General features: G+C 42.7%; 2 protein-coding genes across 4 annotated transcripts; both read right to left on the bottom strand.

Moving 5' to 3' along the window:
- Positions 1-2,175: 2,175 nt before the first annotated feature.
- Positions 2,176-24,375, bottom strand: SYNJ2BP (synaptojanin 2 binding protein). 2 transcript variants are annotated; one of them, XM_056547193.1, is made up of 4 exons: positions 12,932-13,072; positions 11,988-12,124; positions 6,751-6,846; positions 2,176-3,032 (listed from the first exon to the last, which is right to left on the bottom strand). In XM_056547193.1, exons 1-4 carry the CDS (start codon positions 13,032-13,034, stop codon positions 2,889-2,891), a joined length of 480 nt encoding a protein of 159 aa, XP_056403168.1. In that variant the 5' UTR covers positions 13,035-13,072; the 3' UTR covers positions 2,176-2,888. The 2 variants fall into 2 exon arrangements, with proteins under 2 accessions (XP_056403168.1, XP_056403169.1); XM_056547194.1 differs by lacking the exon at positions 12,932-13,072 and adding an exon at positions 24,142-24,375 and having other exon boundaries at positions 2,177-3,032.
- An 8,850-nt stretch (positions 24,376-33,225) lies between these two features.
- On the bottom strand, positions 33,226-56,962 carry MED6 (mediator complex subunit 6). Of its 2 annotated transcripts, none has more exons than XM_056547188.1 (8): positions 56,899-56,962; positions 48,938-49,097; positions 47,437-47,528; positions 44,729-44,811; positions 41,982-42,090; positions 38,188-38,303; positions 33,809-33,836; positions 33,226-33,570 (listed from the first exon to the last, which is right to left on the bottom strand). In XM_056547188.1, exons 1-8 carry the CDS (start codon positions 56,924-56,926, stop codon positions 33,443-33,445), a joined length of 744 nt encoding a protein of 247 aa, XP_056403163.1. In that variant the 5' UTR covers positions 56,927-56,962; the 3' UTR covers positions 33,226-33,442. The 2 variants fall into 2 exon arrangements, with proteins under 2 accessions (XP_056403163.1, XP_056403162.1); XM_056547187.1 differs by having other exon boundaries at positions 56,818-56,951.
- Positions 56,963-57,428: the final 466 nt, after the last annotated feature.

Here is a 57,428-nt window from a genome sequence, read left to right as displayed (position 1 = left end):
GGGCGCTGACGCTATAAAGTGTCAGCACTTCCCCTTGTTCCCTGCCGGATCTTTGTGCATACTAGCCATTGAGAAAGCGTTTCTTTACTGTGTTCTGCTATACCGTGTACCCGTTCCATTTGCTACGTTTCCTGACCACTGAACCTTGCCGCCTGCCCTGACCTACCTGCCAGTCTGACTAAGAGTTGCCTTACGAATCTGTACCTAGCCTCATCTCGACCACCACTGTGGGCAAGTTGCGCCAGGGGTAGCGACCAGGGAGTTCGCCTGCCGCAGCAAGTCCATCCCGCTTTGCGGCGGGCTCTGGTGAAAACCAGCGGCTCCTTAGACTCCGCTCCCTGGTGCGGCTTTCACCATCGTCCACAGTGGTACAGCGGATCCACTACTCCAGCTGTTACAATGTTATCACTTAGTAATCCAGGAATACCACTTATTTAACACTATTACCCTTTTAGAATGTTAATGCTCCTTTCAAAAGTAGGAAAACCATTAGGACTGATATAGGATTGCATACAATCTCAAAAAATATCTATAAACCAGGAGCAGGTTCAAAACAACGAAGAGCTGCAAATTTTTCTGTTTTAGGAGCTAAGCACACACCATCAGCAGTAGGTGTCAGCTGTACATTACAGCTCCAGAAGTGGTGATAACTCCACTTCTGGAGCTGCAGCTGGCCATTTAACCCCTTATATACTGCAGTGTCAGTTGACTGCAGCATCTAAATGGTTACAAAATGGTAAACTGTTCCCTCCCCTCCCACCACCTCTGAGTGGGTTTTTAGGATAGCTGGGTGTTTTGATGTAAGAAAAAATAAGTTGTTTAAAATATGAATACCCCCTCTGCCCACACACTCAAGAACCTTTCCTAATTAAAAATATTGTATTAAGTAAAAATGTAAAGAAAAAAGTACCCATCTGGAATAGTTTTGATTAATAAAAAAAAAATTTAAAGTGTGAGATAACAGTACTAAAATGGCATAAAATGCCAATTTATCCTGAAAAAAAAAAAATTAAATAAAAAGGCAGCACATATTTCTGTAAATGGAAAAAATGCAAAAACCTATGGCTCTTAGAGCTTGGCAACACAAGATAAATAAAAAATTTGGTTTTATTTACTTTGAAAATTTGGTATCACTATAATCTTATTGACCTACAGAATAAAGTTGTGTCATTTATACTGCCTTCTTTTGGCTACACCAGCAGGGAAAAAATAACAGAGATAAAGATAGGTTGAGGCAATATCCTCATAGGTGATCAATATCAGATCATTGACTGGTGACTTGAAGGTATTGTGGTTCTTGTGCTGCAGCATTATTTATGTTTATCTACATACATTTTCCATATTATCCGAGATTAACATCTATGTGCTGAACGTGAGAAGAGGGCCACCAATAGTGGTAATGGTTAGATTATTTTTTATCTTCTATTAAGTTCAATGTAAGAAATAAATAAGACTAATAGTGTATTAAGTTTAAAAACTGTTATTTGCTCTCTTTACTGCACTTCTTAAGAAAGGTGGCACAAGATTGTGTTTTATTTTATAAGTATTCTAGGTTTATATGGGCCGGTACAATCGGTAAATGCTGCATGCAGCCTCCATACAATGTGTTAGCTCTTTGACCTGGAAATTCTGAATAATTCAAACCAACAGTTGCCATTGGCCAAAGGGATACTGAGGGCTAAAGGAAAGTTAATGGTACAGTAGTATATTACTATATTATATTATTTCATCTATTGCACATACTAAACTGAACCTTCTCATTTTTATGGGTAAGAACCCATTCAGCAGATCCCATACTCGCCTATAGCCATGACCCCTTTTAATGGAGCAGCTCACTGATTCTCAACCCGACTGCACTTGGGTAGGATACAATGTTAGACACTTAAAGGGGTATAATTGCTTTATACATCTTATTCCCTATCCAAAGCATTGGGGATAACAGGTAGGATCGCAGGGGTCCCGCCGCTGGGGACCCCCACGATCTCAGTGCAACCCCCGGCATTCTGTGCTGGGTGCTGCCTCCAAGACGGGGACGTCACTGCCACGCCTCTAGTGACATCACGTCACACCCCATCCATTCATGTCTATGGGAGGGGGCGTGACGGATGTCACGCCCCCTCCCATAGACATGAATGGATGGGGTGTGGCGTGATGTCACCAGGGGCATGGCGTAACGTCATGTCCCCATCTCGGAGGCAGCACCCGGCACAGAATGCCGGGGGGTGCACAGAGATCGCAGAGGTCCCCAGCGGCGGGACCCCTGCAATCATACATCTTATCCCCTAACAGGGGTCAAGTCCTGGGGGAAAAAAAAAAAAGTGTGGGAACGCTTCCACTCAAGGGCTGGTCCTCCAGGACTCCTACTAATGGGAAAGGTGTTCCTGTTGCGGAAGAAGTGCAGGAACTCAGTTCCCACACGTCCCTGCAGGACTTGAGCCCTGTCTCCTATGCTTTGGATAGGGGATAAGATGTATAAAGCCGGAATACCCCTTCAACTTACGAATGCCCTAATCCACAAATGAGTCTGTACTAGTGTTCTTTTTAGGGGCTTAAGTAGTACAGAGACTACATACTGTGAAGGCTCCCTCCCCCAAATGAATTTGGGAAAAAGAATACAAGGACTTGAAATTTACAAAAAAAATAACTTATTTCAAATTACAGGAGCAGATACCATGTGTAGTAAAGTATAACATTATATCTAACACAAAATACCATATACTGTCAGAATGATTGTACTCAAAATATTCCTGCGGTTTGTATCACTCCAAGAGATTAAATATATTTCCAGGCAGCGGACACTGAGGAGGTATCTCGGGAGATGGGAGATAGCATAATGTATGTATAGCTGTATTAGTTTATTCTCTTAGTATAGGCGTACTGTGGCCTTTTTAGAATCTTGCAGAACGTTGCCGGAATTTAACAAATGCATAGATAGCCACAGCAGCGAGAAGTACAGGCACCACAATCATTGTCAGCGACGTCCCTTCAGAGTCTCTATCACTTCTGCTTCCCAAAGGACCATTTAGGTGATTCTGGTAAAAGAAAAAGAAAATGATAAGCGGTGCTGATAGGATATTTTTAAAACAAACATTTTTTGGTGGCTATTTACTCCCAAACCCATGACAAGTAACAAGGATTCAGTGACACAGCTCATGTGATACAGGAAATGACTGGCTAAGAGTGGCCTAGCGACTGGCTAAGAGTGGCCTAGCGACTGGCTAAGAGTGGCCTAGCGACTGGCTAAGAGTGGCCTAGCGACTGGCTAAGAGTGGCCTAGCGACTGGCTAAGAGTGGCCTAGCGACTGGCTAAGAGTGGCCTAGCGACTGGCTAAGAGTGGCCTAGCGACTGGCTAAGAGTGGCCTAGCGACTGGCTAAGAGTGGCCTAGCGACTGGCTAAGAGTGGCCTAGCGACTGGCTAAGAGTGGCCTAGCGACTGGCTAAGAGTGGCCTAGCGACTGGTGCCAGAAAGTTAAACAGATTTGTAAATTACTTCTATTAAAAAATATTAATCCTTCCAATACATTTTATGGGCTGTATACTACAGAAGAAATGCTTTTCTTTTTGGATTTCTCTGGTGTCACGACCACAATGCTCTCTGCTTACCTCTGCTGTCCATTTTAGGAACTGTCCAGAGCAGCATATGTTTGCTATGGGGATTTTCTCCTGCTCTGGACAGTTCCAAAAATGGACAGCAGAGGTCAGCAGAGAGCACTGTGGTCCTGACATCAGAGAAATCCAAAAAGAAAGCATTTCTTCTGTAATATATAGCCCCTAAAAAGTACTGGAAGGATTAAGATATTTTAATCGAAGTAATTTACAAATCTGTTTAACTTTCTAGCACCAGTTGATTTAAAAAAAAAAAAGTTTTCCACGGGAGTACCCCTTTAAGTGATGACTTTATATCTTATTCTCTCCTTCCTGGTTAATGTGTTTTTAGTAGCAGATCGCTAGAATATGTAATCACATGCTGATTAGGGGGAATCTAGCTGACTCTTCTGCGTTTTCTTTTCCGCACATTGCACCACACAGCGCACAGTGTAAGTACCATTCTACCATGTTAAGTCAATTGGTCCAATCAGTATGAGATGGCCTATCCTAACAATGTGCCAAAACTCTTAAAAGGTGTACTCCGCTGTTCAACGTTTGGAACAAACTGTTCCGAATGTTTGAGCCTGAAGCTCGTGATATCATAGCCCCGCTCCTTCATGATGTCACACCCCGCCCCCTCAATGCAAGTCTATAGACTTGCATTGAGGGGGCGGGGCGTGATGTCATGAGGGGGGGAGCTATGACATCACGAGCTCCCGGCACCGGCTCCTGCGTTCGGAACAGTTTGTTCCAAACGTTGAGCGGCGGAGTACCCCTTTAATAGCCACTATTGTGGCTCCCAAAGAAGTTGTCACCCTGCTTTTTCAGGATCTGGAATAGTATATTTATAGTCTGCATAAATAGACTAACAATTTATAGCAATAAAGAAAGACCTAAATACTTCACGAGTGAACATTAACTTATATATTAACACCCGATTACCAGAAACAACTTAGGATCACTTCTAAAGGATAAGAAGAAATTCACATGTGACTTGGTTATTCACTTTTTAAGCTACTGTGGTATTGTGAGATTGACAAGTGTGATTAGGTTTTCTGTAGTAATGCATGGGTTAAAGAAAAACAAATATGAAGAAGAGGAAACATTAACATGGAGCCAATGAGAAATGAAAGAAGAATGTGGAAAATCATTTTATGTTGTGGAGCAGAGCTTGTTATCCCAAGGGAAAAGAATAGTAGGTGAATGAGCAGAGGGAGCGAGACCCAGAGCTGACATCACTTATAGACAGGCAGCAGCTTCTCCAAGCCAGGCTCATATATGCTGCCATTTATAAGGACTCATATGCATTCAGATTTGTATAGTGCACTGACACCTTCTCTCCCCATGATTATAGGAGGAACACGGAGGATCTAGATGGGAAAAAGCATCCCGGTCCACTTGTCTGTGTGGTGTCTGTGTATATATATGTGTCTGTGAGTTGTCTGTGTGTGTGTATATATATATATATGTATGTGTCTGTGTGTGTCTGTGTATATGTGTGTGTCTGTGTATATATATGTGACTGTGTATATGTGTGTGTCTGTGTATATATATGTATCTGTGTGTATATATGTGTGTCTGTGTATATATATATATATATATATGTGTGTGTCTGTGTATATATATGTGTCTGTGAGTTGTCTGTGTGTGTATATATATATATATATATATATATATATATATGTGTCTGTGTGTGTCTGTGTATATGTGTGTGTCTGTGTATATATATGTGACTGTGTATATATATGTATCTGTGTGTATATATATATATATATGTGTCTGTGTATATATATATATATATATATATATATATATGTGTGTCTGTGTATATATATATATGTGTGTCTGTGTGTATATATATATATATATATATATATATATATATATATATATGTGTGTCTGTGTATATATATATATATATATGTCTGTGTATATATGTATATATATATATATATATATATGTGTCTGTGTGTATATATATGTGTCTGTGTATATATATGTGTGTCTGTGTGTATATATATATATATATATATGTGTCTGTGTGTATGTATATATATATATATATATATATATATATATATATGTGTCTGTGTATATATATATATATATATATATATATATATATATATATGTGTGTCTGTGTATATATATATATATATATATATATATATATATATATATGTGTCTGTGTATATATATATATATATATATATATGTGTCTGTGTATATATATATATGTGTGTCTGTATATATGTGTCTGTGCATATATGTGTCTGTGTTGTCTGTGTATATATATGTGTCTGTGTATATATATGTCTGTGTGTTTGTGTATATATGTGTCTGTGTGTTGTCTGTGTATATATATGTGTCTGTGTATATATATGTGTCTGTATGTTTGTGTATATATGTGTCTGTGCATATATGTGTTGTCGGTGTGTGTGTGTGTGTGTGTGTGTGTGTGTGTGTGTGTGTGGGGGGGGGAGGGGGCAACTCTGCTGCCTAATATGGGGGGGGGCAACTCTGCTGCCTAATATGGGGGGGGGGGGCAACTCTGCTGCCTAATCTGGGGGGGGGGGGGCAACTCTGCTGCCTAATCTGGGGGGGGGGGGGCAACTCTGCTGCCTAATCTGGGGGGGGGGCAACTCTGCTGCCTAATCTGGGGGGGGGGGCAACTCTGCTGCCTAATCTGGGGGGGGGGTGGCAACTCTGCTGCCTAATCTGGGGGGGGGTGGCAACTCTGCTGCCTAATCTGGGGGGGGTGGCAACTCTGCTGCCTAATCTGGGGGGGGGGGGGGGGGTAACTCTGCTGCCTAATCTGGGGGGGGGAGGGGGGCAATTCTGCTGCCTAATCTGGGGGACAACTATGCTGCCTAATCTGGGGGACAACTACCCGGCCCTTCACATTTTTTTAGTTTCTAATGTGGCCCCATGGAAAAAATAATTGCCCACCCCTGCTCTAACTGGTGAGAATGCTGCTCAGACATGACAGCCAAGCACAGGATGGTGGTGATCCAGGGCTGTCAACTTCCGATGCCTTTTCTTTAGGCAAAGGCAGAATTTATGCCCAGAGTTACACAACTGGAATACTCAAGGTTATACAGAAATAGCCTACTTATATATGTATCTAAAGACCATGAAGTTGGCCAGAAAATGTCACTTACCTGATGTTGAACTTTTAGTACCACATGTTCACCTGAACTCCTGAAGAGGTCCACGGCCTTCTTATGCAATAGATTTTCTAGTTTGATACCATTTACCTGAAAGGAGAAAAACAAAATAATAAAAAAAATTATTTTAATGCAGATGTATGGTAGGACCTGTGCACATTGGTATCCTTAGGGGCATACCTGGGAGGCTGTTAGGGCAGTTGCAGGAAGCCAGACGGAGGCACCATAAAGCTAGCCTGGCAGCACGGTAAGCGAACAGAGCCAAACAAATTTACAGTATTTGCATCTGAATCTAATAAATAACTTAAGACAGCAATACACATGGCCTATTGGCTAACCAAACCTAGGCCACAACATAGGGCGATCGTGTACAAATGTAGGTGAATAAGTAAAGATGGAAGTAAGGATTGTGCTTACTATTTCACTATTTTTTTATGATATTCCACATCAACTATCTTAGCATTGTTACAGCAGACAATGAAATTATCTGCAGAATTAATGTGAACTTCTGTTCCCTTGGTTTTCAAACTTGGTTATAAATTAAGACTTAAAAAAATATATATACATTTATATATAATGTGTGTGTGTGTGTGTGTGTGTGTGTGTGTAATATATATATATATATATATATATATATATATACACATACATACACACACACACACAGCAACAGGAGAATACAACAGCACACAGATAAAACATGAAATGCTACACAGCTATAGTGCAAAAACATTTAAAAAATGAAAAAAGTGAGGTACTTAGCTCACAATTTGGCAGCCAAATAGCTTGGACCATCCCACCACGGTAAGGTGACCTCATCGGGATGGACCCTACACTGTGAACATGCCTGTGTGTAATCAGTTAAACAGGCATTGCAAGGTCTGCGACGTCCTAGCACCTTATACACACCTAATGGAGGTGGGTGGGGTGCAAGAGCCAACATGGAGGTAGCCACTTCCTCGTATGTATAACACAAACACCTTACCGTGGTGGGATGGTCCAAGCTATTTGGTCGCCAAATTGTGAGCCAAGTACCTCACTTTTTCATTTTTTGCACTATAGCTGTATAGGATTTCATGTTTTATCTGTATCTTTGTGCTAGCAGTGTGCTGCTGTATTCTCCTGTTGCTGTATATTTAGCCTAGCAGCGTGCACCTGTATGCCAGGTCCATATAGTAGTTTGGGATCTAGTAGTGCTGGCTAACTTATCCTTGTTTGTGTTTGTATCTATATTATATATATAACTTATCCTTGTTTGTGTTTGTATCTATAATATATATATATATATATATATATATATATTAGTATTTTAAAAAAATTATTCATTTGGGTATTTTTGGCATCCAGTAAATCTAAAGAATGAGAATATTAGCTCATTTAAGCTCTAGTACCAGGTAATTTCCTACAATGCTACCGAACATTGCAGACCTTGAGGAAGACAAGTTTGTTAAATGGACACTGTCATTAAAACAGATTTTTTGCTATTGCACTCCTTATGGTAAATAACAAATCTTTCTAATGTACTTTGTTTAAATAAAAAGGTTTTCTATGTTTTGTGCTTAAAAAAAGCTGCCACTAGGTGTCTCCCTACTTGTCCAGAGCACATTTCCCAACATTAGTGGAGTACCCCTTTAAATATGTACAGTCCTTAGATATATGTCCCCCCAGAAGATCCTCTGGTAAATTCACTGAATCGCACACAGGAGGCGGGGCTTCATGGCTCAATTTACATGTTCATTATCTGTGACTCCACTAAGATGTAAAGTCACTGACAGTAAATATGTAAATTGAGCCATGAAGGCCCGCCCCCTGTGCGTGATTCACTGAATTCCGTGGGGGACAGGACTTACTGGACATATTAAAGTAAGTGACCCCTTGTTGGACTCCTGTTCACCCGCACTATAACACTGTGTATTATGTTTAGTGGGGTTGAACAGGCTGACAGTTTTCCTTTAACCCCTTAAGGACCAATACAAATAAACCTGTACGCCCCTGAAAGACCAGGCCTGTTTTTTCAAATCGGGGATGTCTGTCTTTATTAGAGAATAACTCTGGTAACGTTTTGCCAATCACGATAATTCTGACATAGTTTTTTTGTCACAAGTTGTCCTTCATGTACATAGTAAAAGTAAGCCGATATCATTTGTAGTTTTTTTTTTTACAATGCAAAAAATCATGAAATTTTTACAAAAAATGACGATTTTTTGCTATTTTAACACTAATAGGTTGCATATATTTATACATACTGACCAAATAGTTTATGAAACTTATACTTTCAGATGTCTACTTTATTTTGACGTCATTTTTTAGTTTTTAATTAACATTTTAAATTAGTTAGAAGCCTAACAATTTAACTTGAAATGTTGAAAATTTGAAAAGTACATTTTTTTTATGTGCTATGCAAGGTTTGCAGAAATTAAAAAGGTAGTAGAACATAGGAACACCCCCCCAAATGACCCCATTTTAAAAACTAGACCCCTCAAGGTATTCGCTAGGGGGTACAGTGAGTATTTTAACACCATAGTTTTTTGGCAGGAATTATTACAAAGTCAGTGTTAAAATTCGAAATTTGCAATTTTTCACAAATGCATCATTTGGGGGGCATATTTTTTGTACATCACTTCTGATATTGAAAGAAATGCACACTATATTTTATTTAGCTGCTTGTCCCATGTTCGGAAATACCCCCGCTTTGGCCATATATGGTTCCTTGGCCGCATGGTAGGACTCAGAAGGAGAGGAGCGCCATTTGGCTTTCAGGGCAGAACAGTACCCCCACCCCCACAAGTGACCCCATTTATATACCGCACCCCTACAAGTTATTGGCTGGACCAGGGACCTCTCTGATTGGTCCTTGGTCGGCTAGCAGTAGAACGCGTCTGTTAAGGCTCCTGATGGATATATCCGCCATGTTGTGGGAATAAGCACCCGCTCATGGCGAATATATCCATCACTGCTGCGGCTGGGTAGCTCAGTGTGTCCGCTCATGACTGCTGGCGGGAAATCCGCCGCTATGAGTGGACACACAAAGCTACCCAGCCGCAGCAGGGAGCTCATTACCGTGACTGCTGCATAATGTGTAGGATCACATGGTGTACATCCGCAGCATATTACATGCTGCGGATGTCCGCCAATGCGATCCTTCACATTATGCATTTTTTTAAATTAGATTCATTTAATAAATGTATTATATATATATATATATATATATATATATTTTTTTTTTTTTTTTATTTATTTATTTATTTTTTTTTACACTTTTATTACATTTTTATTTATTTTTACACTTTTATTTATTTATTTATTTATTTTTACACTTTTTAATGCTTTGGAATACTTAGTATTCCAAAGCATTGCAGTTATATGCTGCCTGCCAGTTTTCGCTAGCAGGCAGCATATTAGGACGTGCCTCTCAGGCAATACCCAGGGCAGACCTGGGGGTCTTTGTAGGACCCCCGGCTGCCCAGGTATGCAGCAGTACCCCGCGATGCTCCGGGGTGCTGCAGGAGAGACAGAGGGAGCTCCCTCCCTCTGTCATAACACTTACAGCCCGCGGTCACTTCCGACCGCGGCTGTAAGGGTTAAAACTGCCGGGACCGAAGTTTACTTCGGTCCTGGCAGTGCAGCAGGGTCCCGGCTGTGTGATACAGCCGAGTCCCTGCCGCGATCTCGTGGGTGCACTGGGCAGCACCCATGAGAATAATGGACGAGTATAGACGTCCAGGTGCGGGAACGCCCGCCAACCTGGACGTCTATACTCGTCCATGGTCGTTATCGGGTTAAGCAAACATCATATTCACAGAAATCATGTTTAGTGAAGTCAGAATGTGGCGATTAGAAATCCCGTCACAACCTAGCTGGATCTACAGTACAGGCAATGTAAATGTACGTCCTGGTGAGGTGGTACTTACCGCACCAGGATGTACATTTACGTCCTAAGCATAACCGCGAGCATCGGAGCGATGCCCGGATCATGCGTGGCAGGTCCCGGCTGTTGATCGCAGCCAGGGACCCGCCTGTAATGGAGGACATCCGCCATTAATCCCTCAATACAGATCACGGCATCTGCAGCATCGCGGTCATTAAAATGGATGATCGGATCACCCGCAGCGCTGCCGCGGCGATCTGATCATCCCCAAAGAGTGTTTATATACATATTTGGTATTGCCACGTGCGTAAATATCTGAACTATTAAAATAAAATGTTAATGATACCGTACGGTGAACGGCGTGAACATAAAAAATAAAAAAATAGCTGCTCTTTTATAACATTTTATTCCAAAAAATCTATAAAAAAATTGATTAAAAAAGTTTTATATAAGCAAATATGGTACCAATAAAAAGTACATATCACGGCGCAACAAATGAGCTCTCATACCGCCGCTTATACGGAAAAATGAAAAAAAGTTATAGGTCTTCAAAATAGGGGGATTTTAAACATTCTAATTTGGTTAAAAAGTTTGCGATTTTTTTTTAAGCGCAACAGTAATAGAAAGGTAGGTTATCATGGGTATCATTTTAATTGTATTGACCCAAAGAATAAAAAACACATGTCATTTTTACCGTAAATTGTACGGCGTGAAAACAAAACCTTCCAAAATTAGCAAAATTGCAGTTTTCTTTTTAATTTCACCACACAAATAGTATTTTTTTGGTTGCGCCATACATTTTATGGTAAAGTGAGTGATGGCATTATAACAGACAACTGGTCACGCAAAAAACAAGCCCTCATACCAGTCTGTGGATGAAAATATAAAAGTTATGATTTTTTGAAGGCGAGGAGGAAAAAATGAAAAAGTAAAAATAAAATGGTCTGCGTCCTTAAGGCCCAAATGGGCTGAGTCCTTAAGGGGTTAATAACGGATGTTATTTTGCGAGAGAGGTAACGGGAGAAATAGTGCATGCATTTCTCCCGTCACAAAATAACGTCTGTTATTGATAACGCGCTATGACGGGCTAAAACGGTTAATGTAAAAATCTCAGACTATAATGGGATTTTGTAATGGCCGTTTTTAACGTTTTGTAAATGGGCCATTATAACGGATCTTTAAAACAGAGAATTCTATAGTGTGAAAGCAGCCTAAGGAGCTATATCTCCGCTCATGCCCATACTTATACGTGGGAGAATAGAGGGCAGGCGCAGAACCGTTAGTTATATCAGTATAAAGGTGAAGTGGGTAACAGTGAACACAATGGCAGCCAGATAGCGCACATTCATGAGTGGCGTCTCACCTCCAATATCCGGTCTCCTTCCTGCAGCCTGCCATCAACCGCGGCAGCGCCATTCTCCTTGATGCTGCTGACATAAATGCCACTATCATGCGAGACATATTGTTGGTCTGTGCCACCCACGATATTAAACCCCAGACCTGGAAAAAAGAAAAAATACAGATGAACTAGTTGTGTATATAATACCTGTCTAAGGCTGCATTCACATGTTTTCACAGTACGGGTGCTGGATCCGGCTGGGGGAGGGGAAAACCGTGACCAGCGCTGAAATCCATTTACTTTAAAGGGGTACTCTGCCCCTAGACATCTTATCCCCTATCCTAAGGATAGGGGATAAGATATCAGATCGCTGGGGTTCCGCGGGATCACGGCTGCGGCACCCCACTAGCAGACTCGCTACGTGCGTAATGACGGGCGATACAGGGGCCGGAGCATCGTGACGTCATGGCTCCGTCGCTCGTGATGTCACGGTCCGCCTCCTTAATGCAAGTCTATGGGAGGGGGCGTTATGGCCGTGACATAACGATGCTCCGGCCCCTGTATTGCTGGTCATTACGCACGGAGTGTATCTGCTCTGTGCAGTAATGATAGGGGGGTGCCGCAGCCCAGATCCTGGGGGTCCCCAGCAGCGGGACCCCGGCGATCTCACATCTTATCCCCTATACTTTGGATAGGGGATAAGTTGTCTAGAAGCGGAGTACCCCTTTAATGAGCCAACCGGAGTATACTACGGTTTTAGGTCCGGTCACAAAACTGGATACGGGTCAAAAATGAGCCGACTGGAGTCCCCGTTTGACTCCGGTCGGCTCATTAAAGTAAATGGATTTCAGCGCTGGTCCGACTGGGGTACGGGAGCACCCGGTTTTCCCCTCCCCCAGCCGGATCCGGCACCCGTACTGTGAAAACGAGGTGTGAATGCAGCCTTATCTAGGATCCATAATACATACATAATACGCTGCCAGGGGACGACACTACTATGACGACAAGGGGTAAAGGGGACGTAAAGCAATCCGACTTATAGGGAGCCACGTTGGAGGTGATGCTGCGCATATTGGTGGACTGTTCTGTTCACAAGGCCTCGGAGGCCCCCGACCCTACAGGTTCTTGTTGCTGCTTTCTGTACTTTATGTACAAGCGAATCAGTCAACAACTACAGATTTGGATTCCTTTCTGCCAAAATGCAGAAGTTCTTAAGCATCCCCTAGAGATCACGAAAAATATTTTTCTCACAGTATAGGAATACACATCTAAAAAGGGTCAGATCTCCCGAGGCTGAATTTGGGAAGAGGACTAAATCAGAAGGGTTGTCAGTGACCAGAAGAATCTTATTTTTCTACACAAAATTATAGGTGTTAAAAAAATTAATCACCACACCGGCTTTGATAAGTTCCCCCGCCCTTTATATTTTTACAAAAAATAAGTGATGCTTTATCCTGTAACTTTCACCTTTTTACATTTCTCTGCTATTGACCCTGGCATCTAAGTTGTAAAAGGGGTACTCCGCTGCTCAGCATTTGGAGCAAACTGTTGCGAATGCTGGAGCTGGGAGCTCGTGACGTCATAGCCCCACCCCCTCAATGCAAGTCTATGGGAGGGGGCGTGACGGCTGTCCCATAGACTTGCATTGAGGGGGCGGGGCGTGACGCCATTTCTACAACCCAGCGGGTTTCGCTGACATTTATTCTTATGTGTGTGGCCAGGTTAAAGGGGGTACTCCGCTGCTCAGCATTTGGAACAAACTGTTCCGACTGCTGGAGCCGGTGACGGGAGCTCGTGACGCTATAGTCCCGCCCCTTCATGACATCACGCCCAGCCCACTCATGATGTCATAGCCCTGCCCCCTCATTGTGTCACGCCCCGCCCCCTCAATGCAAGTCTATGGGAGGGGGCGTGACGGCTGTCCCATAGACTTGCATTGAGGGGGTGGGGTGTGACGCCATTTCTACAACCCAGCGGGTTTCGCTGACATTATTCTAATGTGTGTGGCCAGGTTAAAGGGGTACAAACTGTTTCGACTGCTGGAGCCGGTGTCGGGAGCTCATGACGCTATAGTCCCGCCCCTTCATGACATCACGCCCAGCCCCCCTCATGGTGTCACGCCCCGCCCCCTCAATGCAAGTCTATGGGAGGGGGCGTGAACGCCCCCTCCCATAGACTTGCATTGAGGGGGCAGGGCTATGACATCACGAGCTCCCGGCTCCAGCGTTCGGAACAGTTTTTTTTCCAAACACTGAGCAGCGGAGTGCCCCTTTAAGTGTAGCTTTTCTCTTGTGTATTTCTCCCATAACTTTCTTCACCATAAATACATTTACTGTAAGCCATTATCTTAATCCCCAGTACATCTGTCTTTGGTGGTCAACTCTGTGGGCTTCTGGGGAATCACAGACACCATTAAATATCTAGTCTGCAGAACGTCCTCTCCGAGGGATCAATGAAGCCGGGATGAGACATTTTATTGCATCCTACACTAAGTGCTCCCGGCCCCCCCATGTCCTATAGATCAAGTTACACGTAACCTGCATGAAATACCAATCCACCTTGTCTGACCTATACAGGATTCAATCACTAGGAGCTTCACACTACATACATAAAGGGGAACCCCGTCACCATGAAGATTAGAGATGAGCGAACTTACAGTAAATTCGATTCGTCACGAACTTCTCGGCTCGGCAGTTGATGGCTTTATCCTGCATAAATTAGTTCAGCTTTCCGGTGGGCTGGAAAAGGTGGATACAGTCCTAGGAAAGAGTCTCCAGCCCACCGGAGCGCCTGAAAGCTGAACTAATTTAGGCAGGATAAGTCATCAACTGCCGAGCCGAGAAGTTCGTGACGAATCGAATTTACTGTAAGTTCGCTCATCTCTAATGAAGATAGGGGGAGATTTATCAAAACCTGTGCAGAGGAAAACTTGCCCAGTTGCCCATAGCAACCAATCAGTTTGCTGCTTTCATTTTTCACAGGCCTTCATAAAAATGAAAGCAGCAAGCTGATTGGTTGCTATGGGCAACTGGGCAAGTTTTCCTCTGCACAGGTTTTGATAAATCTCCCCCATATTGTCCAATCTGTAGGCCTCATGTTATAGAGCAGCAGGAGGAGATGATAAGATTGATGTATAGTTTTATGATCGATTAGTTTAATAAAAATTAATCGAATAAAAATAACCATAGTGGAGAAGACGATAATTTGTGAGTTAGATTAGGGAGGGAATTAATGAGGGGGATCAGACTGAAGGTCTTCTGTGTGTTTTAGGTAATCGATGCATTGTTTGTTAAGAGAGAGTTTGAGGGGTTCGGCTAGACGTTGCGCTTTGCCAAGGCCGAGAGGGGTAGCTTTTTTATTATATTTAAAGGGGTACTCTGGTGGAAACTTTTTTTTATTTAATTTTAATTTTTTTAAATCAACTGGTGCCAGAAAGTTAAACAGATTTGTAAATTACTTCTATTAATAAATCTTAATCCTTCCAGTACTTATCAGCTGCTGTATGCTCCAGAGGAAGTGGAGTTGTTCCTTTCTGTCTGACCACATTGCTCTCTGCTGACACCTTTGTCCATGTCAGGTACTGTCCAGAGTAGGAGCAAATCCCCATAGCAAACCTCTACTGCTTCAGACAGTTCCTGACATTGACAGATGTGTCAGCAGAGAGCACTGTGGTCAGACAGAAAGGAACAACTCAACTTTCTCTGTAGTATACAGCCTCTGATAAGTACTGGAAGGATTAAGATTTTTAATAGAAGGAATTTACAAATCTGTTTAACCTTCTGGCACCAGTTGATTTGAAAAAAAAATTATGATCTACCAAAGTACCCCTTTAATGACAACTATTTGCATAATCGATTAGTTGTTTCAGCCCTAGTTCTATGGGAAAAGTTGCAGAATAACTTGTCATTTATTCATGTAAACGTCTACTTATTCTGGGCTAAATAGTCAACTGTGCGGTCCTCAGTAATAAGCACAGTAATTGCAAAACTATAACTCCCAGCATGCCCGGACAGCCAAAGGCTGTCCGGGCATGCTGGGAGTTGTAGTTTTGCAACAGCTGAAGGCACACTGGTTGGAAAACATTACACTATAGGCACACAGATAGATAGCTTTCAATCACTGAGTAAGACCGCCCACTTGACTACTTAGTCCAGAATGAGAAAAGGATTTCATGAATAAATGACAAGTTTAGTCCTCCCAGAAAGCTATATAACCAATGTGGTGGCAAAGTAAACTTTTTATTATATCCAATATTCCATTAAACAGAATGTAAACGCCAACGTGTTTTGGGTCTTGATGACTCTTAGTCATGGTAAATGGTGACAGGTTTAATGTTTATAGTCGTCTATAGAAACTAAAACTTAGAAGAAAAAAAAAAAAGTCAGGCTCCTCTCCATATTTCCCCTAATACTGTACATTTATAAGGCTATTTTGTGAGTGTTGGGATCACCACTGATAGCAAGACCGAGGGCCCTAAATCCCCCCATTCCAATCAAGTGGTATTTGAAAATGCATGTGTGTTTATGGGGCTGCCTCAGATAGCTGGTCACAACCCTGCACTGAAATAGAGTGTGGCCCTTATAAAAAGGCATATTTTTGGTCTATGTACACGCTTGCTTCTTTTATTGTAAGTAATATTCCATAAAACAGAGAGTAACCGACGTGTTTCGGGTCTCGACGACCCTTAGTCATAGCATGTATAACTGGTTCCCTTTAACATTCATAGCCATCTACAAAAACAAAAAGTTAGGCACTCTGCAAAAATATTTGCTCCTCTCCAGATTCGAGAATACAGGTGTGTTTATGGGGCTGTCTAACAAGGTTACGACCCCACACTGATCTGGAGTGTGACCCCTAGAAAAGGGCACACTTGCTATATATATATATATATATATATATATATATATATATATATATATATATATATATATCTATATATATATCTATATATGTTTTATCTTATTGTGAAATGAGGTCATAATGTTCCAGTGTCTCCTCATGTTGCTTGTGTCAGAGGTTAGACGCAGGTAAATGGAACGATGTGCAGAAACTCAAAAGGGTGTTCACGCCAAAATCCAAACAAATGCAACCTATAAAATCCAATCGGGAGATGCCAATCATAACAAGGCGAGGAATACATTACACCATATACTAACAACATACGGGGAGGCATTGTATTCATCAGCAGAAATGAACAGGCTCCACATTACATGTGCGGTCTACACCACGGCCTTTTGCAGCATCATCCGATGACCGGGCTATGAGAACAGGTGTATGGCTCACAGCCATGTGCAGGATTTGTATACTATGTAAATCCCGGCCTAACACAATACAGTTAATGGACTGCTCTCTGCGGGTTTAATGCACTAGAGTCCGGAACCAGTTCAAGGATAAAACCTTGCGTCAGCACTTGATGTGCAAATCTACATATTAACCCCTTACAGGGAGTGGAGCACAATGTCATTTATTCCTGTCTCCCAGGCGTTAATATCAGGACATCCGCTTACGTCAGTGCTGGTTTACTTGGCAGCAGTGCAGCTTTGCGTAAACTCTACAATCACGCTGTATGCCATACTACTGCCAAAAGATGGCGAACTGTAATATAAATATACTGGAAAAGGTGACATGTTGTAGTCATTCCTTATAAGCAGTGCAACTATGAGAACATTATTTACTGGACCTGGGTCAGAAATGGAGCGACCCCCCCCCTATTGTAATCAATCTTTAGAAGTCCTTTAGCTTTCCTAGGTAAAGTAGACATTACTAAACACGCCATTTGCTATTCAGGTCCTTAAAGGGGTACTCCACCCCTAGACATCTTATCCCCTATCCAAAGGATAGGGGATAAGATGTCTGATCGCAGGGGTCCCGCCGCTGGGGACCCCCGCAATATAGCACGCAGCACCCACCTGTTACTGCTCCGGAAGCGCTGGGGGGTGTGGCTCCCGACCAAGGGAACGGAAGATTGTGACGTCACGACTCCGCCCCCGTGTGACCTCACACTCCGCCCCCTCAATGCAAGTCTATGGGAGGGGGCGGAACCCCCGCGATCAGACATCTTATCCCCTATCCTTTGGATAGAGGATAAGATTAGAGATGAGAGAACTTACAGTAAATTTGATTCGTCACGAACTTCTCGGCTCGGCAGTTGATGACTTTTCCTGCATAAATGAGTTCAGCTTTCAGGTGCTCCCGTGGGCTGGAAAAGGTGGATACAGTCCTAGGAGACTCTTTCCTAGGACTGTATCCACCTTTTCCAGCCCACCGGAGCACCTGAAGGCTGAACTAATTTACGCAGGATAAATCATCAACTGCCGAGCCGAGAAGTTCGTGACGAATCTAATTTACTGTAAGTTCGCTCATCTCTAGATACGATGTCTAGGGGTGGAGTATCCCTTTAAATGCTCAAAATTGTGTCTGTCGTATCCCTTTTTTCCTGTGCCGGTTTTGAGAGGGCACTCAATGAACAGGGGCAGACAGAACTTTTTTTCTCCACCCCAGAAATTGTTTCATCAAATACATTTCCTAGATCTAGTGCTTGAGAGCATGTACATCCGCTGAGTTACCCATGATCCTCCAGTTCAGTCTCCTACACTATTTGCAAGTGTTGTCTTCTCAGTCAACCAAAAAGGCTCAAATGGGAGTTCTGCTTCCTGTTTGGAATCTAACTGCTGGCCTACCAGATTTCCTGGATTCCTAAAAAAAACAGGTCCATCTAGATATACAACTATATGATTGCTACGACTGGGGTAGGGATCAGTGCAGACCTGAATCTCGCCCCTACCACTGTGCCTACCAACATGGACGATCTTCCCTAAACGGCGCCACCCAACTGGGTGACGGTCCCTATCCTGCCTAAGTGCATGGAGCATCAGGGAAGTCAGGCCAGATCAGCAACACAAGGGCAGAAAGGTACAAAATAAGCAGACATAAGGGTAAACCCAGGAACAAGACAGATAATCAAAACCTAGAGAAGAGCACAGTACAAAATCAGAAACAGAATCAGGACAAGTAAGGGTCAAACCAGGAGGGTATGGTATGGAAGGCATGAGTGCTGGAACCACAGCCAATTCTCTAGGTTGGCCTCCTCACATAATGACGAGTGGTCCTGAGGAAGTTGTAGGTTTGCAGCAAACTGTGTGCCTATTCCCCATTGCATAAGCATGCACACTCAACTGAGCATGCATTTTTATGGAGATTAGAGTAAATTCGATTCGTCACAAACTTTTCGGCTCGGCAGATGATGCCTTTTCCTGCATAAATTAGTTCAGCTTTCAGGTGCTCCGGTGGGCTGGAAAAGGTGGATACAGTCCTAGGAGACTCTTCCCTAGGAATATATCCACCTTTTCCAGCCCACCGGAGCACCTGAAGGCTGAACTAAATTTACGTAGGAAAAGTCATCAACTGCCGAGCCGAGAAGTTCGTGACGAATCGAATTTACTGTAAGTTCGCTCATCTCTAATGGAGATATATATATTAGCTTTAGGTTTGGTTCAGCGATGGGTGTTTTATCTCTGTTTCGGCTACATATCTGAGAAATGCAGCAGTTATGTATTTGCTTACAGGTTTATTTACTTCCTCTGCCATCTGCATTTTGTAATAGACAACATTAACATAAGATGGAGTAGAGAAGAGCACAGTACAAAATCAGAAACAGAATCAGGACAAGTAAGGGTCAAACCAGGAGGGTATGGTATGGAAGGCATGAGTGCTGGAACCACAGCCAATTCTGCCATCTGCATTTTGTAATAGACAACATTAACATAAGGTGGAGTATTATGAGGTCGATGGAGCCTCTGATACGTATGAACTTCCTATCTATATCATGTTTTGCATTAATGTTCTAGGAAGGAGAGAACAGGAAGAATGCCCACAGGCAGCTCACTGTAAAATATAAATAGCAAATGGAAAAAAAGGTCATAAAAATCCTAAAGACAGTCAAAAGGAAATAATCTGTATTCTAGATGCATATCTGGTTCAGAATTTCAACAATTCTCTTTCTAAAGCAGGGTTACCTAACCAATGTGCCTCCAGCTGTTGCAAAACTATAACTCCCAGTATGCCCGGACAGGGCTTACTCGGAGTTATAGTTTTGCAACAGCTGGAGGCACATTGGTTGGGAAACACTGTTCTAAGGTGGATGTGAAAAGAAAAGTGTTCAGTCCCAAACCTACTAAAATCACACACCGCGATCCCGCATCATATCGCGTCGGTCCCGGCGCTAATCAACGGCCGGGACCCGCGGCTAATACCACACATCGCCGATTGCTGCGATGTGCGGTATTAACCCTTTAGAAGCGGCGGACAAAGCTGACCGACGCTTCTAAAGTGAAACTGAAAGTATCCCGGGTGCTCAGTCGGGCTGTTCGGGACTGCCGCGGTGAAATCGCGGCGTCCTGAACAGCTGATCGGACATCGGAAGGGCTCTTACCTGCCTCCTCGGTGTCCGATCGACGAATGACTGCTCCGTGCCTGACATCCAGGCAGGAGCAGTCAAGCGCCGATAATGCTGATCACAGGCGTGTTAATACACGCCTGTGATCAGGATGAGAGATCAGTGTGTGCAGTGTTATAGGTCCCTATGGGACCTATAACACTGCAAAAAAAATGTAAAAAAACAGTGTTAATAAAGGTCATTTAACCCCTTCCCTAATAAAAGTTTGAATCACCCCCCTTTTCCCATAAAAAAAATAAAACAGTGTAAAAAAAAAAATAAATAAACATATGTGGTATCGCCGCGTGCGTAAATGTCTGAACTATAAAAATCTATCATTAATTAAGCCGTATGGTCAATGGCGTACGCGCAAAAAAATTCCAAAGTCCAAAAAAGCGTATTTTGGTCACTTTTTATAACATTAAAAAATTAATAAAAAGTGATCAAAAAGTCCGATCAAAACAAAAATCATACCGATAAAAACTTGAGATCACGGCGCAAAAAATGAGTCCCCATACCGCCCCGTACGTGGAAAAATAAAAAAGTTATAGGGGTCAGAAGATGACATTTTTAAACGTATAAATTATGCTGCATGTAGTTATGATTTTTTCCAGAAGTGCGACAAAATTAAACCTATATAAGTAGGGTATCATTTTAACCGTATGGACCTACAGAATAATGATAAGGTGTAATTTTTACCGAAATATGCACTGTGTAGAAACGGAAGCCCCCAAAAGTTACAAAATGGCGTTTTTTTTTCGATTTTGTCGCACAATGATTTTTTTTTCCGTTTCGCCGTGCATTTTTGGGTAAAATGACTGTCACTGCAAAGTAGAATTGGCGACGCAAAAAATAAGCCATAATATGGATTTTTAGGTGGAAAATTGAAAGGGTTATGATTTTTAAAAGGTAAGGAGGAAAAAACGAAAGTGCAAAAACGGAAAAACCCTGAGTCCTTAAGGGGTTAAAGGGGTTATCCAGGAAAAAACTTTTTTTTACATATCAACTGGCTCCAGAAAGTTAAACAGATTTGTAAATTACTTCTATTAAAAAATCTTAATCCTTTCAGTACTTATGAGCTGCTGAAGTGGAGTTGTTCTTTTCTGTCTAAGTGCTCTCTGATGACACGTGTCTTGGGAACCGCCCAGTTTAGAAGCAAATCCCCATAGCAAACCTCTTCTACTCTGTGCAGTTCCCGAGACAAGCAGAGATGTCAGCAGAGAGCACTGTTGCCAGACAGAAAAAAAAACAACTTCAGCAGCTGATAATTATTTAAAGGATTAAGATTTTTTTTTTTAATAGAAGTAATTTACAAATCTGTTTAACTTTCTGGAGCCAGTTGATAAAAAAAAAAAAAAAAAAAAAAAAAAAGTTTTTTCCTGGAATACCCCTTTAAAGGGGTGTTTGAGCCCCTCAAAACATATCACCTATCCACTGGGTATCTCCAGAGCACCAGTACACAATGAATGAAGTACGTGTTGAACCACTGTTACATTTTGTGGGGAAAAGCTGGGTCCCTGTTCTAGACACTGTGGTATAGGGAATAAGTTTTTAGGAGCAGAAATATCTCTGTTTAAAAAGGGGTACTCCACTGCAAAACATTTTTTTTTTTTAAATCAACTGGTTGTTGTTCAGCTGCTGTATGCTCAACAGGAAGTTCTTTTCTTTTTGAATTCCCTTTCTGTCTGACCACAGTGCTCTCTGCTGACACCTCTGTCCATGTCAGGAAGTGTCCAGAGTAGCAGCAAATCCCCATAGCAAACCTATCCTGCTCTGGACAGTTCCTAAAACGAACAGAGGTGTTAGCAAAAGGCACTGTGGTCAGACAGAAAGGAAATTCAAAAAGAAAAGAACTTCCTCTGGCGCATACAGCAGCTGATAAGTACTGAAAGTATTAAGAGTTTTAAATAGAAGTAATTTACAAACCTGTTTCACTTTCCGGCACCAGTTGATTTAAAGAAAAAAAAATAATGTTTTCCAGGGGAGTATCCCTTTAAGGGCTTGTACGCACACACGCATTTGTTCCGCATTTCCCAATTAAAGGGGTATTCCCATATCTATGGCATATCTGCAGGATATGCTATAAATGTTACCTAGATGTGGGTCACACCCCTGGGACCCGCACTTATCTTGAGTTGGCTATTTTCAAGGGGAAACCTTGAACTCCCTATGGCAGGACCTACATAGGGGACATTTATGGCATATCCGTGTAATATGCCAGATGGGAATACCAAATAAAAAGGGGCTTTTCTTATCTCAGCTAACATAGTAAAACTCGTAGGTAAAAGAGATTTATTTAGGAAGTTTTCCTCCTTCTTCCGATATTCCTGTTCGTTTCCTTCCCTTGCTGACAGCTCGTTGCCTAGGTTACAGACCACCACTCCACATTAGAAGAGGTGGTTTGTATCTGAAGAGGAGTGGTGGTCGCAAACCTAGGCAATGAGCTGTCAACAAGGGAAAGAAAGGAACAGGAATATTAGGAGGAAAAACTCCTAAATAAATGTATTGGCAAAAACCATCAGCTTGACATCCTCCAACAAATTAAGCTGTTAGTTGAGATGGGAATACCCCCGATTATGCAAAACTTATTCAGTGTCTGATCGTGGGGGGTCCGACTGCTGCAACCTCCCCGCGATTTCCAGAATGGGTCCAGTCTCTTACCTCTCAGTGTTCCAGTCCCCACCTAAGTCCAACTGGTCTCGGAAATGATGGCCAATCACTGGCCAATGAAGGTGAAGGCTCCAAGGTAAGGGATGGGACCCATTCAGAATTAAACACCCGGTGATTAGACACTTATCCCCTATTCTCTATAACCAGAGTAGGGATTGACAGATATCGATTATTTAGGGCCGATACCAATAATCTGTGGCCTTTCAGGTCGATAGCCGATAACTTATACTGATATTCCGGTATATGTTATCAGCTATTTCTCCCGGGAACAGGTAATTATAAAACCGGGGATGGGGGGTGGCAATGGGGCAGCGGTGGTCTCTGGCCGGGGTGGTGCATTATCGGATTATCGGCAAGATAATTGCCGATACCGGTAACATCAAAAATCGTGAATATCGGCCGAACCGATAATCGGTCGATCCCTAAACCAGAGTACCCCTTTAACTTAAATAAAGAAGTCAAAATCTGCATCCGTCCATGGTCTGTGATCATCGACATTACTAACCTCATCTCCCATGCCTCTATGACAACATTCTGCAACCGGCGGCTCTCGCAGGCTGTTGGAGCCTGCTGGGAGTTGTAGTTTTGCAACAGCTAGAGACGCTGCAAGATGAATATCACTGATCTAGCATACTTTAGAACAGTGTTTCCAAATCGGGACGCCTCCAGATGTTGCAAAACTACAACTCCCAGCATGCCCGGACAGCCAACGGCTGTCCGGGCATGCTGGGAGTTGTAGTTTTGCAACATCTGGAGGCTTTGTAAGATCACATTGACACCAGCATTTAGTATCATGGTCCACATAGTTGTGTTTATAAAGCTGTATTCTTCAACCTAAGCCGACCCAGATATTGCAAAACTAGCAGTGCATGCTGGGAGTTGTAGTTATGCAGCAGCTGGTCTGGCCGTAGGTTGGAGAACACTGCAGTCCTTCCCATCTCCACCACTAACCCCTGGATGTAATGTGAACACTGCCGGTACCGGTGCACAGGATACACGAGGCCTGCACAGCCCCATGACACTTCAGTCCGTGCAGTGACCCGTATAGGGTGTGCACCCCCCCACCCCTGGTACCTGAGGGGCCCCTGATGAGCTCGATCTCCTCCACCGCAGCCCGGGATCCCGCACTCATGTCGTCGGCCGCACGCCCCCTCCCCCTGCAGGTCTACGATCAGGCTGAAGGTGAACGCAACCCACAGCACTTTCTGTTCCTGCAGCCAGCCGGCCCCCACGTGGGATGGATGCGCCGCAAGGCACCATGGGACTTGTAGTCCCGGGCTGTAGAAGTGAAAGTGCAGGGCAGGAATGAGGATGGAATGTGAGCGGCATGCGCTGGATATTACACGTAGACCACCAGGTGGTGCCAAACTATTCCCAGCATGCTCTCTAGGGCGGCAGGGGTCTCCAAACTAAGGACCTAGGAATGTTGCATAACCACAACAACCACCATGCCCCCTGGTGCAGTGGTCTCTAAACTGTGGACCCAAAGACGCTGCATAACTACAATTCCCAGCATGCCCCCCTAGTGCAGTGGTCTCTAAGCTGTGGACCCAAAGACGCTGCATAACTACAATTCCCAGCATGCCCCCCTAGTGCAGTGGTCTCTAAGCTGTAAACCCAAAGACGTTGCATAACTACAATTCCCAGCATGCCCTCTAGGGCAGTGGTCTCCAAACTGTGGACCCTCAGATGGTGCATAACTACAACTCCCAGCATGCTCTCCAAATTGGACCCACAGATGTTGCATAACTACAATTCCCAGCATGTCTTCTAGGGCAGTGGTCTCCAAACTGTGGACCCTCAGATAGTGCATAACTACAACTCCCAGCATGCTCTCCAAATTGGACCCACAGATGTTGCATAACTACAACTCCCAGCATGCCCTCTAGGACAATGGTCTCAAAACAGTGGACCCTCAGATGTTGCATAACTACAACTCCCAGCATGCTCTCCAAACTGGACCCACAGATGTTGCATGATTACAACTCCCAGCATGCCCCCCTAAGACAGTGGTCTTCAAACTGTGGACCCTCAGATGGTGCATAACTGCAACTCCCAGCATGCCTGGACAGTCATTGGCTGGGAGTTGTAGTTTTACTCCATCTGGAAGTCCACAGTTTGGAGAGCACTGCCCTAGAGAGCATGCTGGGAGTTGTAGTTATGTAACATCTGTGGGTCCAGTTTGGAGAGCATGCTGGGAGTTGTAGTTATGCACCATCTGAGGGTCCACAGTTTGGAGACCACTGTCCTAGGGGGCATGCTGAGAGTTGTAGCTTTGCACCATCTGAGGGTCCACAGTTTGGAGACCACTGCCCTAGGGGGCATGCTGGGAGTTGTAGTTATGCAACATCTGTGGGTCCAGCTGGAGAGCATGCTGGGAGTTGTAGTTACGCAACATAGAAGGTCCACAGTTTGAAGACCACTGTCCTAGGGGGCATGCTGGGAGTTGTAGTTATGCAACATCTGTGGGTCCAGTTTGGAGAGCATGCTGGGAGTTGAAGTTATGCAACATATGAAGGTCCACAGTTTGGAGACCACTGCTCTAGGTATTCCAGTGGTTTAATCATTTTACACGCTTTCCTTAACCTGTGGCTTTCTAAAATGCAAACTACATCTCCCAGTATCCCCCCTGACTGGCATCTGCATGCTGGGCCTTATAGTTTTACAACAGTTGGTGTGACCCGGTAGTGATCTTGTAGCGCAATAGTCTCCAATCTGTGGCTCTACAAATTCTGTAAGACTACATCTCCCAGCATGTCCTGACAGCTCTTGATGTCCAGGCATGATGGAAGTTATAGTATTGAAACAGCTGGAGGGCCTTAGGTTGGGGTACACTGCCTTGTACTGAAGTAGTGCTGCTGTATGGTATTTCAGTATTTTTCCCCTTACTTTCTAAGAGCCATAACTTTTATGGCAGCGGTCTTCAAACTGTGGCCCTCCAGATGTTGAAAAACTACAACTCCCAGCATGCCCAGACAGCCAACGGCTGTCCGGGCATGCTGGGAATTGTAGTTTTGCAACATCTGGAGGGCCACAGTTTGAAGACCACTGTTTTAGGGTATGTTCCTACTGGCATTTACCAAGTCAACAGCTGAAGGCACATTGTTTGGAAAACACTGCCTTCCATTGTTTTGTGGAGAGATGTGGGTTACTGAGTGTGGGCACAGTGTAGGACACTAAATTGGCACCAATACAAGAGGGGGGGGGGGGGGAGGTTGGGCACCGGTAACGTGTTAGGACAACAAAGGAGCACTGCTACTATGGGATGTAGTAAGGAGACACTGGCCCAGATTTATTAATCTGTGTGAGAGAAAAAGTGGAGGGATTTCCCCACAGCAGCCAATCACAGCTCAGCTTTCACTTTACCTCAGATCGTTAGCTGAGCTGTGATTGGTCGCTGTGGGAAAATCTCTTCATTTTTTTCCTCAAACACAGTTTGATAAATCTGGGCCACTATTTTTTTGTGGGGCACTAGGGAGGACACTATTACCATTCAGTACTGTATGTTTGGGCCAGACAGAGGAGAAAATTATCAAACAAGTGTACACCATAAGGCGGTGCTTTACAAACACTGGGGGAGATTTATGAAAGGATTTAGGGTACGTTCCCACACGGCGTATTTTGCTGCGTATTTGGTGCTGCGTATTTTCCTACCCATTGACTTCAACAGAGAAAATAAAACACGCAGCAGCAAATAAGCAGCAAATACGCCGTGTGGGAATGTACCCTTAGACTGGTTTTTCCTGTCTAAATTTGTCGCACAGAAAGTCGCAGTCTAAATACGTGTGACTTTTTTGCGACTTTTGCTTTAGAGGATTTTTAGTACATGAGGCATTCTAGTCTATTTTAGACAGAAAAATGCATTGGTGCTGAATTTATCAAAAGCGACTTTTCAGCGACAAGTCGCATCGGCTGAAAGTACGCCGAAATGTCAGACCGTGCTGAATCAGGTTTAAATACAGTCTAAAGCATAAATGCCAAAGTCCGTGCGCAGAATTTATCAAGAGCCGTGCGACTTTTGATAAATTAGGCGCACAATAGACCGGCCTAACGCTCTGTAGTTTGGTCTATATCAGTGGTCTCCAACCTGCGGCCCTCCAGATGTTGCAAAACTACAACTCCCAGCATGCCCGGACAGCCGTTGGCTGTCCGGGCATGCTGGGAGTTGTAGTTTTGCAACATCCGGAGGGCCGCAGGTTGGAGACCACTGGTCTATATTGATGTGGGACGTAGACAACTTCAAAAACTACAATTTCCAGCATGCCCGTACAGCCTTTGTCTGTAGCAGGTGGGCAAACACATTTTAAACACATTTATTTAACCCATCTATATTTGTTTTCCTGTGTGTCAAATAACCATTTAGTTAATTTAAACAATTTTGTTATAGATCACTGGGGGTCCGACCAGTGGGACCCCCTGCGATCTCCTGCATGGCGCCCCTGGCAGTCCACAGGGCGTGTTGATCCCTGCACAAAGCGTCCTCCGACACGCCCCTTCCATGTATCCCATAGAGGAGGGGAGGGGGAGTGTTGGTCGCAGCTTCCTGCAGAATGCTGGGGTGCCGTGCAGGAGATCGCAGGGGGTACCAGCGGTCGGAACCCCCCTGACGACCTATAACATATCGCTTATACTTTGCATAGGGGATAAGTTTTATTTCACTACAGTACTCCTTTAATACATTGATAAGGTGTCTATGGAAAAGAGGCCACATTAGATTTTGGCCACAGTCATGTGACCATGGCTGAGCCCTGACTACTGTAACTTGGATCTGCATCAGAGTTCCGTTCAAGAAGTTTCATCACAGTCTGTTCCAGTGACAGACAACAGACCTGGTCACCAACGAGTCCCATTGACTTTGAATGAAGTCTGTAGGTTTCTGTCTGGTGCTCCTTTCTGACCAGAGTATAGTTGGACTTTGTTCTGTGCTGACCAAAGGCAAATTAAAGGGGTACTGCGGCGCTAAGACATCTTATCTCCTATCCAAAGGATAGGGGATAGGATGCCTGATCGTGGGGGTCCCGCCACTGGGGAACCCCGTGATCTTGCACGCAGCAACCTGTTATAATCAGTCTCCGAAGCACGTTCGCTCCGGGTCTGATCAATGCAAGCCTATGGGAGGGGGAGTGACGTGGAAGATCACGGGGGTCCCCAGCAGCGGGACCCCCGCGATCAGGCATCTTATCCCCTATCCTTTGGATGGGGATAAGGTGTCTTAGCGCCGGAGTACCCCTTTAAGGCATGTAGTGGAAATATTTTCTGGTTTGTCGCATATCCTTCATGGTGAGCGTCATATTGTGCAATGTAACATGGTTTGTTGTAATTTACTATTAGCACAGCTGCAGATGTGATGGTGGTCAGGGACATTTAACCCCTTAAGGACCAATGCAAATAAACCTGTACGCCCCTGAAAGACCAGGCCTGTTTTTTCAAATCGGGGATGTCTGTCTTTATTAGAGAATAACCCCTGTAACGTTTTGCCAATCACGATAATTCTGACATTGTTTTTTTGTCACAAGTTGTCCTTCATGTACGTAGTAAAAGTACGCCGATATCATTTGTAGTTTTTTTTTTACAATGCAAAAAATCATGAAATTTTTACAAAAAATTACGATTTTTTGCTATTTTAACACTAATTGGTTGCATATATTTATACATACTGACCAAATAGTTTATGAAACTTATACTTTCAGATGTCTACTTTATTTTGACGTCATTTTTTAGTTTTTAATTAACATTTTAAATTAGTTAGAAGCCTAACAATTTAACTTGAAATTTTGAAAATTTTGAAAATTTGAAAAGTACATCTTTTTTTATGTGCTATGCAAGGTTTGCAGAAATTAAAAGGTAGTAGAAAATAGGAACACCCCCCCCCCCCCCCCCAAATGACCCCATTTTAAAAACTAGACCCCTCAAGGTATTCGCTATGGGGTACAGTGAGTATTTTAACACCATAGTTTTTTGGCAGGAATTATTACAAAGTCAGTGTTAAAAATTCGAAAATTGCAATTTTTCACAAATGCATCATTTGGGGGGCATATTTTTTGTACATCACTTCTGATATTGAAAGAAATGCACCCTATATTTTATTTAGCTGCTTGTCCCATGTTCGGAAATACCCCCGCTTTGACCATATATGGTTCCTTGGCCGCGTGGTAATACTCAGAAGGAGAGGAGCGCAATTTGGCTTTCAGGGCAGAACAGTACCCCCACCCCCACAAGTGACCCCATTTATATACCGCACCCCTACAAGTTATTGGCTGGACCAGGGACCTCTCTGATTGGTCCTTGGTCGGCTGGCAGTATCACGCGTCTGTCTGTGACAGTTAAGGCTCCTGATGGATATATCCGCCATGTTGTGGGAATAAGCACCCGCTCATGGCGAATATATCCATCACTGCTGCGGCTGGGTAGCTCAGTGTGTCCGCTCATGACTGCTGGCGGAAAATCCGCCACTATGAGTGGACACACAAAGCTACCCAGCCGCAGCAGCGAGCTCATTACCGTGACTGCTGCATAATGTGTAGGATCATGTGGCGGACATCCGCAGCATATTACATGCTGCGGATGTCCGCCAATGCGATCCTACACATTATGCTTTTTTTTTTTATTAGATTCATTTAATAAATGTATTTTTAATATATTTTTTTTACACTTTTATTACATTTTTTTTTATTTTTACACTTTTATTTTATTTATTTATTTTTACACTTTTTAATGCTTTGGAATACTTAGTATTCCAAAGCATTGCAGTTATATGCTGCCTGCCAGTTTTCACTAGCAGGCAGCATATTTCACTAGCAGGCAATACCCAGGGCAGACCTGGGGGTCTTTGTAGGACCCCCGGCTGCCCAGGTATGCAGCAGCACCCCGCGATCGCGATGCGGGGTGCTGCAGGAGAGACAGAGGGAGCCCCCTCCCTCTGTCAGAACTCCTTACAGCGCGCGGTCACTTCTGACCGCGGCTGTAAGGGTTAAACTGTCGGGAGTGAAGTGAACTTCACACCCGGCAGTGCGGCAGGCCCCGGCCAGCCGCGTATTACACGCAGCACCCCGCGATCGCGATGCGGGGTGCTGCAGAGGAAGCTCCCTCTGTCATAACACTTACAGCCCGCGGTCACTTCCGACCGCGGCTGTAAGGGTTAAAACTGCCGGGACCGAAGTTTAATTCGGTCCTGGCAGTGCAGCAGGGTCCCGGCTGTGTGATACAGCCGAGTCCCTGCCGCGATCTCGTGGGTGCACTGGGCAGCACACACGAGAAGAATGGACGAGTATAGACGTCCAGGTGTGGGAACGCCCGCCAACCTGGACGTCTATACTCGTCCATGGTCGTTATCGGGTTAAAGGGGTACTCCGCCCCTAGACATCTTATCCCCTATCGAAAGGATAGGGGATAAGATGTCAGATCGCGGGGGTCCCGCTGCTGGGGACCCCCGGGATCTCGGCTGAAGCACCCACCTGTTGCGGCTTCCGGAAACGCTGGAGGCTTCGGCTCCCGACCACAGTGACGTGAGATAGTGACATCGCCCCCGTGTGACGTCACGCCCCGCCCTTCAATGCAAGTCTATGGGAGGGGGCGTGACGGTAGTCCTACAATGCGACAAACAGTTCTCAGAAAAATGTGGTGTTTGTTGAGAACAGACTCTCTTTTCGAATCAGTTGTAATTTCTTGATAAGTAGACTTAGGGTTGTTAGGTGAGTTTTACAGTAAAACCTAGGAATTCTACTTCCCTTGAAGAGGTCAATACAGATTTTTCCTCAGGTTGATTCATAAACCTAGACTGGTCAAAAGGGAGAGAGTCCACTGGAGATGACAATTGAGAAGAGTCTGGGATTGAGCCATAAGCCATGAGGATATCGTCTAAATATATAATGAGGCATACACCTCTGCTCCTGAGTAGGAATACCACTGGTTTCAGTAACTTAATGAAGCACCAAGGGGCAGATGATAGGCAGGATTGAAGGCAAGTGAACTGTAGTTTCCGGTTTTTCCAAAAGAATTGGAGATAATGTTGGTGAGAAGAGTGAATTGGTACTGTGAGGTAGGCATCATTCAGGTCTACCTTTACTAACCAGTTGTTTTGGATTAAAAGATCCTGAAGAAGATGGATTCCTTCCATCTTGAAATGATGGTATGTAATGAAGTCATTGAGAAGTCTTAAATTGATGACCGGACGGTGACCGCCATCTTTTTTCTTCACCAGGAAAAGATTGCTCACAAAGCCTGTAATGTGAAGTGGGGCTGTAATAATGGCTCCTTTGGATGAAAGATCTCTTATTTCTGAAACTATTAATTTTTTTGTCTAGAGTTGAAAAACAAATTGGAAGAGGAAAAGAAGATTGAATTGGAGGAGCTATGAATTCTATATTGTAACCTAAGACAGTATTGCGAATCCAGGAATCCGATGTTATGGACTCCCATATGTGAACATAATGTTTGAGTCTTCCTTCTAAAGGAAGAAAATAGAGGTCTTCAACTTACCTGTATAAAAGGTCTTTATCTGGTATAACCACAACCTCCTCTGGGTCTCCAGGATCTTCATCTATCGGGGAAGAATGGTGTCAGTTGAAATGTAGGGGTAGTGAATGTGGATCTGAATTGAAGGAGCCTCTGGAATAGCCTCTGAAGGAGGAGGCTCAAATTCGGCAGTAGCTAAATTAGCCAGTTGAGGATCTAGTTTCATGAGTATTGGTCTTCGCCTTTCAGCGGTTAGAGCGGCATTAGCGTTGCTGAAGACACAAATAGCTTGAGCCCAGCCACGTAGTACTGATTTATCAATTGGTTGACCAGAGGATATAGATTCCTCAGAAACATCTAGAATCTTGGTAAGGGGGCCTAGTATGTCCAGAAATTTATCTTGTACATTTTTTAAAATTTTTTTTTAAGAGATTGAGTATTTTACTAGAACCGTGTCTAACTCTGGTGTGTATGCAGCTTTATCTGGGAGAACACTCCGAACGGAGTTTACTCCATTAATTTTTATCTAGTGCTTTCTTTATTCTTACTGGGAAATATTTAGCAATTTGAGGGTGTGGGATCCATTCAGAGGATCTAGGATGGATTATATGGTCTGGATCAAAATATGGTTTGCCTTGGCTGTCAAGGACCACTGGGCTTAAGTTATAGGATAATGGATCATCTGGGATATCAGAAATTTCACCCTCTTCATAATCAATATCATACCAGTCATCATCAGAGTTATCAAATTGAGGGTCAGAAGATGACGATATTACGTATGAGTCCAGTTTTGCCCTTTTATTGGCTTTCTTAACCCAACTTTTCGAATCTTCCTCACGGGTAGAGGGTCTAGGCTACTTGTGTAAGACGGCAGTTTCAGGGCCACATGACTTATGTGGAAAATCACAGTAATCTTGACCCAACCTGTCCTGCATGGGAATGTTTTTAAGGGTATACTGGTCATCATTAAAAAAACAAAGTTTTTTAGCGCATTTACTGGCTCTAAAACCCTTACCCATTTGTTTAGTAGATCTGATCATCCAGAACAGCAGACGGAGGTCCCTTCTGCTGCCTTCCACTGGTTTTCTGCTCTGGTCTGCGATCGAGCAAACCAGAGCAGAAGATACCACTGAACAGTATTAGCAATCGAGTGATTGTTATAAATAGTCCCCTATGGGGACTATTAAAGTGTAAAAATAAGAGTAAAAAAAGTTAAAAAAAAAGAAAATGTGAAAAAAATTGTCCCATTTTCTCTATTTCACCCCCAAAAAGTGTAAAAAAAATATTTTATATACATAATTGGTATCGCCACATGCGTAAATATCCGAACTATTAAAATAAAATGTTAATGATACCGAACGTAAAAAAAAGTCCAAAATAGCTGCTTTTTTATAGCATTTTTTTTACGCATTGATCACGACATCTGAGGGGTTAATAGCACACATCAGTGTGATCGCTGATGTGCGCCGTTACTGGCGGGTCCCTGGCTGCTGATAGCAGCCGGGACCTGCCGAGCATGTCATGTACCATCCTGGTGCGTTAAGTACCACCACACCAGGACATACATTTCCGTCCTGCGTCATTAAAGCTATTCACCCACACTAAAACTCAATGCATTGGGTTTAGCGCAGGTGAACAGGCTGTCCGTTTCCCTTTAATACTGAACCAATACATAATGACAGAACAACAATTTACACAAGCAGAGTAAGTCACATAATATAATAAAAATTACAAAAGCAATGCATTCACTTTCTCACAGAACCATAACACAAATATTCCCTTTACAAGCTAACAGGGTCAGCATCTATAGCTAATAACCATGGTGCATGTATAAAGCTATTTACAATGTCCACATATAACAGCAGGAACCTTCTATTCCCTTTAAAGGGTTCTCAGGAATAGAAATAAAAATGTGATCAGTCTACTGCAGCCGCATTCTCTTCTCTGGAGGACCTTTTGGGTTTGTTCCCTGAGGAGCTTTAACCGGTTCCTTCTCTTCTTGTTTTATGGTTTCGGCCGGTTGCTCTGGTTCTTTTTTTATCTGCTCGACTAGAAGCAAAATAAAATGTATGTTAATACTACGACCTGTATGTAATTGTAGTCCCATTTGACTCCTACCGGCCTGGTAACAGAAAGCCCCGCTCCCACAATGGCTGGAGGTTGCAGAACTCCCACCATCCAAAAATAGGTGAATAGTTGAAAAATGTATGGAAATGATGGAAGAGACAAATTCATGAGCTATATATTACACACCCACACACCATGAACGGTGTGAAGAAATACTTACCAGGTACTGGTTTCTCTCCAGATTTTTGCTGCAACATAAATAAAAAATAAATAAGCCAAACCATAAAATACACTTTTCTCTACAAATGTAAAAAATTTGACATTGAGACAGCTAAAGGAAGCCATGTTATGTTACTGTTGCTTTAAAGAAGTATTCCAGAAGGTCAGTGTTTTTGTAATACACGAAGTTTGTCTTGTTAAAAGACATAAAAGGAACTTTCTAAATTGTATTAATGTGGACATGGACTTAATTATTACCGTACTTTCCTACATGAAAAGTCAATAGGGTCTGCAGCAGATTTTCAACAGCCAAAAATCTACTGCGGACATCCAGCAGTGACCCCGCCCAGGAAACACGATGTGAGTTTGTAAGGAAATAAACACATGTGAACGTACCCTAAATGCATTTATTATGCTATTTAAGCAATGTTTATTATCCTCAATAGTACTGGTGAAAACTATTCGCTTTGATCCCAAAATCTTGCTGCTGTAAAGTTTGTGTAACCCCCTCACACAGCTGGCTGTGCTGCTGCTTCGGACACAGATCTGACAGCTCTCCTGGTTGTGTCAGCTCTCCTGCCTTCTCTTAGTGTTAGAGATAGCAGCATGAAGGAGCTATGTCTAATTACACAGGTGATTATAAGCAGATATAGCCCTGTATAACAGGGCCATCAATCCGGCGACGAACAAGCAAACGATTTGTCCTGACCAGTTAAAATATCATAGTTCGTTAACTCATTTGGGGAGATTTATCAAAGTTGTCTATGTCCTGCATCAATATAGACCAAACTACAGAGGGTTAGGCTATTCTATTGTGCGCCTAATTTATCAAAAGTCGCACGGCTCTTGATAAATTCTGTGCACAGACTTTGAGATCTATGCTTTAGACTATATTTAAACCTCCTTCAACATGGTCTTACATTTCGGCGTACTTTCAGCCGATGCAAAGTCACTTTTGATAAATTCAGCACCAATGCATTTTTCTGTCTAAAATAGACTAGAATGCCTCATGTACTAAAAATCCTCTAAAGCAAAAGTTTCAGAAAAGTCGCACATATTTAGACTGCTACTTTCTGTGCGACAAATTTAGACAGGAAAAACCAGTCTAAATCCTTTAATAAATATCCCCCATTGTATGTAGAATCCAATGAAACCAGCAGCATCCTGGACACACAGACAACAGATCCAGCATATATTATTGGGATGGACATGTCCACATAAGAAACGATAGAACCTAGATGCAGGCTGCAAACTGAGTATCAGGTCATTCGAAGATGAATGAAGGATTGGACATCACAGCCTTGAATTTAGTAGTTACCTTGAATGTAAATTACAATACAATTAATTTCTTCTATGTAAAATGTTTTCATAGCCTTTAAAAAGGTGTACTCCGGGATAGAAAAAGATGTATCCCCTATACACCGCACAAGGCAATGGCCAACACTCCCCTCCATGCTTCTCTATGGGATCTCCGGGTCTCCCATTGAACTGCATGGAGGGGACGGCTTTGTGTGGTGGTCAACAGACTCCATATAGGAGGAGAGCCAGGGCACCATGCGGAAGATCGTGAGGGTCCCAGCAGTCGGACTTCTCCTGATCTTCCCGTTTGTAGGATAGGGGATACATTTTTCTATCCCGGAGTACTCCTTTAATATATACTGAGGAAACAGTGTAATATCAACTTTATAACCCAAGATAGACGTGAGGATTATTAAGTCATAAAATGTTCATCACGCTCTACTCTGACAAGATCTGCGATTTCAGCCGCTATTTGCCATACAAATTATCTGCTGTGAGTGCACATTGTTCACTAGCACTTCTATATATTCTTTTAATGGTAGAAACATCACAAACGCACTCTAGAGATTGATGCTACATCTGCATCTTTCCACAGCTGCCACAAAGAAGGATGCATTGATTGAGAAAAACCATTTAACCGACAGGTAGAAAAAGGAAGGCCTGAGCAAATATTACTACAATGTTTTCCCAAGCTGTGAGTCTCCAGCTGTTGCAAAACTACAACACCCTGCATGCAACAGCTGGAGACACTGTACTACAACCTAGAGTGGTGAGAGGGTGTAAGAAACGGCTTCCTCAGTTAAAGGGGTAATCCACCATAAGATGATTTAAGAACGTACCTGCCAGACAGTAATGGACATGCTTAGGATGGATCTGTGCTTATTTTGGGGCTAAATGACTATTTTGCAAGATAGTTTCCTTCTTCAACTACAAATCCCATAGTTCCTTGTCTGTAAGTGTGAAGTCACTCTCCTCCCTCCCACACATCAGCCACCTCATCAATTTTAACACAAATGAGCTGCATTCCATTCAAAAGAAGACAAGTGTTTTCTAAACAGGGTGCCTCCAGCTGTTGCAAAAATACAATTAGTTGCAGAATGATCTCTCAACCACCCAGTGGTTGCTCCACCCATTGAAGCTGAACAGGCCCTGTCATCACCTTACTAGTGATGTAATGTCTCGGCCGCACTGCAACCTAAGAAAACCTGAGACAACAGTAATGTTGTATGCTGTTAAAAATAAATATTGGGGCGAATATCACAGAAGAATTGCGAGACCACCATCACACACACTTTAGTATGAACAACATTAACTTTACAGCCACTGTAGAATTTAGTCTCACCCCCCCCCCCCCACACCCCCACCCCCTCACAGCGATCACTCCTATCAGCTAGTCAAATCTGACTAGCTAATGGCAGCATTTCGCACATAAAAATCCTGAGCAGCGTGGTGTGTGTCCCAATCACGGAGATCAGGACACACAAAATGCTCTTCCAGCAGTCTCCAGTGTCCCTTACCTGTCCCCCTTCCCCTGGTCCCTTACCTGTACCGAGCTGCCGACGCTGTGCCCACCTGCATGCTTCACTTCCGGGTGAAGCAAGAGTAATAATTATTATATTTTTTTTTTTGTAAAGGAGCTGTTTAGTTGTACAACAGCTCCCCCTAGTGTTCTAAACCTGTTACTGCATCTTTTGTGCACTAGACACTAGGGGGAGCTGTTGTACAGAATAAAAAACTAATTATATACATACATACACACACACACACACACAAATATTCCTAAAGGATATAGCTATCGGGCTGCAGCCGTAGCTAATCAGGAATCATTGAATAGCATTGCAGTGCACAATCAATATTAGCATTTAAACATTGGAAATAGACCATTATTTTAAACCACAATTGTTTGTTGTGAATAACTAATAAAAGGAACAATTTTAAAAAGGTATATGGGAAATATAGGGTATTAGTGGATCACCAAAGTGATCTATAGAAAATCTGACAGTTCTGATCATCCCTATTTTCCAGGCGATCGGGTCACCAGAGATCCGATCAGCCCGGATTATAGCCGATCTGATCTCAGGACCCCCCCAGGGGTGGTGCCTGCTGAATGATTTCGGGATCGAAATTCCCACGGTGTACGGGTACGCCCTTGGTCCTTAAAGGAAATCTGTCATCAGAATCACCCGCACTAAACCTGTTACACGGGCTTGTAGTGAGGGTGATCCTGATTAAAACGCTCCTTACCTGGTTAAAAATGGTTCAGCGCTTCTTAAGATATCTATATTTTTAGTTTTCTGTTATTCCCTGGCTTGGGACTCAGTGGGAGGTGTTATCATCTGGGACTCGGCCACACGTCATTCTAGCTGGGCGGAGCTGCCGCCCGGCTCATGAATATTCATGAACTTATCCTCCTGGTCTAATTCTTCTTTCTCGGTCTGTTTGTGAATAAATACACCTTCCGTCCCTCCCTTCCTCCCACCCCCGGCTTTTCCCTTATGCAGCCCATCTTCTTACTTGTATAGGGCCGCAGCTTGAGTGAAGTCGGGGGGAGAACGCCGCTTCCGGGTGTACGGAATGCGGCGCATGCGCGGCCCTCCACACCAGACCAAGAAAGAAGAATTAGACCAGGAGGATAAGTTCATGAATATTCATGAGCCGGGCGGCAGCTCCGCCCAGCTAGAATGATGTGTGGCCGAGTCCCAGATGATAACACCTCCCACTGAGTCCCAAGCCAGGGAATAACAGAAAATTAAAAATATAGATATCTTAAGAAGCGCTGAACCATTTTTAACCAGGTAAGGAGCGTTTTAATCAGGATCACCCGCACTACAAGCCTGTGTAACAGGTTTAGTGCGGGTGATTCTGATGACAGATTTCCTTTAAGTACCAGGGCGTACCTGTATGCCCTTGGTCCCCAGGTGGTTAAGGAGGTCAATCTCACACAGCACAGGGCGATAGAGACTGTCACAGTGTGGTATCCATGGCAAAAGTCAAAACATATTCAATACGAAACAAACGGGTATGCAGGGATTTACTTCTTAACCGTTTAAAACTTTTTTTTCTGATGTGTTTAGAACTTACTTGAATAAATTTAGGCGGAAACTTTTGCCGAAGTTCCAAAAGTAAAGCATCTACCCTCTGTCTCTGGAAAAAGGAGCTGGCTTCTTCCTTCTTTTTAGCTTTTGGTTTAGCTTTATCTGTAATCGAGATACAAATATGCAAAATGAACCTACAGTAAAAAAATTGCGTGCATGTTAAAATCCCTCAATATACTTGTATTATTACATTGGCTTAAAGGGGTTATCTACCATAAGATAATTTTAGTACATACCTGCCAGGCTATCTGGGTATTTCCTGTTGAAGTTTGGTCTCAAACTACACATCCCATACTTCCATGCTTGTAAGAGTGACGTTACATTCCTCCCTCCCAAACATCAGCCACCCCATCCATTGCAGCACAAATAAGCTCAAAAGATCAGTGTTTTCTAATCAGGGTGCCTACAGCTGTTCCAAAATTATATCTCTGTCACTCCACCCATTGAAGCAGGACTGGCTCCCTTTGCACAACTGACTAGTATCGCCAGGTCTTGATGCACTGCAACCTGGGAAATCCCGAGACATGAGTAATTTTGTATGCTGTTAAAAATAAATATTGGGGCGAAAAGCACATACAGTGGGGCAAAAAAGTATTTAATCAGCCACCAATTGTGCAAGTTCTCCCACTTAAAAAGATGAGAGGCCTGTAATTTTCATCATAGTAATACCTCAATTATGAGAGACATGATGAGAAAAAGAAAATCCATAAAATCACATTGTCTGATTTTTAAAGAATTTATTTGCAAATATGGTGTAAAATAAGTATTTGGTCACCTACAAACACTCAAGATTTCTGGCTCTCACAGACCTGTAACAACTTCTTTAAGAATCTCCTCTGTCCTCCACTCGTTACCTGTATTAATGGCACCTGTTTGAACTAGTTATCAGTATAAAAAAAAAAAAAAAAAAAGACACCTGTCCACAACCTCAAACAGTCACACTCAGAACTCCACTATGGCCAAGACCAAAGCAAAGCTGTTGAAGGACACCAGAAACAAAATTGTAGACCTGCACCAGGCTGAATCTGCAATAGGCAAGCAGCTTGGTGTGAAGAAATCAACTGTGGGAGCAATTATTAGAAAATGGAAGACATAAAAGACCACTGATAATCTCCCTCGATCTGGGGCTCCAAGCAAGATCTCACCCAGTGGTGTCAAAATGATCACAAGAACGGTGAGCAAAAATCCCAGAACAACACAGGGGGACCTAGTGAATGACCTGCAGAGAGCTGGGACAAAAGTAAAAAAGGCTACCATCAGTAACACACTACGCTGATAGGGACTCAAATTATGCTGTGCCAGACGTGTCCTCCTGCTTAAGCCAGTACATGTCCGGGCCCGTCTGAAGTTTGCTAGAGAGCATTTGGATGATCCAGAAGAGGATTGGGAGAATGTCATATGGTCAGATGAAACCAAAGTAGAACTTTCTGGTAAAAACTCAACTAGTCGTGTTTGGAGGAGAAAGAATGCCAAGTTGTATCCAAAGAACACCATACCTACTGTGAAGCGGGGGGGTGGAAACATCATGCTTTGGGGCTGTTTTTCTGCAAAGGGACCAGGACGACTGATCCGTGTAAAGGAAAGAATGACTGGGGCCATGTATCGTGAGATTTTGAGTGAAAATCTCCTCCTTCAAGCATTTCAAGGTCCTGGAGTGGCCTAGCCAGTCTCCAGATCTCAACCTCATAGAAAACCTTTGGAGGAGTTGAAAGTCTGTGTTGCCCAGTGACAGCCCCAAAACATCACTGCTCTAGAGGAGATCTGCATGGAGGAATGGGCCAAAATCCAAGCCACAGTGTATGAAAACCTTGTGAAGACTTACAGAAAACATTTGACCTCTGTCATTGCCAACAAAGGGTATAAAAGTATTGAGATGAACTTTTGTTATAGACCAAATACTTATTTTCCACTATAATTTGCAAATAAAATTCTTTAAAAATCAGACAATGTGATTTTATGGATTTTTTTTTTTCTCATTATGTCTCTCATAGTTGAGGTATACCTATGATGAAAATTACAGGGCTCTCTCATCTTTTTAATTGGGAGAACTTGCACAATTGGTGGATGACTAAATACTTTTTTTTGCCCCACTGTAAGAATTGCAAGACCACCGTCACACACAGGTACAGACACAAGATTATGAACTACACTAACTTTGCACCTCTGTAGCATAGTCAAAAAAAATCCTAGAATACCCCTTTAAAGGGGTACTCCAGTGAAAAACAAATGTTTGCAGATCAACTGGTGCCAGAAAGTTATACAGATTGGTAACTTCTATTTACAAATCTTAAACCTTCAAGGACTTAGTTGCTGTATGCTCCAAAGGAAGTTGTGTTGTTCTTTTCTGTCTGACCAGTATTCTCTGCTGACACCTCTGTCCGTTTAAGGAACTATCCAGAGCAGGAGAGATTTGCTTCTGAACATGTACTAATGTAATACTGAGCATGTAATGAAACAAGAGACAGTAAAGGGAATGCTTAAACCAACAGACACGGCTCCGAGCATTTAAATTACTTTTATTCTGAAATGGGGTACATTTATTAACAAAATGCATGTTTGTAAATTGATTTTAATAGTAATTCTTAACAGTAAAGTGGATTTGTCATCAGAATATGGTGCACAGTATAAGGACAGACCATACAACATTAAAATATAATTTTGACATTTGGCTAATATGAGTTATCATAACATACACCCAATAATTTAGACGTCCACTGTATTCATGAGGAGTGTGCTGCCAACCCCCAAGCCCCCTCCCCGCCTGCCTGTAGCAGCGATTGATGGCTGCCTATTGTATATCACTGTGTGGAGAGCAGGAGGCCTGTCAGCACATATTGTATAAAGTAAGGGCATGGCTTTATACCCTGAATCCGTACACACCTCTCATTATTTAATCACCCTCCAGAGCCGAGATATCAGAGTTTAAAGACATGTAAATTAGGATTTGGAGACCACTGGGTGATCTCCTCAGATGCTAGATTACAGTGGAGAGGTGGGGATTACAGTGCAGCCTAGTGGTTGTAGAGGTGACCAGTGCACTAGCAGCCAAGGGAAATACCCAGTTGGCTTCAAGGCCTAATTTGCATATCTGATATAGCAGTGCTCTGATAAGAGGCATGGTCAGATTCAAAAGCCCTATACAGCTATGTCCTTACCCTAAGAACCTGCCGACAGGTCCACTTTAAGAATACAATGTACTCAAAACTACATGTCTGGTGTATTTTCTGATCTCACCTGTTAATCAAGTTTCAAAATGTATATTTTTAAAGGGGTACTCCGGTGCTTAGACATCTTATCCCCTATCCAAAGGATAGGGGATAAGATGCCTGATCGCGGGAGTCCTGCCGCTGGGGACCCCCGTGATCTTGCACGCGGCACCCCATTTACAAACTGGGTGCCGCGTGCAAATCACGGGGGTCCCCAGCGGCGGGACTCCCCCGCTCAGGCATCTTATCCCCTATCCTTTGGATAGGGGATAAGATGTCTAAGCACCGGAGTACCCCTTTAAGCCATTTTGTAAATATACTTTCAAGATGGAATTACTTGGATTCAACATACAGACTGAGTGACGATGCAGAGGCAATCCAGGCCCCATATTTTTAATAGCTCCAAATTTACACAGACAAGTAATAAATGTAAGATCGGTGTGGCTCCGACACTGGGACCCATAAAGATCTAAAATGTAACACTCATCCAGTTTTTTATATTTAAATTGGGAAAAGCCCATAAATATAAGTATTTTCTCCAATCACTGTTATGTATAATTATTATGTATCATACCTCTTTCCTCTTGGTCTTTAAAGTGCCACCAGTAGCCTTTAGAGGGATGATACCGACAGTAAGACATTGCCTCATCGAATGCCGACTGGATCCCATGAATTGCCGTTAGCTGAAAAATCAGATGAGAAATCAAGATTAATGTTCCAATTTTTGCCTTTAGAATATAACTGTATAAGAAATTACTTCTACTGGGTGGGCATGTATTTTCAAGAAGGGGCATGGAATGTGGGGAGGGTGTGGCTTGCAAGCCGGACTGGCATTCACCAGGAGATGCAGAGCGGGGCTTGTGGAGTAAGGTACCAGAAGTCCTATATACTTGCATGGGGTAGGTAAGGGTTAATTTAACTATTATATATTTTTATTTGACATATAAGTAACATGTGACCAAGTATTATAGAAATATCTTCAGCCATACAGACGTTATGCTAGAACATACTTTTCCCATAGATTTGCATTGGACTTTAAAACAAAAACCCCGCCCGACGCAAATGAAGGTAGGTTAGGGTTAAATTAACTATCCTATAGTTTCAGTGGACATAAGTAACATGTGACCGAGTATTATCGAAATATCTCCAGCCATTTGGAAGTTATGCAGTAACATATATTTCCCATAGACTTGTATAGGACTTTAAACAAAAAAACCCCCGACACTCACAAATGGGGGTGAGTAAGGCTCCTTTCACACTATATGTTGCTCCGTTTAAAGACCTGTTATAATGTCCCATTAAGAAAACTCTTAAAACGGCAGTAACAAAATCCCATTCAAGTCGATGGGATTTTTTGATTATCCGTTATCACCCGTTATGAATAACGGACGTTATTTGTGACTGGAGAAAAGTAAGTGCATGTAACGTTTTCTCTCCTGTCACAAATGACGTCCGTTATTCATAACGGGTGATAACGGATAATTAAAAAATCCCATCGACTTGAATGGGATTTTGTAACTGCCGTTTAACGGACGATTTTAAGGGTTTTCTTAACGGGACATTATAACGAGTCTTCAAAACGGAGCAACATATAGTGTGAAAGGAGCCTAAGGGTTAAATAACCTATCCTATGTTTGTTGTTGACTTATAGGTAACATGTTTTATTGTTTGCAAAACAAAAAATAAAGAAAATATTAAAAAGGAGCAACAACAGTCAGACTAAAAACTCGCTGCTAAGAGTTTCCACAATACAATAAGAAACAGTATGGGGGAGATTTATCAAAACCTGTGCAGAGGAAGAGTGGTGCAGTTGCCCATAGCAACCAATCAGATTGCTTCTTTCATTTTCCACAGGCCTCTAAAGAGGCCTGTGGAAAATGAAAGAAGCAATCTGATTGGTTGCTATGGGCAACTGCACCACTCTTCCTCTGCACAGGTTTTGATAAATCTCCCCATAGGAGGCTAGTTCATATTATATTGTGATTGGTTACATAAGTATCCATCACATTGTAAACAAATATATAGGGGCATAAAGTCCAAATATGAGCAGCACATGTACATTTCAAAATAAATATTCAAGTCAGGAAAGGAGACACCCTGAGCATACAAGATGCACATAGAATGTCACATGTGGGAATATATCAGACAGGACCCACAGAGTAAGACCAGATAAACACCGGCGAATACTTACCTCCGGGTCCTCAGGATAAAATCCTAGATGAACTGAACTGTGGCCAGGCTCCTTACCTGTACACAACGAGTTATCCCTACGCCGTTTCACACAGAGTGTGCTTCTTCAGGGGACACACTGTGTGAAACAGCGTAGGGGTAGCCTCATACTGTTTTACTTATGTAAATTGTATTGTGAAAACTCTTAGCAGTGAGTTTTTAGTCTAACTGTTGTTGCTCCTTTTACATTTTTCTATATTTTTTGTTTTGCAAACAATAACATTTGTCATTATTCTATTATATGTGTTTTGGTGTCCATTATTAGGGTTTTCAGCATTGGTGTTAGACACTGAACCTTTTCTTTGGTTCTACATTTATGCCCAATTTTTTGGTTAACTTATAAGTAACATGTGTACCAAGTTTTATGTTAAAGGGGTATTCCAGGCAATATATATATATATATATATATATATATATATATATATATATCTATATATATCTATATCTATCTCAACTGGCTCCGGAAAGTTAAACAGATTTGTAAATTACTTCTATTAAAAAATCTTAAACCTTCCAATAGTTATTAGCTTCTGAAGTTTTCTGTCTAACTGCTCAATGATGATGTCACGTCCCAGGAGCTGTGCATGATGGGAAAATATCCCCATAGGAACTGCCCAGCTCCCGGGACGTGAGTCATCAGAGAGCAGTTAGACAGAAAACAACAACTCAACTTCAGAAGCTAATAACTATTGGAAGGATTAAGATTTTTTAATAGAAGTAATTTACAAGTCTGTTTAACTTTCCGGAGCCAGTTGATATATAAAAAAAAAAGTTTTGGCCTGGAATACCCCTTTAATATCTTCAGGCATTTAGAAGTGATGCTGGAACATACACACAAACACATTGAGTTTTATAGATTATACTATAAATATATATATTTAGAAAGCAATTCAGATAACATTAAAATTACATTGCCTGTACTACTCTATTAGCAAATAAGTAGAGGCTGTGACAATAGTTGCCGAAATACCAGCCCTCTCTCCTCCAAATAGTACACTGACATACCCAACTAAACTAGGTCCAGGATTTAACATAAAACCCTGCCGTATTAAAGTCCCAGTATGATGGGATTATCCACAAATTCTATCTTACTGTTCTAGAGTTGATGACCGATCCGAGGTCTGGAGCCTGGTAGATCACGCCTGCTATGATGTAGTAGTCTGCCAGAGGTATAGCTGCAAAGAGAGTTTTATTTATCAGCTTTTATATATTTGTACAGATATGGCATTACTTGTGTGTATATATTGCCTTGTTAGATAGGCACCAGCATAATAAATGGATGTGGTTAATATCTCCATAGGTCTTCATGGGAGTAAAAAATATTAACAGGGTATTTGTAGAGGATAAGATATAAGATATCTGATCGCGGGGGGGGGGGGGCTGGGGGAGGGTTTCCAGCCTCTGGGATCCCCCACGATCTCTTTGCAGCACCTGGCGTTCTTAACATTATGTTCAGAACACTTGGTGCGGGCGATGATGGTCGAGTGTCCAGAAACTGGACACTCAATACTGATCAATATGGCCATGTTGACACGGCAGAATGTCCGTGCAGAATTCTGCATGAATCGTCCGCATGGACATTCTGCTGCAGCGCAGTCATACTGATTTCAGTGGGATTGTGCTGCACTGTTCACGATGTTTCTGCTACGGAAATTCCAATTCTGGCATCCGCAGAAAGAATAGACATGTCTATTCTTTCTGTGTATTCTGCAAGAAAATGCATTGCCATCTATGATACAATGCGTTCCTGAGCAGTCCTAGTGGTGGAGCAGACATTCCACCATGTAAACATAGCCTTAGGGCCCAAGCAGAGGAAAACATTCACCCTGCTCTCTGTCACATGGTAAAGAGCCAGGAGAGCGTTCACTTAGCACACACTACCTCTAGGCTCTAACTAGCGATCGGTCGGGGTCTGAACACTCAGAACCAAACCAATCAAAACATTTGATATGTCCTGACGACATAACGACTGCAGGTATATTTCATGTGTGTCTTTAATTCCAGCCTAGCAGAGGATCTATAATTTTAAAGGGTACCTTTCATAAAAAAAAAAATTTGATATATTAAAGATTAATGTATGCAGAATAACTTTTCAATTGCATGTTATTAAAAAATATGCTTCTATTAAAATTTTCCACTTAAAAAAAATGACCACTAGAGGTCTCCCTACCAGTCCTGGCCGCAAGCCCATTTTATAGATTTCAGACTCATGCTGGAGTATTAAAGAGTACCTGTCATCATCTAAACTTTCCCTGATCCCCCTTCCCATCTGTCCCCTTCTCTAACTATGCCTATCCCTGTGTTTATTGAGGTTTAAAACACTGTGGAAATACCTTTTTTTTTAATCCCTCTTCATTAGCTCAGGAGCACTGTCTTTCTGAGGGGTGGAAGGAGGCGGGTCCCAGCAGGCATGATGTCACATGAAGCCTGGCTGGGACTCTGCTTCTGCCTGTCTTCCTGTATGCTGCTCTCCCTCTGCAGCAGTGTTTCCCAACCAGGGCACCTCCAGCTGTTGCAAAACTACAACTCCCAGCATGCCCAGACAGCCAACAGCTGTCCAGACATGCTGTGAGTTGTAGTTTTGCAACAGCTGGAGGCACCCTGGTTGGGAAACACTGCTCTGCAGTGTGCATACAGACTAAGTACAGGTGAGGGATGGCAGCCTCTGTCTCTCTCTCCTGTGTCTCTCTGCACTAAAAAGTCAATGCTGAGAACCAGGGGCTGAGGTAGCAATTACAGAGGCAGTAATTAAGATGAATGTCAGGGGGGGGCACAGAGCAGGGAGTGCAGTGAGATAATACAATGTATAAGATAACGTGTGGTGAGGGGCAGGGAGAACACAGAGCAGGGGGGAGGGGGAGGTGACTGGCTGTTATATGAGAGGCATGTGTAGGCTTGTAGCTCACAGGCTGGGAGCGAGTTCTGAGCTGAGAGTACTGAACTTCCGGTGGAAGGACCAGAGCCCTTCAGCATTAGTCCTAAAAGCTGTACCCTTACTATGAAAAGCATAGGATGCTGCTTGCAGACCAGGCATAGAAGAGTGACCCCTAGTGGCCAAAAGTATAAAATGAAAAAACTGGTATAAATATTAATATTTTTTAATGAAGATATATTACAATATCTCTTCATTAATGATTATGAACAACATATTAAAAGTTTTTGTTGATGACAGGTACTCTTTAAATCTCAGACTGCAGCCGGGACACAAACAAGCTTAGCTGGCAGCTCTGAATCTTCTCCTCTCTGTTTACAACTGCATGTGCAGAGAGAAGAGAGATCGGAGCTCAGATATTAAAATGAATGAGGGCATGCAGTAAAGCAGAGTCAGGAATATGCTCTGCTATGAGCACAGTGCTGGCTCCTGCCTATCTGATTGACAGGCAGGGAGCAGTGCTGAGCTTGTCTGTGTCCTGTGTCTGAGATTTAGGACTCCAGCATGAGTCTGAAATCTATAAAAAGGGCTTGCGGCAAGGACTGGTAGGGAGACCTCTAGTGGTCATTTTTTTCAAAGTGGAAAATTGAATAGAAAGAAGCCTATTTTTTAATAACATGCAATTGGAAAGTTATTCTGCAGACATTAATCTATAATGTATCAAAAGTTTTTTGATGAAAGGTACCCTTTAAAAAACTGGCATATACGCTATGACACCCCTTGCCAAAGTTGTGACAAGTTGTCCAGTCATCTAGCTTTTCCATAAAAAACAAATATGCAATAGTTGGTGTTTATACCCACAATAGTACCTTAGATTGAAGTGAATGACTGTAGACTTTACAGTATTCTAAATCCAATACATACTTACCCTGTGCAGGAGACTGCCTCTGCTGCTTCCTTATGATGAACAATATTGGCTCTTGTGCATGCAGCAAAATATACTCCACGCCAACCATTTGACTAGTTCACAGACATAAAACATAGTTAGCATTAGAATGAGGTCAGTATCAGCAGTATATGTATATCAGGAACCCACCTAAATACACTAGTGCAGTGTTACCCAACCTGTGGTTTTCAAGATGTTGCAAAACTACAACTTCCAACTCCAAACGGCACAGGTTGGGGAGCACTGCACCAGAAAATAACATCCATAGCAATTCCCGTGTTATCTGAATTATTCCCTTTAACCCTTGAAATATATATTTATTTTTTTTTTTTAAATAACTTGTATGGCTATAAGAAGCATCATATTACTTATATATCATCCTGTAGACCAGCAGAATTATTCCTTCTGGAACTATAAGAATAATTAGCAACCGTGTTCTATCAGTATACGCCCTTACTCCAGTGTTTCCCAACCAGGGTGCCACCAGCTGTTGCAAAACTACAACTCCCAGCATGCCTGGAGAGCCGTTGGCTGTCCGGGCATGCTGGGAATTGTAGTTTTGCAACAGCTGGAGGCACCCTGGTTGGGAAATTCTGCTACTCTGTCCAATCAGGGCTGACAGCATCAGACTGTAAAGGAACATGCCTATTTAAAGGGGTACTCCACTGGAAAACATTTTTTTTTTTTTTAATCAACTGGTGCAAGAAAGTTAAACAGATTTGTAAATTACTTCTATTAAAAAAAAAATCTTAATCCTTCCAGTACTTATCAGCTGCTGTAGACTACAGCATTTTGAATTTCCTTTCTGTCTGACCACAGTGCTCTCTGCTGACACCTCTGTCCATGTCAGGATCTGTTCAGAGCAGGATAGGTTTGCTATGGGGATTTTCTCCTACTCTGGGCAGTTCCTAAAATGGACAGAGGTGTCAACAGAGAGCACTGTGGTCAGACAGAAAGGAAATTCAAAAAGAAAATAATTTTCTGCTGATCATACAGTACTGGAAGGATTAAGATTTTTTTAATAGAAGTAAATTTACAAATCTGTTTAACTTTCTTGCACCAGTTGATTTAAAAAAAAGAATATGTTTTCCAGTGGAGTACCCCTTTAACAGGGAGAATGGTAACATCCAATTTTAAATTTATCCAAAAATATTCAGGGGGAATAACAGAATGTAGTTAGGAGATTAGATGCTCCAGCATTGTCATTTCATGTAGAATACAAGTAATAAAGCAGACATGACTGAAGTGGTAACAAGTCCTGTATAATTGTTGTAGGACATGATGGTTACCAAAAATGGATTGACTGTTACATTATGTTTTAGGTTATTGGCAGCTTCATGGCTAAAATTGTTGGTTCGGCCACAGTCAGAAGGCTCTAGCAAGGGACTTATATGTTCTGTACGTAGTACAGAAAAAAAAGTTTGACAAAAACCAATAATAACCCAGGATCATCTAACGATAATACGGTCCCAGCAGAACTTACTTTAGATGATCTAGAGTTAACCGCTGCATTTTAACAACTTCATTATTGCAGGTCCTATCGTAGAACGGGTTACTCCTCTCCGAGAAATAGTCAAGGACAGTCCCGGTATTTAATATGGGGATCCAGGAGCTGTCAACCCAGGAGATGCTGAGTAAGTTATCTGTAACAATAAAGCAACAAAGATCAGCACAATATATAATTTATAAACTTTTTTTTTGTTTTTGTTTATATAGTGCAGCACCTATTGTACCCGATGTGGCTTGTATGAGTAAAGTTATACTTTGGATGTAAATCCATCACTGAAATGGTACTGTAATGCTGCCTACATTTCCCATGAATCCTCTTGACTTGGCAGAGATATTGGGTGTGGCGTTTGATCATTGCACCTGGTCATCAAAATAGGCTGCTGGTGCTGGACTTCACCCAGGAGAACTCATTAGAGGGGAATTCATATCTGCAGCTTTGATGCATTTTCTTATTCAAAGTGTGTTTTTTAGATAAATCTTGCCATGAGGTGAAACTGATTTGACCCATAATCACAATTGAGGTGACTTATGAATATCAGAGTCCTTTAGGGTGTGCTCGCACATTGAATTTTTACTGCTGTGATTTTCCAAAATCTTGGTACAAATGACATTTTTACCACGATTTGCACAATTGTGGTAAGCAGCACCTTTTTTGCCACGATTTTGGGAGAAAAATTAAATAAAATTTACTCTTACCGGTAATTGTTTTTCATTGAGCCCACAATGGCACCCTTGGAGAGACCACCTCCTCATCCTCAGGACAGGAAACAGGAACCAATTTGCATATAAGGATGGAACCGGCCCCTTCTTCCCAGTTCTTCAGCAAGTATCAAGGAGCCAAACTAACAACTTATTGTAATCACATAATATCTCCTAATGAACATAATAGCAAAACTACTAAGAAAAAAAAAAAAAAAAAAATTATATATATATATATATATATATATATATATATATATATACTTATTTTATTTTTTACATATATACAAGGGCAGGTATTTATGGGTGCCATTGTGGGCTCAACGAAAAACCAATTACCGGTAAGAGTAATTTATGTTTTCCCTATCGCCCACAACGGCACCCTTGGAGAGTAGATTAGGTTAGACTATATTCGGGGGGGGGGGGGGGGGGTCTACTGCCTGAAGAACCTTTCTGCCAAAAGAAAGATCCTCATCAGATTAAGTCTATAATGCCGAAAAAAGGTATGAGGGGAACTCCAAGTAGCTGCCTTAGAAATTTGTTCTAGGGAGGCTGAAGCCCTCTCTGCCCAAGAAGTGGCTACTGCCCTAGTGGAATGTGCTGTAAAACCCACCGGTGGTGGAACACCTGCTTCTGAATAGGCTAAGTGAATAGCCTGTTTGATCTATCTGGCTACCGTTCTAGAAGAAGCCGTCTTCCCCTTGTTTATACCCTGAAACTGAAGGAGGAGTTGGGGAGACTTTCTCCAACTATTTTTAGAAGCATCAAGGTAAGATAACAGACATCTTTTAACATTTAAGCAATAGAAACTTTTTGCCCCTATTCCTTTTTTGGTTGTTTGACCTATGTTTGGGGTCATTGTCCTGCTGGAAGACCCAAGATCTCGGACGCAAACCCAGCTTTCTGACACTGGGCTTTACAGTGCGACCCAAAATCCATTGGTAATCCTCAGATTTCATGATGCCTTGTACACATTCAAGGTACCCAGTGCCAGAGGCAGCAAAACAACCCCAAAACATCATTGAACCTCCACCATATTTCACTGTAGGTACTATGTTCTTTTCTTTGTAGGCCTCATTCTGTTTTTGGTAAACAGTAGAATAATGTGCTTTACCAAAAAGCTCTATCTTGGTCTCATCTGTCCACAAGACGGATTTTGGCTTACTCAAGTTCATTTTGGCAAAATGTAGTCTTGCTTTTTTTTAGGTCTGTGTCAGCAGCAGGGCTGTGTAGTCTGTAGATAAATGTTCCAACTCCAACGTTTTTTGTACTTCCGACTCCCCTGTATAAATATGCGAATGTATTTATAAAACACTTACAGTTGAATCCAAGAAGCTGTTCCACCAAGTTCTTCTAAGCTCTTCTAGCAGAGAGAGGTAGTTGGGCAGAAGCTGCTGCCTTCTTTTTGTGTGCTGATCTGCTGCTGAAGATAGGGCAGTGGGAGGATCCAGGTAGTGGCATTTATTATAAAACATGATTTCTCTAGTAAAATCCCATAGTCATGTTTAAAGTTTAAGCTAAAAATCGGAGTTTACAAGTTTTTATAGCCTTAGCTGAATGGCAGCAGTTTTTCTAATGGTCTACAGCTTCAGTCTTGAACTATTGACCCTCCATTCCCTTCACTTATACAAGTGTCTCTAGTCCTGCAAAAAACAAATTTACTTAATCCCTTATCAGTGAGAGGCTAGGTTACCCATGGGTTCCCTGTAACAGCAGAACACAACACTATGGAAAGTATAAGTATTGCCGCTCCTAATTGTGCGTTGCGTGCCATACAGTGAAGCACATGAAAAGCATGCTTCTTCACGGTCACTTAACGTGTTCGTTTTGCGATTACGAGAGGCACTGCATGCATTGGTCTTTATTCTTACAGTAGAGAAGTCATTAATTATAACTTTGTGAATTGGGACATTTAAACTTGCTTTTTTTTATTCAAATCTAAATTTAGTAGGAGTCTGAGTCAGTGCATTGTTTGCCAACTCCAGGTACCCAAAATTTCGTCCGACTCCAAAGCACTGGTCAGCAGTGGGGTCCTCCTAGGTCTCCTGCCATAGTTTAATTTCATTTAAATGTCGACGGATAGTTCGCGCTGACACTGATGCTCCCTGAGCCTGTAGGACTGCTTGAATATCTTTGGAATTTGTTTGGGGCTGCTTATCCACCATCCGGACAATCCTGCATTACACCTTTCATCAATTTTTCTCTTCCGTCCACGCCCAGGGAGATTAGCTACAGTGCCATGGGTTGCAAACTTCTTGATAATGTTGCGCACTGTGGACCAAGGTAAATCTAGATCTCTGGAGATGGACTTGTAACCTTGAGATTGTTGATATTTTTCCACAATTTTGGTTCTCAAGTCTCTTCTCTTTCTGTTGTCCATGCTTAGTGTGGCACACACAGACACACAATGCAAAGACTAAGTGAACTTCTCTCCTTTTTATCTGCTTTCAGGTGTGATTTTTATATTCCGCACACCTGTTGCTTGTCCCAGGTGAGTATAAAAGGAGCATCACATGCTTGAAACAATCTTATTTTTCCACAATTTTGGAAGGGTGCCAATAATTTTGTCCAGTCCAGTTTGGTGTGACATTATGTCCAATTTGCTTTTTATCCTCCCTTTTTTGGTTTAGTTCCAATACACACAAAGGGAATAAACAAGTGTATAGCAAAACATGTGTTACTGCAATGCTTTTCTGTGAGAAATGCTTCATTTTCTAGAAAAATTTCAGGGGTGCCAACATTTACGGCCATGACTGTATTTATGGTGATCCTGAAAAATTGGGACATGGTAGTACGCTTCATTTAAATCCAGGGTGACCATGTAACAGTTCTGGCTAAGGTTCAAGATTGCAGACTAAATCGTCTCCATGCGAAACCCATCATATCTCAAGGAGCAATTGAGCAACTTTAAATTTATTATGGTACGAAAAGAGCCATTTGGCTTGCTTACCAAATACAGGGTTGAGTAAAATCCCTGTCTTCTCTCTTGTACTGGAACCTGAGCCAGAACCTTCTTGTCTAGAAGGGGGAGAAAAACTTCTTTCTTGAGTGCAGCTTGCTTTTCTGGATGTGAGTGGAGATCTGTAACTACAGATCTGGAGTAATTTTCAAACCATGCTTTATTGTGAAGGACCCATAGGCTTGCAGATATCTTCTCCACTGAGGATAGAAGCGGGATAACCTGCCTCCCACTGGGAACCTCCAGTCATTGCTGACCTAGTTTTTTAGCAGAGTCAGGGGTGGTAAACATAAATCCCCTGCCCTTTCTCTGGCCTCTATAACCCTTGGACTTGAAGGACCCTCTACGTATGCCCCCCCCCCCTACCCCAAAAGAGCTTTCTATTGGGAAAAAGGAAAGGACTGAAAGGAAGTTCTTTTTTCTATCTGAGGCCTTCTCAAGGACCTGATCCAATGCTTTGCCAAATAATTTCCTTCACATGGAACTTCCACGCCTTCAGCCAAAGGGCTCTCCTGGCTGAGTTTGACAAAGCTGAAGCTCTAGCTGAAAGCCTCAATGCAGCGGCGAGTATAGGTATAGACGCAAAAAGTTGATCCCTAGGGGTACCATTTTTGATTTTGTTCTCCCTGAGGGATCTAGCCACAGAAGTTGTTGCAATGATCGGCTTAAAAGACCCCGCAGTAGCTTCCCATGTCTTTCTCAAAAACCCATCTGCTCTTCTATTCATGGGCTCTTTCAAAGACCCCATGTCCTCAAAAAGGTAAAGCAGCTTTCTTAGCGACCTGGTGGGACCTATCCCAATTTACACAGTCCTCCTGAAAAGGATATTTCCGTTTGATAGAAGATGGAACATCCGCAAACCTTTTGTCCGGCTTCTACCATTCATTTTTAATAATAGTGGTTAAAGCATCATGCACTGGAAAAGTCGCACGCTTCCTCGGAGCCAGACCGTCCAACATGAGGTCTTGTACTGATTTTGGTTCTATTTTTTCCTCACTATTCATTGTAGCTTTCACAACTTTAATAAGTTAGGAAATAAGGCTCCACTCACATTCATCTGCTCCAGATTCAGACTCAAATAGTTCACCTTCCTCTGCATCATAGACCTCTAAGTCATCCAAAACAGCTACAGATGAGTGATCAGACTCCTCACGCCCCTTAGGGCCCGGCTGCTGAGTAGGCCATGAAGACATGCACGTATTTCTTCTCTAATGACACCTTGCATACTCCTAGTGAAAGCAGGCGACATCTTCAACAATTTTTTTTAATGCATATGCATTCGACACATCCAACTTCCTTCTACATAACACACATTCTCTACTTTTAGTTTTAGCTTTCTTTAACCTTAAAAAAAATAGAAACAAATGTCAGCAGGCTGCAGCTATAGAAATAAAAATGGGACACCGTCCCCTTACCCCGCCATTAGGTACAGTCTCCACAATCGTGGCCGGGTCCACACAATCGGCGCGGGTCACAGGCTCCATAATGTAAAAAAAGACTAGAGCTGAGCCTTCTCCTGTACTTCTAGGAGAGATGTCTGGACTGGCTGGCAAGGGAGAAGGGGCCATCCGAAGCCCCAAGGAGTATGTCGGGACCTAATCCCCCCCGGCAGCCGCAGCAACCGAAAGGATCCAGGTCCCACTAGTTACAGGGGGTGAGAGGAGTCGGGAGCCACGCGTCGGCAGGGAGAAGTGCACCAGGCTTGCGGTACGGCCCCCTGAATGAGGACTTACGCTGCAGAGGTACCCGTAAGTTCAAGTCTGACTGGGGCCCCCACAGTCCCCATCCTTAAATACTTACTTACTTCCATAGAACGGAGATCCCGTCCCATTCCTCCACAGGACAGGAATCAGAACTGGGAAGAAGGGGCCGGTTCCATCCTTATATGCAAATTGGTTCCTGCTTCCTGTCCTCAGGATGAGGGGGCGGTCTCTCAAAGGGTGCCATTGTGGGCGATAGGGAAAACAAAGAAACGCGATGTGTGAACACAGCCTCAGGTCAGGTTCATATCTACCATATAGCCTGTTTCCATAGACATAGCAGCAGCTTACAGATCTGGGTGAGGAGGGGGTCTGTGAGCTAGCAGGAGCAACTTAACAGGTGATAATGTCATCTAGAGCTGCAGCTAATAATTCATTTTATCGATTATTCGATTTGTTGGTCTAGCTCTGATACCTGTCTCCAAAGCGTGCTCCGGATCATCTGTTTCTTCCTCTGTTCGGACGCCGGGCAGAGCTTCATGACGTCACTGCTAGTGTCAACAAGCTCCACGGGGCGCCCGAACAGAGTAAGTAACAGGTAAACCAGACCTCGGATCGGACTCAGGTATTGTAGGACGGCAACAACTAATTGATTAATAACCGATAAATAAATCATTAGTCGCTGCCCTAATGTCATCCTGTAATTCACAGAAAGTCACCTGACCCAGTCATTTAAAAAACTTGACGTGGCCCAGACATGTCAAAAGTTGTGATCGCACCACTTCTCCCTCCTAAGACCCTCTGCGATCGGGAGTTATAAGCCGGGGAAGTGCGAAGCATAGCGCTTCCATCCCCCGACAGTAGATCTGAGCTTTTCACTACATTACCTTATGCAGAGAAAATATCGGCTTTGACTGACAGCCGAAAAGTGAGGCCCACTCTGCTGCAAACTTCTCTGGCTTATAACTCGCCATTACAGCAGGTCTCGAGAGGTTGATGCGGCGCAATCACAACTTTCAGCATGTCTGGGCAACATGTCAATAGTTTTTTTAATGACAGCAATGCTTTAAAGGGGTACTGCGGTGGAAGACTTATTTTTTTATTTTTATTTTTTTTAATCAACTAGTGCCAGAGAGATAAACCGATTAGTACATTACTTCTATAAAAAAAATCTTTACCCTTCCAGTACTTTTTAGCAGCTGCATTTAGGTGTTTCATTACTGTACCTGTGTCATGCGATCTGACTCACAGAATGTTACATGGCTTAAAGGGGTACTCCGGTGGAAAACTTGAATGAACTGATGCCAGAAAGTTAAACAGATTTGTAAATTACTTCTATTAAAAAATCTTTACCCTTCCAATACTTTTTAGCTGCTGTATGCTACAGCGGAAATGTTTTTCTTTTTGAATTTCTTTTTTGTCTTGTCCACAGTGCTCTCTGCTGACACCTCTGTCCGTGTCAGGAACTGATCAGAGCAGGAGAAAATCCTCATAGCAAACCTATGCTGGACAGTTCCTGACACGGACAGAGGTGTCAGCAGAGAGCACTGTGGACAAGGCAAAAAAGAAATTAAAAAAGAAAAACATTTCCGCTGTAGCATACAGCAGCTAAAAAGTATTGGAAGGGGAAAGATTTTTTAATAGAAGTAATTTACAAATCTGTTTAACTTTCTGGCACCAGTTCATTCAAGTTTTCCACCGGAGTACCCCTTTAAGCCATGTAACATTCTGTGAGTCAGACTGGTGATCACATGACACAGGTACAGTAATGAAACACCTAAATGCAGCTGTGTTGGAATAAAAAAAATTGAGCTGTATGAATAGCGATTTTGCGTGCGCACGATGAGTGCAAAAAAAAAAAAGTCATAGTGACAAGTCAGACGTTAGTATCAGTGTGGGGTACGAGTGCTGAGACCACCACCAATCTCTGCTCTGTGCATCTGAAGCAAACGGTTACGGATATACACTGCAAGGCTACGGGACTTCTCTCAATTGTGTATTCTAGTCGATGTGTGTAGAGCAACTGGCCGGACATGCTGGGAGTTGTAGTTGAAGTAGGCGAAGGCCTGAATCCTGGGGTGCCCCCAATGCTGAGAAGCAACTCACCATACAAATCAATTGTAAACAGTCTACTGATGGGGATTGTTGTCCTGTGTCTGGGCCCTGTTATGGGGGCACTGTGACTTATGTCTACCAGACATAAAGCTGCCTGACAGATCCACTAGATCTCCTCCTGATCCTATAGGACTGAGCAGTGTTTTCCAACCAGTGTGCCCCTAGCTGTTGCAAAACTACAACTCCCAGCATGCCCGGACAGCCAAAGGCTGTCCGGGCATGCTGGGAGTTGTAGTTTTGCAACAGCTGGGGGCACACTGGTTGGAAAAGACTGGACTAGGAAATCCAGAAAGAAGGGCACACTGGAAAAAGCAGCAGCACAGCACTTCACCCCTTGTACACATCAAGTGGCAAACACTAAAATGGTAAGTAGTTACTTACCTCTGATATCCACAGCCGCCATGCTGAAACGCACACAAGAGCCGCTTCCGGATAGCAAGAAACAATAGTGAAAATACCTGCCTTTTCCGGTGTCGTCACTAGCGGCCATTTTGTCGGAGACAATCTACTATGCAGTATAGTGTGTCATGTGACACTATTAGCGTCTATAAAAGCAATTTTTTTTCCTTACTCTTCCGCTTCTATGTGCGCGGCTAGAACGAGCAGATTTCAGAGCTGCGGTTAGAGCGTCCTCTGTATGTTGGAAGACTGCAGGACGGGCAACATGTAAAAAAACTGCAATCCATAAATGTTTATGTAGTTGTAATGTAAAGACAGATGGTCGGTAAGACTGTCATCATGAGGTGAGTTTATTGGGGTCTAAAAGTTGTATTTTGAAAATGGCGCCATATAATGTATTGCTAAATTATGTTCGCACAGCCCTTTTTTGTTTCCATTTAATTAAAGGGGAACTCCGGACTTGCCCTTTAAGACATTTTTTCCCCGTGAAAAGTAAGTATATGTTTACTTATGTTATGAAAAAAGAAAAACTGACTAAGATATATTGTTTTTTGTTTTTTTTTAGCACACAATAGCGTGGCTGACCATGTTTT

This window comes from Hyla sarda, chromosome 11 (genome assembly GCF_029499605.1).
Source record: "Hyla sarda isolate aHylSar1 chromosome 11, aHylSar1.hap1, whole genome shotgun sequence".
NCBI lineage: Eukaryota > Metazoa > Chordata > Amphibia > Anura > Hylidae > Hyla > Hyla sarda.
Note: the sequence above shows the minus strand (reverse complement) of the source record. Positions and strands in the feature narration are given on the sequence as shown.

Coding starts and splice junctions, on each gene's coding strand:
- SYNJ2BP (XM_056547193.1), bottom strand. CDS start 13,034: ATGCGCAGCATCACCTCCAACGTGGCTCCCTATAAGTCGGATTGCTTT. Junction 6,847..11,987: donor AAGGAGACCGGATATTGGAG/GTGAGACGCCAC, acceptor TTCTCCTTTCAG/GTAAATGGTATCAAACTAGA. Junction 3,033..6,750: donor TACTAAAAGTTCAACATCAG/GTAAGTGACATT, acceptor TTCTTTTACCAG/AATCACCTAAATGGTCCTTT.
- MED6 (XM_056547187.1), bottom strand. CDS start 56,926: ATGGCCGCTAGTGACGACACCGGAAAAGGCAGGTATTTTCACTATTGT. Junction 38,304..41,981: donor TAAAGACCAAGAGGAAAGAG/GTATGATACATA, acceptor TCTCGATTACAG/ATAAAGCTAAACCAAAAGCT. Junction 33,837..38,187: donor TTCCGCCTAAATTTATTCAA/GTAAGTTCTAAA, acceptor TTTATGTTGCAG/CAAAAATCTGGAGAGAAACC.